The sequence below is a fragment of the Capricornis sumatraensis genome, chromosome 1, assembly GCF_032405125.1.
Source record: "Capricornis sumatraensis isolate serow.1 chromosome 1, serow.2, whole genome shotgun sequence".
Lineage (NCBI taxonomy): Eukaryota > Metazoa > Chordata > Mammalia > Artiodactyla > Bovidae > Capricornis > Capricornis sumatraensis.
The window spans coordinates 235,531,696-235,597,446 of NC_091069.1; the positions used below are offsets into that span (position 1 = coordinate 235,531,696).

The following is a 65,751-nucleotide window of genomic DNA, read 5'->3' on the forward strand; positions in this document are numbered from 1 at the left end:
CCAGAAATAGAGTAAGTGAAAAAAAGCCAAGTGCACAACCTGTGGAGTTGGCCTTTCACTGCCAGGTGAAAGGTGGGTGAGGAACAACGTGGTACAGATAATTGCTTATATTTGCATAATCCTGGTGGCTCAGCCAGAAAGAATCTGCCTGCCAAGGCAGGAGGTGCGGTTCAGTCCCTGGGTGGGGAAGATCCCCTGGAGATGGAAATGGCAACCCACCCCAGTATTCTTGCCTAGGAAATCGCATGGACAGAGGAGCCTGGCCGGCTACAGTCCATGGGGTCGCAGAGTCTGAGACGACTTAGTGACTAAACAAGCGGATTTCAAACGTCACTCAGCACCAGAACCACCCAGAGGGCCTCATTTAGCCATTCTTACTTCAAGCAACATTAACTTTGCTTTTATTGGGGCGGGGAGGGGGAAGTGGGAGTGCCTCATTTTTCTTTCCCGGAGTTGAACTGCCCAGCCTTCCGGATCCTGGACCCCCACAGGCCGAGCCACCCGCGGGGATTTAAGACAAAAGCCTGGGAGAGACACCGTTCCCTAGTTACTCCAGCCAGCCCCGAGACTTTCCCAATCCTCAAGTGGCCGCTGAATGTGAAAAGTTCAAGGCGTCTGAAGGAATCCGCAGGAACCTAAGAGTTTGGAATCATTTAAGCACCCTTCACCCTCACCTCCTCTCCCTTTCCCTCCCAGGGAAGCGAACTGAAGGTCTGAGGAACCTGGCCCTCCGCCCTCCCGCCCCCGCCCCACTGAGAGGGGCGGAGCGCCCGCTGCGATGGGTCCTCCCGCCGGCTTTGTGCGCGCCTGCAATCCAGCTGTCGCCGCCCCGAGAGCCCCCTGCCTCCGCAGGACGCACATTTCCGGGCCGCCCACCACCCAGATCGCACCGCCTGCCCACATCTACTCCGGCCCGTTCGGTCCCCGTCGGGCCCCAGTCGTCCCCCCGAAATGCCGGTCGACTTTACCGGGTACTGGAAGATGCTGGCCAACGAGAATTTCGAGGAGTACCTGCGCGCGCTGGGTAAGCGCTGCCCGCCGCGCTCTGCCCGGGCGCCCGGCCAGACGTCTGAGGGTGGGATCCCCGCGCCCTTCCGAGCCGGCCGCCCATCTGCCTTGCCTCGGTTAGGCCTTACCGCCGGCCAGAGCACCCGGGCCGCGGACGGGGCGGGGGTTGTTTGGGTTCATGGTGGTCAGTGTCTGATATTTGGCTCTCGACGTGGAGGATTTCATTAGAAAAGTTGGGCTTGGTTGGCTAGTTTTTGTTTTCAAAGGTTTAGCGTAGGGCAGAAAACTTTGTTGTGGAAAAAAAGGAAAGAAAGAAAAGGACAAGCCAGCTGCACGCAGAGGCCGTGTTAATGGAGCAAGGAACTCCAGCTGTTTTCTTGGCGCGGGGGGAGCAGGCTCGTAGGGCCCCACTACCTTGGCAGCAGTTTTCCAAATGTTTTCAGCCAGCTCTCTACCCTGGCACTCTCTGCAGATGTCAATGTGGCCTTGCGCAAAATCGCCAACTTGCTGAAGCCAGACAAAGAGATCGTGCAGGAGGGCGACCACATGATCATCCGCACGCTGAGCACTTTTAGGAACTACATCATGGACTTCCAGGTTGGGAAGGAGTTTGAGGAGGATCTGACGGGCATAGACGACCGCAAGTGCATGGTGAGGCTTTGCGTTTGCCTGCGCATCTCCTTCCCAGGGTTCCTGACAAAGGTGGGCTCGGTGATCCCAGAGGGGAGCAAGGGCCCTGTGTTCTGAGGGGCCGGAGATGTTCCCAGTCCCAGCCCCCCAAGGTAGGCAGCACCTGACTCATCAAGTTCCCCTTACATCCTAACCAGACAGTAACAGGAAAGCTGTGGCTTGTTGACTGGCTACCATGTCCTGGCTTTGAGCCAATGCTTTCTTTATATGCTTGACTTCATCCAATCATCACAACCCTTGAGGGAGGTCTGAGGATGCCCATTTTACAGATGAGGAAACAGTCTCAAAGAGATGTGCCTGGAGTAGCACAGCTAGGGCAGGGCTGGGCAGGAATTCCAGGCAAATCTGTTGACTCTATCTGTACCGTAGCATGGAGGAGAAAGGAGAGAAGGGAGGAAGGCAAGACCAAACATAGGCAACCTTTTTCAAGTGTAAACTTTCTACATGGCAGAGCATGAAGTCACTTTAGGGAGCAGGGGGCACTGTGATCTATGCCTTCTGCCCTGCCCCTCCTCATCCCCAAACTGGGGTTTGGCTCCCGGCCAGTGCCTTCCCTATCTTCCACTGCTTCCAGGCGGCTGGCTGCCTTTGAACCTCGCAGCCAGCACCTACTCAGTGGGTCAGTGCCCCTGCAGCCCAGGCCGGAAGGAGCCGCAGTGGAGGAGGGGAGTAAGCCGTAAACAAGGGTGGGAAGTTGGTGACCTGGAGACCCCAATTAGCGCCACCACGCTGCCTCCGGAAGGTCAGCCTTGGGCCTCCATCAACATCCTGGGGATCGCTGGGAGGTCAGGGCGCCGTCTGCCTCGCTCTCACAGTCGTGGGTCCAGACCTAGGGTCCTGCCTTGCTTCCTGATGAGATTCTCCTCATTCTTCTTCCCCGTCCCTTCCCACCCTTCACTGAGGGGCTACTCCATGCCTTGCACTGTGCCAGCTGTTTTACTCCACAGTGCAGGAGGGATTACTAAGCTCATATTTCTCAATGACTGAGGCTCCCGGGCGAAGAGATTGAAGAGGTGGGACTTTGAGGCCCAGACTCCTGCTCTGGGCTAAGCTCCTCTGTAGGTAGCCTTTGCGGAACCCGGTGCCTGGCCTTTGGTTGACTGTGGTTGAAGGAGTGCCGGTGTCTGGGGATAAAGAGCCCCAGGCCAGGATGACTCACCCTTCCTGACTTGTTGACTCATCTGAAGGGGATCAGAAGTCAGTGATCACACTCGGAATAGTGGCGGAAGAGGGGGTGGCTGGCAAGGCGGATCCTCAGAGAGGCCACTGGAGGGAGAGAACACTGTGGTTGCAGTGAGATGCCAGGTCATGCTTCTAAACGCCCAGGGCCTCTTAATCCTCAGAGGCTCACAGTGGGAAAGGGGGCTTGCAGTCAGAGTCCGCCTTGATGAAGTGGGGGCCCTGCCTGTCGGACCACTGCCCAAGGTCTGGTCCCTGGCTCCTTGCCTGGAACCGAATGTGAGAACAGTCCTTGTCCCCAGCGGACTCTTGAGGTACTTAGAAGGCACAGCAAGCATCTCTGTTTATTTTGGGTCATTGCCACTTCTGGAATGTGCTGGCTTATACTTGCTCGGCTAATTATCTTTGCTCTTTCATTCCCACTCTCATCCATTAATGCATGAAGCATTTATTGATCACCTGGTAATACTAGTTAATACAAGCAGACCTCAGAGAGATTGCAGGTCCAGCCCCAGAACTCCACAATAAAATGAACATCGAAATAAAGCGAGTCATACAGAGTTTTCATTTTCCCAGTGCATATAAAACTTTCGGCTATACTAGACTGTGGTTTATTAAATTTGCAATTATATTATGTGTAAATAACAGTGTATACACCTTAACTGAAATGCTCACCATCATCTGAGCCCTGGGCAAGTTGTAATCTTTTTGCAATATAGTACTGTCAAAGATTACTGATCACAGATCACCATAACAAATAGTGAAAAAGTGTGAAATACTGGGAGAATTACCAAAGTGTGACACAGAGACCAAATGTGAGCAAATGCTGTTGGAAAAATGGCATCAATAGACTTGTCTGATGCAAATTTGCCACACACCTTCAATCTAAAAAGCGCAATATCATCAGGGACTCCCCGAGTGGTCCAGTGGTTAAGACCCTGCACTTCCAATGCAGGTTCAATCCTTTGTTAGAGAACTAAGATCCCACATGCCCAGCAGCATGGCCAAAATAAAAACCCACAGTATTTCCGAAGTACAATAAAACAAGGCATGCCTGTACTCATTGAGTGCTGAAGTACTGTTCCGATTTTATTTTAACTCACTGAATGTTCACAACACTGATTTTAACCCCATTTTACAGACAAGAAAACCAAGGCAAGATTTCTTGTTGTGTGACCTTGGTGGATTAACTAAGTGGCCGAGGGAGGGTGTGCAAGTGGTCTGACCCAGTGGAACATGTCGCAATCTCTGATGTCCAGGAACTCACAGTCTTTGTGGTGCAGACAGATGCACAGAGACTCAGAACACAGTGTGATCAGTGGTGACAAAGGGAAGCACCAGAGGAGGGGATCCCAGAAGGAGTTCTGGAGGTGGTGACGTCACAACTTACTGTAACAGAAAATGGGAAGGTGGGTGGGTGGGTGGGCAGGAGGGAGGGAGGGAAGGGTTTGGCCACCCTCTTTTCTTAGCCATTAGTTCTGCCATAGGTGAACAGATCAGGGAGCCCAGCAGTTGGGCAAACTCGGTGACACTGGGTGAGGACTCACGGTCACGTCTGCTGTCTCAGGATTCAGGGAGGCCCCCTCTCGAGTAGACAGCAGGCACTCACCTTGCTGTTGCGAATGGAGAAGATGGACTGCCCTCTCTCTGCTCTAGCCTTCCTTTGGCCACTGACTGCAGAGAAGTCCTTCTTCCCAGCTGTCCAGTCGTATTGGGTAGCCACAGGGAAGAGCATGGCTAGGGGAGGGTGCAGGATAATACAATGATAGCAACTATCTAGCCTGCCCTTGTGAATGGAGGGGAGCTGCCTGCAAGAGGCCACATAGCCCAGGCCAGGGCGGTTCTGAGCAAGGTGGTAGCCAAAGATAATGTCCCTTCTGCTCCCCGTGCTCTGCACCCAGCAGGAGGAGCTGTGGCTGGAGGAAGCCAGTTCTCAGCTTCAGTTGGCCTCATTCTAACACGTTCTTCCCAGCACGTTACAGGTAGCTCATTTTCACCTATTATGTTCATTCCTTTCTTGGTCCTACAAGCATTTCATTGGTGTTTATCTTTGCAGCCCTCGTGTTACTGACATGAATCACACGGGAGTCCTGCCCTCCTGGAGCTCAGTGTAATGGGAGGCAACAGACCAAAGCAGCCGATCATACTGAGATGGTGTGCTGATGGAGAGGGACAGGCAGAGAAGGACCCCCAGGTCTGGGAGGTCAGAAGCTATTCCTGCAGAAAGTGGAGTCTCAGCAGTGGCTTAGGATAGGCAGGAAATTGGCAGACAACAGAAAGGATGAGAACAAAGCCAAGGCCAAGAGAATAGCTCTTGTTTTTATCGTTGTTCAGTCACTCGATTGTGTCTGACTCTGCAACCCCATGGACTGCAGCCCACCAGGCTTCCCTGTCCTTCACCTTCTCCCAGAGCTTGCTCAAACTCATGTTCATTGAGTCAGTGATGCCATCCAACCATCTCATCCTCTGTCATCCCCTTCTCCTCCTGCTTTCAGTCTTTCCCAGCATCAGGGTCTTTTCCAATGAGTCAGTTCTTCGCATCAGCTGGCCAAAGTATTGGAGATTCAGCTTCAGCATCAGTCCTTCCAATGAATATTCAGGGTTGATTTCTTTTTGGGTCAATCCTAAAAGATTTGGTTTGATCTCCTTGCAGTCCAAGGGAGTCTCAAGTGTCTTCTCCAACAGCAGTTGGTACTTGCTATTTCAAACCTGTCCCACACCAGCCCTGGGCTCAGCCTGGGGACACAAAGGCACCCAGGCCAGTGGAGGAGCCAGACACATCCTCAAGCCTTTGCCACCCAGTGCAGTGGTGGAAGCACAGTGGACTGGGAACACAGGGCTGGTAGGGCGACGAGCAGGCAGTGGTCAAGGAGGGTTCCCTGGAGCCATGGGGAGCCTTGAAGGACAAGTAAGAATTGGGCCCAGAGGTCAGAGAAGGCCTGGCTGTGAGGGGTTTTATCAGGGAAAGAGGTGCAGCCTGCACAGACTTCATGTGGCCAGAGTATAGGGTGTGGCTGGAGAAGAGGGCAGTGCTGGGGCCCCAGTAGGGGGCCTGGAGGTGACCAGATGGGCGCCAGAGAGCCTGGGAGAGGCGTGGTCGGGCTGCCATCCTCCCCAAAGGGCCCAGAGAGCTCTGCTCCTGCATGTTTCCCTGGAAACCTTATCTGTCTTCTAGAACAGCAGCCAGAGGATGAAATCCGGCCTGCAGATGTGTTTTGTTTGGCTTGTACCGTGTTTGACAAATTTCAGAGCCAATTGCCAGTGATTGCCAAAGATTGTTATGTCATAGAAAAATCCATAATCCTGGCTGTTCATACCCCAACAGAATCAAGACTGCTGAAAAGGCTGGGTGCCCTTTTAGTTCTGTGCCATGTAGATCCCCGGAACATGGTCGCAGTTGCTCCCATTTGATGGGACCTTTTCCACTTTTCCCCAGCTCTTGCCCACTCCATTACCTGAAGTCCAGGATCAAACAGCCATTTATCATTGTTTGCGTTGTGCGTTCCTGAGAGCAGTGGTTCCCAGAGCTGAGATCAGCAGCAGCAGCAGTGTGTGAGGACTTGTTAGAAAAACAGATTTTTCCAGCCAGACCCCTGGCCTCCCAGACCAGGAACTTTGCGGGCAAGGCCTACAATCTGGATTCCGATAAGCCACCAGGTGGTTCTGGTTGAACTAAACCTTGAGAACCACCACTTTGGAGAAAAGAGACCTCTCTGTAACTGCATCTCTAGAAAAAGTGGAAAACACTCAGCGATAGTTTTTAGGCCCAGTGTAGAGGGCCACATGCCACCGGATGGCTTAGCCCATTCCTGGACCCCTCTGGACATGGCAGCCATGTCCAGCACCACCTGAAATGGCTCTGCGGTCTCTCCCCAGGCTGATGGGTGGAGGGACTCAGATCTGTGGAGCCCAGGATCACTCAGCTCACATTACCAGTTGGTTGTGTTCAGATCTTTACATGACCGCAAGCAGTCAGCGCTGTCATCTTGGTGGAAATGTGTCAAGCCTGGGTCCAGCTTTTCTCCACCACCTCCTACATGCCTTTATCCATTAAAATGAAATTGCAGGCCCAGTTTGAAACCAATATTATTTATTGAATCTAGCAGATGGAGGCTTTGGCAGAGTGGGGGACCTGCCAAAAGAGAGGTGCTCTTTCACTTCAAATACTGTTCCCCACACCCAGGCCAAGGAGCCCCTCAGCGCAAAGAATGATCTGACTCTTGATTCCAGCTCCCCCGGCACGAGCTGCTTTTATGGGAGAAGACGAACCTCGGCCAGGGTCTCAGCCAGAAGCCTGGCTCTGTGTGCTGGTGGCAGAAGGGCCTATTGTCATCCCACCATGGACCCCAGGGAAACTGCAGCTTTGTTCACTCAGGAGCGGGCTCCTCCTCCCAGGCAGAGGCCTGGCTTCCAGCTCCAGCCTTGAACTCAGGATGACCCCTTCCACAGAGCCTGCCTTCCGCTTCCAGCCTTCTGTTGCTGCTGTCTGTTTTTATGGTAAAAGAAAAAAAAAAAAGAATTCAAACAGCACAGGAGAAAGTGGACTGAGAAAGAAAGGCCCCTTCCTTACTCAGCCTCATTCCCACTCCCCAGAGGTAATCACTGCTACTGTTTCTGGCTGGTCTGTCCCAAAATCTTCCTCAAATATAGAAGCCAGCAGCTCTGCAGCTATTGAGTAGATAATTGGTCAATTGTTGTTAGTGAACTAAGTTGTGACTCTTGCGATCCCATGAACTGTAGTCCTCCAGGCTCCTCTGTCCATGGGATTTTCCAGACAAGAATACTAGAATGGGCTTCCATTTCCTTCTCCAGGGGATCTTTCCGACCCAGGGATCAAACCCACATCTCCTGCATTAGCAGGCGGATTCTTTGCCACTGAGCCACCTGGGAAGCTCCCCCCAAATTGGTCAATATTTCTACCAAAAGCCAGAAAAGACAGAAAGAGAAACAGAGAGAGAGAGGAGGGAGGGAGGGAAAGAAGAAAGGAGAAAAAGAAAAGAGGGAAGAAAGAAAAGATCTACCTCTTTGTACATTGTTTTCTCAATAATATTTCTTCAGCATCTTTCTATATCAGCACTTACATGTTTCATTTCCTTCCCTCCTTGACTTACTTTCATCCATCCATTCATGCATCTAAGTATCTGCCAAACCTCTGTTAACAGTTTGGCTTAAACTCTTTTGCCAGCTTTCTGATCCTATTCTTGATTCATTAACAGATTTCTTTGATTCTTATTTTTTAAAAAACAAAAACACGGTGTCAATGGCAGAATTCACTCCCTGGGCTGCAGAGCTGAGAATGCCACTGGGTTTGAGAACTTTCTGAGAGCCACCCCTGCCCAGATCAGGGCCCCAGCATTTGGCTGGGTCCTTTCCAGGAAGGAAACACAGAGTGTCTTTCATGTCTTAGCTAAAGTTCTTCGACCTTTGAAATGAGTGTCTGCAGCATGCTTTTGAGGATTACAAAAAGGAGAATTAAAGCAACCCAAATAAAATTCACAAAGTAGCTTTCAAGAATCACACTTGTTTGTTAGGTTTCGGGTTTTGTTAGGAACAAAGGGAAATAACGTGTGCTAAATCCTTAACAAGTGCCATGCCTGCCCCTGATGATTTTAGCACTTTTTTCTCTCTTGGTCCCCACAACAAATGCTGTTCAGTAAGTAACATTATGCCCACTTTACAGATGGAAATCTGAGGCTCCCGGGTGAGGAATCTTTTTAGCCCAAAGTCACTCAGTCAGCTGGTGGCAGAGGAAGGATTCCAACTTGTCTGTTTATAACACTTTACATTACAAAATCTTTCATGGAGCTCTGCTAAGGACCAGCACCTCAATTCCTTATTGTGATCCTCATCACAACCTGGAAGAGAGTGGTGAGAAGGCTTGGGGGTGTGGAGAAAGGAGTGCTGGTATTAGAGGCAGACATCTGGTTTTGAATCCTCCCCTCTTACTTAGTTAACAAAGTGACCTTAAGTGACTGAACACACTGCCTCTGTTTTCACATCTGCTAAATGGGCATTGTGATTGCCACTCCACCTGGCTCACAGCACATTCTGAGGACTAGGGTGATAGCACAGGAAATAGGGCCTTGTGAAGCCACTATACTATGTCCAACAAGCAGGGGGAAATCCCTCTGAGACCCTGGCCTGCAGGCAGTGCTCTTGTGATGGCCACATGTTTACTGGAGGATTACAACTATTTGTTTTTCTCATCAACATTGCTCTGCTGCCCACCCAAAGAAGGACCTTCTTTCTCGTGGGAATGACCCCTACTTACCTGTGGGTTCTGGTGAAGCTGCAAATCCCAGTATGTCATCTCTCCTGGGTTGAGCACCTTAAACCAGGGCCGTGACAGTGTCCTGTGGCCTGTCCCGTGATTGTGTGTGTGACTGGGCCAGTCGTATGTTTCCTGCCACCTTCCATGGCTGCAGGAAAAATCGAACAGAAGGAAAAAATAAAATGAGGCCAGTAGATAAGCAGAAATAACCGAGAAAGAGAGAGGGAGAGAGAAACCACGACACTGGAGGGCTGCTGGAACTCCTGATACAACACCATTCCGAGACTTCTCACATCCTTGAACCAGCTAGTATGTTCCCTTTCTTTTTCCCCTGAAGCGTTTTGCAGTTTTCCTGTTGCTTGCATCTAAAAACATCTTGTGACATAGACTCCTACAGATCATAGGTTAAGAACCACGTAGGAGTTAGAGCAGTAGTTCTCAAACTTAAACTTGCCCCGCATCCCGATTTTCTGATTCAGAAAGTCTCGAGTAGGAACCAAGAGCTCTTCTAACAAGTTCCTGACTGATGCTGTTGCTGTGGGTTCAAAGAGCATGCTTATGATAACTACTAAGAAAGAGAAATGAGGAAGTGGGCTGGCCCATGCCCAGGTTCCGATGATATTCTTTTCATGGTTCAGTGTGCTGGAGTTAAGGGTGCCCGTTGATGCAGACTGAATGAAAGTGGAGAGATGCCCTCCAGTCCATGTGGATGCCTGGAGACACCAAACTTGCAGCAGCCCACGATGGTTTGTGACTCAGGGTCCGAGTAAGTGACACCAACAGTGTGTGCAGCTGGACAAGTCCAGGATACAACAGAGCAACTGGGAGTCTTGGCTTTGAGATGGACCTGGATTTGAATCCTGGGTCCACCCTCCAGCTGTGTTTCCTTTGGGAACATACTCTATCTCTTTGGACCTCAGTGTTCTCATTTGTAAACAGGAGCCAAAGATATTAACAGTACCACTGATAGGATTGTTGTGAAAACTATGTGGTGATGAATTATCGCAAATTTCTATTGCTATGTAACAAACCACTCCAAAACTTAGTGCTCCAAGACTCCAAAACAATAACAGTTCTTTATTTTCTTCATGAATCTGCAATTTGGGCAGGGCTCAAAAAAGCAGGCTGGTCCCTGCTGTGTGCCACATCTGTGAGGCATCGGAGGGCCCACTTTCCAGATGGCTCACTCATACTCACTCTCTACTCGCTGCTTGAGCTTCCTCACAACATGGCAACTGGGTTCCAAGATAAAGGGGGCCGAGAGAATAAAGGAGAAGTATATGATGTTCTTATAATCTACTTAGCCTCTGGAGTCATATAGAAAGAATTTTGCCATACTCTGTTGGTTCAGGCAGTCCCAAAGGCCCACCCATCTTCCCAAGGAAGGGAACATGGACTCCACATCTCAGTGCAGATGTGGCAAGGTTCTAAGAGAGCACATCAGGTGGCAGATACTTTACAAAATTCTATGTGCTAAATGCAAGCTAAGCGGTTACCACAGTGTTGGTGTATTGTGAGTACACAGTGGGAGTTGGAATATTATTCTCTGACTAAAGCTTGGAGGTCTGCTAGTACTGGGCTCTTGTTTCTGACTAATCTCAAGCAGCAGCTGAGCCCACAAGGACTCTGAGTGGGTGGGAGAGGGTGTGTGGTGCCTGGAGATGGGTCTCTGCAGGCAGAGAGGGAGCTCCACCTCCCTGGGCTGCCCATCCAAGGCAGGCCCCACATGAGAGGCTGGGAGGGGGTTGAAGGGGAGAAGGACAGCCTCAGGGTGTTGGGAGTGATTCAGGGCTTCACCTTCAGCCCTGTTGTACCCACCTCCAAAAGTCCCAGATAGACGGGTCTGAACACTGTGTCTAAACACAGCTGAAACTGTTTGTGCATGTGTGCTCAGCGTGGGAGCCTCCTTTCTGCTGGTTTACCACCCCAGTCACTCAGGATTTCTAGGCCCTCATAAGTGAACCCAGACCCCTATCTGCACAGGACCTGGAACTGGGAAACCCCCTCCAGGCACCCAGAGGCTGTAAACGTGACTCCCCTTTCTCCACGGAAGTCTGCCTGGAAATCAGCATTGGCAGACATCTCACCTGGGCTTGGGGATTTATTCCTGTATGACTTCAAGTTGACTAGAAGCTCCTCTGACAGCAGAGACTGTGCCTGATTCACAAAAGCTTCCTCCCTGGGAAGCATTTTTGTAGCTGTCTGTGTTGTATAAATGGAGTTGTGCTAGAGCATCACACACACACATTCACACACACCACCCCTTGTCCTCAAAGAGGAACCCCAGGTCACCTCATGCCACCTGAATTTCTACCATGAGAGAACAGTTATTTTGGTTAAATACCTAAAGACTCTACTTGTTTCCTATAGTATGCAAATAGCTTAGATTCCTTTTTCCCTCCCTCCATTCTTTCTTGACCTGAGGGTCCAAGGACAACATAGTCTGGGGGAAAACTATAAAGCAAGACGAGTGTGAAGAACATAAAGTCAGGACTAGGGGGAGAACCCAGCCTGCAAAATCGGTCTTTGCCAACCTTACAGTAAAACTGGCCCTGCACTCAGAAAATGAGCAGGGCGGGCCGGGGGTGAGGGCAGGGGAGGGTGGGTGGCGGGAGGAATCCAGTGTTCAATGAGTCAGAAAAATCATCTTATTCTTTGACTCAGAGATCCACTTATGGAATTACATTCCAGGAAAATCATTCAGAAGATAGGCTGTATCTATTAATATTTGTACAAAGAAAATTGTAGAAGCTGGCAGTAATAATCCCCAACAGTCCATAGAATCAGAGCCACCCTCTGAGGGCTATGTACGGCAGGCTCTACCCTAGTGCCTGATGTATAATGTGTTATATATTCAGTCCTCCAACAATCCTAGAGCCGAGAGGTACTCTTCTTTTTAACAGACAGGGGCCCATGGTCCTGCCAGGGTCACACTCCTGGTTAACCATAGTCCAGGATTCAACTTCAGACCTCTGATTCCCAACTTTGTGTGGTTTACACAACAGGCTGCCTCCTGCTATTGTCCCTAAACGCCTGGGGCAGCAGCTGTTTAGAGTGACTGTGGGCTTTTAATTCCATAGACCACTGTGTAGCCATGAAAGTGATTGCTGTGAAGATAAATGGAAAGTGTTTATGGACAACCCATCCACAAGTTCCATAGATTCTGCTTCTTAATCTCTCTCTCCCTTTTCACCATCGTCTGAGTATCTCTTGCCTGTAATAATAATAACAGTTAACATCTCTTACCCTTAGTATGTGCCAGGCTCAGCACTTTCCACGGAGAATTTCATTTAATTACTCCAGTATCTTCACACTAATCTCCCTTCTACCATCCTTCACATTCTGAAGAGGGAAATAGGGATTTCCCTGGCAGTCCAGTGATTAAGACTCCACACTTCCAATGCAGGGTGAAAGGGTTCAATCCCTGGTCAGGAAACTAAGATCTCACATGCTGCGTGGAATGGGCAAAAAAAAAATTTTAATAAAAAGAGAAATGGATCACACTTCTACTCCCCAGCTCAAAATCCCAAGAGTCTCCTCAGGGCTGATGGGCAAAATCCAGACAGCATTCAGGACCTCAGAACATGGCAGCGCTTGCCTATCCAGCCCCACACTCGCCTCACACCTTTCACTTAGCCCCATCCCACCATTTGCACACACCATCCTCTTTTGCACCTCTTTGCACTCTTCCCTGGCATAAGTCTCCTGCTTCCTCTCCCTGGGAGGATACTTACTCATGGTCAGGACCAGCCCAGGTTTAACTGCTCCACAGACCTCATCCTGACTTCCCATCCCCCTTCATCCTCCCCTCTGCCTCCTTGTCCCTCTCTGCAGGTGCTGCCCCAGGGTGCCTGTGATGCTCAGTGCATTTGAGATGCTGAGCAGTGGGGCCCACACCTTTGTATCTCCAGTGCTTGGCACAACTAGCTCCAGTGTGTTTATGAAATGAGTATAAAAACAGTGGAACCTCAAACAGTATAGGTGGTCATCATTCACCATATCTACGAGATCTACTTGCCATTAAAAGCTAGCTAATGTGTGTTGGTAATATGGATTCTAAACACTTTCTATGCATTAATTCTTTGAATCCTCACAATTCTATGATAAAGATGCCAAAATTCTTCCTAGATTGAAGGAAATATTAATAAGAAATGAATAGATATCATTTGTCTGAGATCAGGGAGCTAGCTGGTAGAGCCCGGATTTAGATCCAGGCTGTCTAACTTCAGGTTGTTACCAGAGAAAGATGGAAGCATTGTTATGTTAAGGGGTCGGGGCTCTGAATTAATTTCTCTGTGAGACTTTTGCAGTTTCAAATGCTGTGTCCCCCAGTGAAGCTGCGATGTCCTGGGATGGGATTGGTAGGGGAGGTGAGAGGTTTGGCTTTCATCTCATTCTCCCTGGCAGTGGAGGCTACCCTGCTGGCCAAGATCTGCAGCTTCCAGGACGAGGGTAGCTGTTCTTGGCCTTCCTCTAAACTCTTGCTTGTCCACAGTCCATTTCCCTTCATGGCAAGGCCTGGGGTTCATAATCGGTTCAGTTCATCTTTGGAGTCCCATCTCTGCCGCTTAACAAATTGGGTGTCATTTAGCCAGTTACTTCACCTTCCTATGCCTTCACTTGTCTATGAAATGGGAATAATTATCAAGTAAGGGATATCTGCTTCACAAAGAGGATTAGATGCAGGAAAGCCTGCAGTCAACTGCTCCATCAGGAGGAGCCGTTATCAGTAACTCGCTCACTTTATAAACTGTGTCCTCCAGGAGCCAAATTCTGCAGGTGGTATTGTGTGAAGAGACACCTGGCCACTGAGAGAAGAGCTCGTAGGTTACATGTGCAGAGGCTGAGCTGCAGGGGCACCTGCCTCTTTACACCCACTGAGAACAGGGGCATGGAGGGCAAGGCCAAGAGCTAAGAAGAGTCCAGCTCTAAAACAAGTCCTTCCAAACCCTGTTTCATTTCCTCCTGATGGCTTTGTTCTATGGCAGGACTCATTAGCCCCATTTTGCAGATGAGTTCAAAAGGTAAATAGCTGGGATCACCCAGCTAGAAAGAGGTGGAGATGGATTGGAGTCCAGACCAGCCTCTGTCCAAGGCTGTCATTGGGTCCCTGACCAGTGCCCAGCTAGGTCAGGCAAGTTGCTGCCTGATGGCCAGACCAGCCTCACACACAATCTGCCAGGTTCAATGGCAATGGTATCCATGGCAGCAAAATGTTCCCATGGAGCAATGGGCAGGCTGTGGGTTCAGAGTCAGGGAGAAGTGGCTGGAAACTAACCTGTTTCTATGAGGCTAATTTATGGAAGAACAAACAGCCACATTGCCTAGGATGAAAAAGTGAAAGTGACTCAGTCGTGTCTGACTCATTGTGACCCCATGAACTGTAGCCTGCCAGGCTCCTCTGTCCATGGAATTCTCCAGGCAAGAGTACTGGAGTGAGTAGACATTCCCTTCTCTAGGAGATCTTCCTGACTCAGGGATCGAACCCGGGTCTTCCGCATTTCAGGCAGATTCTTTACCATCTGAGCCACGAGGGAAGCCCCTTGCCTAGGACAGCTTATCTGTAAAAGAAAAAAGGGGGGTGTTCATTGCCTGAAAATTTACAAGAGTACCCCTGGAATGTTTTCTGCCATTTTATTTATTCTGTTGAGTCAACAAACAATACTGTGCATTTTCTCTGTTTTAGATGCTAAGGTGGGGGCTGGTATCCTGCAGTGGATAAAAGTATCATAGACTCAGAGGAATTCTTCGTCAAGACATCCTGACCTGCTTGACCTTCCCTGGTTACTGAGTTGCCGTCTCTTATCTTCCGGGAATTGTTTGTTTCTGTTTGCTTTGAAAGATAAACAAAAAAATAGAGGCCAGAAGTCCCCATGGAAGAGATGAGGCCTCCCCCGAGTAGGCTCTGCTCTTCTGAGCCTCTCTGAGCACCTTCTGGCAGGACAGCCCCTCCTTTATTCCACCTCCACTGCAGGTGGACTTGGGAATAAACCAATTCCTTGTACCTGCCCAAGTAGTAGAGCCAACTCTGCCTGCCAGATAGGCAAATATTTAGATTTTCTATTGTACCAGGTTTGGCGGGTTGGAGCCACAAAGTTGTGAAGTGAGAAAAAAGAGATGCTGGTACATTCTGGGGTTGGAGGTGTGGAATTAGTCTTCTTGAGGGGTATCTTTCCAGAAGGGTCCAGCCAGGCAAAGCCCATTTGGAAGCCTTACTCATGCAGCCCCCTGAGCTCCCTGCATCTGTACAAGCTATTCTCTTAGCCTGAAATTCCCTCATTCCTCTTTTACAATTTCTGTTTCTTAACCTAACTCTTGATGTTTTCTGGCATCTATTCCAGCATCACCTCCTCCAGGAAGCCTTCCCTGATGGACCTCTGTCTCCACTTCAGAGTCTGATGAGGTGCCCTCCCACTTCCACAGTTACCATCACCTGCCTCTAGCAGCACTTGCCGTTCTGCAGAAATTCTCTGTCTGTCTTCAGTAGTCTGTGAGCTCTTTAGAGCAGAACCTTCACCTTCCCTGCCTTCTGTTTCTAGCATGTGAGGCTGGTGTGCAACCTATCTTTGCTGAATGTTGTTCACTTACACAGAAAAGTGACAGTTGTTAGTCACTCAGTCGTGTCCAAGTCTGCAACCCCATAGACTGTAACCCGCCAGGCTCATCAGTCCATGGGATTCTCCTGGCAAGAACACTGGAGTGGGCAGCCATTCTCTTCACCAGGGGATCCTCCCAACCCAGGAATTGAACCCCGGTCTCTCTCATTGCAGGCAGATTCTTTATTGTCTGAGCCTCCAGGGAAGCCCTTGATTACACAGAGCTGTGATGCAAAACCTTATTGTTCATTCAAGGGTCAGCTTATATCAGGGAAATGCAGAGCCCAGTAGCCAAGAGCATACGCTCTGAGGTCAGACCTCATCTCCCCACTTCATGACTGGGGGACCTTTTTTCAAAAGTTATCTATTATTTTTGGCTTCATTAGGCCCTCTAGTGGCAGCGAGTGGGCTGTTTAGTTGTAGTGCCCTGACTTAGTTGTTCCAGGGCATATGGGATCTTAGTTCCCTGACCAGAGATCAAACCCATGTCCTCTGTACTGGAAGGTGGACTCTTAACCACCAAATCACCAGGGAAGTCCCAATGGCTGAGTGACCATAAAGCCTCAGTCTCCACATAAGTAAACTGGGGAGAAGCATCCCTGCCCCAGAGGTTTAGGGAATCAAATATGTTAATCAAATCAATCAAATCAGATATGTTGTCGCCAAGTCATGCCTGACTCTTCGCAATCCCATGGACTGCGGCACACCAGGCTTCCCTATCTCTCACCATCTCCCAAAGTTTGCCCAAGGTCATGTCCATCAAGTCAGTGATGCCATCCAACCATCTCATCCTCTGTCGCCCTCTTCTCCTTCTGTCCTCAATCTTTCTCAGCATCAGGTCTTTTCCAGTGAGTCAGTTGTTCACATCATGTGGCCAAAGTGTTGATATGACCCATACTTTTATACCCTGCCCAGCATGCAGTGAGTATTCAGTTCCTGATTTGGGGGGGATGATGATGATGGCAATAATGCCAGGATGCTGTTACTTCCACCAGGAAGGACCCAGCAAACAGGATGCAGGTGGCACTGGTGCTAGTTGGCATGTCTGCCTTCCCTCCAGGCTGAGCTGCTTCATGGCAGAGCTTGGGTCCAGCCCAGACTTCGGGCCATCCTCAGCACTGAGCCCCTGGAATGACTGAGCCCAGTTCCATGGGAACCCCATGACTTTCTCCAGCCTCACTCCCTCTTCCTCAGAACGTTGGCCTCACGGGACCCTGAGCTCTCTGATGGTTTGTTGTTTTAAAATTAATCCTGGGTACTTTCTGGAATTTTTAAGGACTTTTTAAAATGACTTGCCAAGATTTAACATTTCATTGTTTTGTTTGTCCTAAGATTCATGGTATCATTTGCTCTTGGCTTCTTCATGGTGTTGGAATCTCATTTGTCCATGCCCACGGAGGCCTACTGTGGCTTTACGGGTCTGTAGCTGTTGCTTCTGATGGCTTTTATGTACCTAATTACTTGTTCATGTTTTAAGGTCTTATTAATCCAGTTTTAACCTGCTTTTAGAATGAATCGGCTTTTCCCCTGAATGTGCTAATTTTAAGTCATTGCCAGCCCCCTGGTAATGGATCAGAAGATCACCCAGCCTGGCCTCCTGGGCAGGGGAGCTCGTGGAGTCAGCCAGAAAGAAATGGGTTCAAGTGATGGCTCAACCCCTAACCCTGAGATGGCTTGGCCGGGTTACTTAACAAGCCTAATTTTGATCAGCTGTAAAGCTTGAGCTGTAAAGCTCCCAGTACCGTACCCAGCACTTGGTAGGGTCTCATTTACTTTCCCTGTCCTTCTTACCCTCCCACTTCCATATTTAACAGTACCAGAGTCTAAAAACATCCTCCTTGTCCCAGAAACCCTCAAAAGGTGAAGCACCAAACTCCAGGAGGAATGGCCAATTTGTATCTTTTATCCTTTCACAACATGTATAGAAAATGTCTAGTCACTGTCTGGATTTTCAATTTTCCCCTTAAATTTAAAGAGCACAGGCTTTGGAGGGCTCTGGCCTTTGCAGGCAGAACCAATCACGGACAAGACCTCCCCTCTTAGGACTTGGCTGTGGAACCACAGAGGCAATCAGGTCCAGCCCTAGGCCTCCAAGCAGAGGCCTCCCAGAGCTGGGAGGGCAAGTGCAGAAGGACCACTGATCCATCATCTCCCTGTTTGTGGGAGTGGATGTTTGGGGCTCTAAGGATCGTTATAAATTTTGGCAGCAAAGTTGAATTTCACTGTCTGTGGCTCATGCCAGGTCACTGGGTCCATGTAGTGGGAATGGTCTGTCACTGCCAGTACAGGTCACTCAGATGGAGTGAGAGGCCTCAAGGCATCCTTGGAACCAGCTTCCTCAGGCTGCTTGGGGGACCTGAGTTTTCTATGTCACCTCCATGCCAGCTCGGGTTTCTAAGTGGTCAGGGGAACTGGATAATGACTTCTGAAGTGGCAGTCCCCTGTCAGAGGACTGACTGTCTTCACTCATCTTTCGATGCGTGTGTTTCTGGGAAAGTTGCTGACAAGGCCAAAGTGTTGGGGGTTATTAGTTTTTAATAGAAAAGTTGAACCGGCTTTGCTTTATAACCAGCCACCTTGGTCTGCAGCTCGTTTGCAGACTTCAGATGGTCTGTGAGAATTACTGTTAGGAGGGGAGCTGAAGGTGGCCATACGTTCCCCTTGTCCTTGACTTGTCTGGGCTTCAGTTCCAAAGAGGGGCCCCAGAGCCCATGGTGCGGGGGTGGAGGGACATCACACTGTCTCTGTGATCTGTACCATACCCACCTCAGCTCCCACTGGCACCTGCCTTCCTGTGCCTCTTAAAAAGCACCAGGAACATCCTCTTGCCTAAAAGTGCCCCACTAGACCCTGATTACAGGATTAAGCCATGATGAGTGTCCAAGCTGGGAAACTGAATTGAATGACCTCTTAAAAACCCTTTCAGATCTGCATTCACAGTGCAAGCTGAGCCTCATTCCAGGCTTTGCCTGATGTGCCAAAGGTGGCTGCTCACCGCAGAGGGAGGTCACAGAAGAAGTCCTTGGGTTCCGGGAAAGATTGTTATCATAAGCTATGTTTTGTGTCATATGAAAACAAGCAACCATTGTTTGTTACCCACCCATTTCCCAACATCCTTTCCTTCTGTCCTCTTATGCGTTTATAGATGATCACCCTCCTCCCTGACTCCCCACCCCTTTTCTGGTCTTAGGACAAATCTGTTCCTCTAGGAAATGGCTGGTTTATTCCCACAGGATACAAAGCTTAAAAAAGAAAAATCCATGTCCACCAAGTATGGACAGGGAATAGCAAAGTGGGAGAACTCAATCGCATTTTCAGAGCCACCGCAGCTGTCAGTGGGGAGTCTCCAAATAGTTCTTCTACTTAAACAAAGACTAATTAAATTTTAGGGGAAGCAGACATCACAGGGCTCCCGGGCACCCGCGTCAGCAGGCAGCCCTGCAGGGTCTCCTCTTGGATCCAAGTCTTCTGGAAGGGAAGGCGCTTCTGAAACATTAAGCCATGGTAATTAGCTTGTCCATCACTTCTCTAAACTCCAACTTTAAAAAGAAAGGCTTAAAAAAAAAAAGAAACAAATGCTTTAGTTATTGTTCAACTTTGACAAGCGAATCCCACCCTTATCTAAGTTCTGGATGTCATGATCACCATTACCTAGGGCCCCATACACAGGCCCTATGCAATTTATGTATATTTTCTCTCATCCTCAGCATAAACTGGTAAAGTGGGTCTTGTCGTTATCCAAAGCCACTTAACAAACCACCCCAAAATGTAAGACGTTAAAACAACCACCATTTACTCTCACTCATGATTCTGTGGGTTGATGGGGTATTCGCAGCTTCATATGAGTGCATTCAGCTGAAGGCTTGGCTGAGGAGCCTAAGTTCTCCTACAGTGATCACTTTTTCTCATCCTCTGGAGCTTATCATGCAGTCTTTCACTCCAACAGAAGAGCCTCAGTTCAGTTCAGTCGCTCAGTTGTGTCCTACTCTGTGACCCCATGGACTGCAGCACGCCAGACCTCGCTGTCCATCGCCAACTTCTGGAGTTTACTCAAACTCATGTCCATTGAGTCAGTGATGCCATCCAGCCATCTCATCCTCTGTTGTCCCCTTCTCCTCCTGCCTTCAATCTTTCCCAGCATCAGGGTCTCTTCCAATGAGTCAGTTCTTCGCAGCAGGTGGCCAAACTATTGGAGTTTCAGCGTCAGCATGAGTCCTTCCAATGAGTATTCAGGACTGATTTCCTTTAGGATGGACTGGTTGGATCTCCTTGAAGTCCAAGGGACTCGCAAGAGTCTTCTCCAACACCACAATTCAAAAGCATCAATTCTCCGGCACTCAGCTTTCTTTATAGTCCAACTCTCACATCCATACATGACTACTGGAAAAACCATAGCCTTGACTAGAGGGACCTTTGTTGTTGGCAAAGTGATGTCTCTGCTTTTTAATATGCTGTCTAGGTTGGTCATAACTTTCCTTCCAAGGAGTAAGCGTCTTTTAATTTCATAGCTGCAGTCACCATCTGCAGTGATTTTGGAGCCCAAGAAGATAAAGTCTGTCACTGTTTCCCCCTCTATTTCCCATGAAGTGACGGGACCAGATGCCATGTAGAATAGCCTGCACTTCCTTAAAGCACAGCAGCTCCATCCCAAAAGGGAGGATCCTGAGAGGATGAGCCCCCAGTGAACCCCCAGGGCTTCTGAAAGCACTGTTTGTATTGTGCTTCCTGCTGTCCCATTGGCCAAAGCAACTCACACCACCAAGGCCAGAATCAGTGTGGGAGGGGGCTTCCCAAGGATGTGAACATCATATGACCCACCGGGGTTCCTGATGGAACAGTCTGCCACAGAAGGTATTGTGAATCCCTCTTTTATAGATGAGGGCCCCGAGGCTCAGAGAGGTTCCTCCTGTTGCCCAGGGTCATTCCCCACAGCTCAGGACAGAGGGGCCAGGTCTGTTGACTCCAGGGAACGTGTTCTTTGCTGACAATACTGGGTCAACCTGATACAGCATGGGAGGGAGACAGACACCAAGAGCTGAGCTTCCCAGCCTCTTTTACCCAGAGGACAGCCCTGTAGGCTCTCTGGCCCCTTGGTGAGAGTTCCACCAGCAGACCAGAGCCGGGGCTATGTGAGGGCAAAGGCAGCATCAGGAAGCACTGAAGACATGCTCTAGGCCACTGTCACAGTTACAGTCCAGGGTTATGACCCTGTCTACCTCGCCCTCCTTCAGCACTGGCCTGCTTGTCTGTAACGACTGTTTGGAATGCCTTCCCGCTTTAGAAAGCTAGTCACATTTCCTCGAGAATGAGGGCCCTCCTGCCTCTGTGCTTCCCCTGACACCAGCGCCTACAACACTGAGCTATAACCACCTGGCATGTCACTGTCCCCCCTTCTCTGTGGTGGTCTCTTAGGGGCATGGGTCTTCAGGACCCAACTCTGGCATGGCACCCACACCCAGCAATGGTTGGGCGGAACTGAAGGGTCTTCCTTCTTGGGGCGGCTCAGAGTCTTAGCGTAATGCCCATGTTTTCTCTGCAGCCCCTCAAAATTTACCAGACATCTGCTGGGTACCCTGCATGGGCTGGGAAACAAGAGGACACTGCGTCATGTAAGGCCCATGTTCCAGCCCGGGTTCTTTTCCTCATTAGCTGGGTGACACTGAGAAAGTCACCTAACCTCTCTGAGCTCAGCCTCTCCTGTATCTTCAATACAGACAAGAACCGGTCTCTTTTCTGCCTAACTCACCCAGGGTCAAGAGTCAACAAGAATTCTAGGCTGAGAAAGTACCTCCTGTGGAAACTGACATAGCGTTTGTGTGTTTGGGATCCTTCTCTTTGAGGGTCTGATTTGTAGGGCTTTGATGCATTAGAGAAGGAAATGGCAACCCACTCCAATGTTCTTGCCTGGAGAATCCCAGGGACGGGGTAGCCTGGTGGGCTGCCATCTATGGGGTCGCACAGAGTCAGACACGACTGAAGTGACTTAGCAGCAGCAGCAGCAGCAATAAAGAGTTCTCTGCACTCCAAGAGCTTTCTACTTCCTGAATCCCTAGATCTATCATGAAGCCTGAAATTGCCCCATCCATCATTCTTTTGATAAGGTATTTTTATTATCTATATCCAAATGGTCCCTATTAAAAGATGCCAAATGATCTGGAAAGGGTAACGTGTTAGCACCGGAGCAAAGCCTGCTTTACCATTAATGAACATCTCTTTCAAGCTTGTTCTCTGAAATTGATGTTGGAAGGGAAGCAGGTGTGAGCCTTCTGGAGATCAAGGTGGTGATATTTATCAAAAGCCTTAAAGGTATGCTTACTCTTTCATGCAAGGCTTTTTGCCTCAGAATTTATTCTAACAAAACATTGTGTTCAAAACTGTATACATGGAAGTCTTATTTATAGTAGCACAGAATTATAAATAACCTAAATGTCCAAGAATAGGTAACAGGCTAAATAATGGTGCATGTACAAGGAAATACTGCCAGGACTGCTTTCCATGGGCCTGTGATCAGGCAGCTCCACAGGCTCCTGTTCCCAGAAGGGCCCCTGCCTTGGTTTAATGCTCTGCTGTCACTGTCTTAAAATTCTTGCATGCTTGCTAAGTCGCTTCAGTTGTGTCTGACTCTTTGCAACCCCAGGACTGTAGCCTGCCAGGCTCCTCTGTCTATGGGATTCTCCGGGCAAGAATACTGGAGTGGGTTGCCATTCCTTTCTCCAGGGGATCTTCCCAACCCAGGGATCTTACATCTGCATTGGAAGGCGGATTCTTTACCATCCTTAATCATTTTTTAAAAAGGGGTCTTCATTTTCATTTTTTGCTGGCTGGGCCTTACAAATTTTGTATCCATTTCCTAAATACTACATAACAATTAAAATAATGCTTATGGAGAATATTTGTCAAAGTGGAAAATTGCTTCTGTTAAATGAAGAAACGGGTACAAAACCATAATTAATGCAACCCTGAATCCGGCGTGTCTTATGTCTTCTGCATTGGCAGGCGGGTTCTTTACCACTTGGGAAGCCCACTTTTTTAAAAAACAAAAACATTATACATAGAGATCCTGGAAGGTTACAGTCCATAGGGTCGCAAAGAGTGGAACACAGCTGAGCAACTAACACTTTCAACTTTCATACATACAGAAAAAAAAGACTGGACAGAAATGCACCAAAATGTTAGAGTAATTATCTGTGAAGAAGCAAGATTACAATATTCCTTTTATTACTGTGATCTTTTTTGAGCATTTCTTGCATTTTCTAGGACGGAGGGTAGGAATATGCTCCTTGGCTCTAATGTTTCCTGTAGAGACAAAAGTGTATCTCTTGTAACTGAGCATCACGGTTCTTTCTTGGCCTCTGGGTGCATCTGGAGCCCTCTGTATGCAGGGGAGAGTTCTGAATAAACATAAAGGGCAGCTCAGTTGATGAGGAGGCCAAGTGTTCTTATGAGCTCCTTAAAGTTGATTTCAGTCCCCACTTCCCTTCACAGGCTGGGTGTGCACAAGGCGCTCAGCGAACGGTCATCCTGTCTATGGCTTGAGGTCATTGGTAGCCTTTACCCTACACCCACCTTCTCAGACGTTCATTCTGCTCTGACTGAGGTGGAACCTTCCCTCTGGCTTGGGGCTGGACATGCGCCCCCCAAGTGATCTCTGGACCAGGGAAAGAAGCCGCTCTCACCCCAAGTCCTCCCATGCCCCTCGCCCTCTGGGCTCCGGGAGCAGAGGGCAGCTTGATTCCTGGGTGGAACTGGGGACACACCGGCTCCACCTGTCCCCTTTGTGCCCGCCTCTCACGGCAGGCTTTATCCCAACAGTAGGGGGCGGTAGAGATCAGCAAACCCAGGCTGGAGACTGGGGGTGGAGTAGGAAGGGGCAGGTGGTCCTTCCATAGGGAGTGGACCCCTCACTCCACACCCACTTCCCAGATTCCTCCTGCTCTCCTAAATCCTTTTCAGGCAATTGCTAACTGTCTTCTCAGCTGAGCAGGGCAGGAACACGAGAATCCTAGAAGCTTACCTCTGTGTAGCCAAAGCCTCTTGAGTTCATGGCCTCTGACCGCCTCATATGACAAATGAGGACACTGGGGCTCAGAGAAGTGATGGACTTGCTCAGAGCCTCACAGTGAAGGGACACATGGGGTTCTGACCTCTCCAGGAGGTAGGGCAGAGCTCAATGGACCGGAGGTGGGCAGCTGCAGATAGGGGAGACGCCCACTGCTCACAGGTCCCACTCTAGCCCATGGGCTTCCGGGCTGTCTCCCGTCTAAATTCCAGCACTCCCAGCTCTGTATTTCTGGGTAGATCCATGTGCAGAGACTGGGCCTCCTCCTGCTGTCTGTCTGGCCATCGGCACGCCCAGTACCTGTGGTGGCACACGAGGCTCAGGGAAGATGTGAGATCTCAAAGGTGGGGTAGGGGGCAGGGGTTGGCGGCCTGACCAGAAGGGCAGACAAGTTGCTTCCTCCTCTTTCCCCACCGCGGTCCCTTGGAACCTGGAACCGGACACGGAACCCATCTTGAGGAGCTTCCTGAGCATGTTCCGCATCCGTGCCCGCCCCAGCCCCATTCTCAGCCTTTGCACTGTCAGCCCCACCCCAGTGACTTTTTCTCTCCTAATTACCCATTTACATTTATGAAGGTTTTTGTAAATTTTAAAACTGATTTGCATGTGATGGGCAAGGAGCACGAGGCTGTAGATTTCTCTAATGAAACTGACTTGACCGCACCCTGGATTCTCAAGGTTGGGGCTGCCCCTACCCCAAAGCCCAGGGGCTGCTGGCTCCAGAATGACAACTGTATTTTTTTGCCTCGGCAGACCACGGTGAGCTGGGATGGGGACAAGCTCGAGTGTGTGCAGAAGGGCGAGAAGGAGGGACGTGGCTGGACCCAGTGGATTGAGGGTGACGAGCTGCACCTGGTAGGTTCTGGAGGTCGGGAAGGTGGGTGGGTAAGCCACGCTGGACCCCACAGGTCCTGGTCATGCTGGGGCCTGAGTGGACTTTGGAAAAATGCACCGTTTCTGAGCCTTGGCTTTGCTCTGAAACTTCTCTTCCAAGGCCCTGGAGCAGATGCTTGAGTGATTTTAAAAACAGAGCAATGTGTTTAAGGTCTGGGCTGACCCAACTGTCCAATCAGAGGGAGGTGAGGAGGTGCATCTGCTAACCATCAGATGTGGAACCTTTAGCATTCCATATCTCTTTCCATTGTCTCAGCAACCATATGGGCCAAGTACTATTGTGATTCTTTTGGAGACGACGTGGAGGCTCACATCCCAGTAACACAGCTAGAAGATGACAGAACTTACATGTGCTCCCAAATGATACCCGTTTTCACCATGCCAAATTGTGGCTAGCCAGAGCCAGGGCGACTTCTCTAAGCTTCTCAAGACATGATCTTGTTACCCCAGAACTGGGTTCACCTCTTGGTGGGTGTCAAGCCCAAAGATACAACCAAGCCACAGACTGGGAGAAGGAAGGATTTATTACTTGCAGCAAGTAAGAACACTGGGCATTTTTCTGAAAGCCATGTCTTCCCAAACAGCAAAATTGGGGAAGTTTTAAGCCAAGGGCTCATGCGTATTCATGAAGGCACTTGAGCAGAGAAGAATTCAGCATTGAGATGGGGCAAAGGTCGACAGAGTCCAAGCTTTAATTGGTGGAAGTTGCAAGGGTCAGAAAATGTCCATCCTTCACCTGAGTGGGGGCTTTAGTTCCTTCAGAACCCACAGATTGTCATGTGTATCCCTTGAGAAGGAACCCAGCCTCTGTTTTATCACAGTTCCTTGACTGCTTTTCCTTGATTCCTGCATTTCTTCACTTCCCTTAAGATCGTTACTTACTCAGACCTGTTCGAGGGCAGGCATTAGATCACAAAATGGCTTCAGTCAAAAATGGTTTCTTTTATGTCCAAGGATCCCCTACCCTATCTGCTCACAATCTCAACAGTCTGGGTCGGGAGAGGAGAAGCCTTTCTTGGCTCAGGTGTGGGCCCCTCCCTCACCCGGTCCTCCAGCCTGGGACCGCTGGTTAAAGCCGCGTCTAGGCTATCATTATCGGGAAAAAGCACATCCGCATCCAGAGTAGGGGCCTTAGCCCCTGGGGGTCTAAAGTACCACCTGCCCTCTGAGCAGAGACCTCGCGTCACTCCTGCTCCCTTGGAACTCTGTGTTCTGAGAAGGGAGCCACATTCAGGTGACCAGGGTTCTATTCTGACTCACCAGGTACTTTGGGGAGCTGCTTTCTTTCCCTCAACCTCATCTGGAAAACACCATGCTACCACAAAGGGCTTCTGCCAAGATCAGGGTCTGTAGGAGCTTCAGGACGTGTGTGCCCTAAGAAGAGGCACAAGGACATCATATTCAGAGGCAGCTTAATAGCCTGGGCTGCAATGCCTGACCTGACCCTGAGCCTCCACTTCCCCAGCTGCAGAGCAATCAGGGTGGGTTATGTGATCTTCATCAGGCCTTTCAGCTCAAAAGTTCCGTGACTTTTTGCCAGAGGTTACAAAGTAGGGGCCACAGGCATCTATTATTTGGCCATCCATGGGCTTCACACTTTTTCAGCTAAAAACTTAAAAATTAGGAGATGTTACGTAAATATTCAAATTTCCAGCCTCCTGCCAAAAAAATAAGAACTTGGAAGGTGTAGAAACACCGTGCTGTCGTTCTTGCTGGCGACATTCAGCAGGGGCTGCCCTGCTGCATTTTAGTGCTACCTGGGAGCTTCTAATATAGCAGTTCCAGGACTCCACCCACTGAGATGCTGATATAACTAGTCTAGCCTGGGACCCAGGCACTTTTCAAACTCCCTAGGTAACTCCAACGTGCAGCTGGAGCTTGGAACCACCATGCCAGTTTGCAACCCTGGTCTCAGTGACCTGTTAAGCCCTTTAGGGGTTGAGCCTTGCTTCTGGCCCTGATTTCTTGCAAATCAGGGCACGGTCTCTGACCTGGGCTCAGGCCTGGTGTTCTTAAAGCCTTTTGGCTCCTTGAGGGTAGTAGGAGGAAGGAGGCATCCGAGGGTCCTGTTGGTCAGCTCTGAGCCACATCTGTCTCCAGCCAGCTCTATCTAGAGGGCATAGCCAAGACTGATGTCCCCTGACCCAGTTCATCTGACTCTCCAAGGAACTGTCTCATTCAGACCAACTCTTGAGGAAAAATAGCAGTCACGGAGTATTTTCAGAGTTCCTGCCCCTGGACATGCTGAGCCCCAAGTGTGACCTTGCTTTGGCCAGTAACAAGAATCTGTTTTTGTTTCAGGAGATGAGAGTGGAGGGTGTGGTCTGCAAGCAAGTATTCAAAAAGGTGAACTGAAGCTTGAGCAGATCTTGGTCTCTAGGAATGAGTGACATGACGGGGCACCGGGGTCCCCCCCCCTTTCTGCACAGCATGGGGCAGAGATGCCTGGCTACCCCCGCCTCTGTTAGCAGAGTCTGTCTCTTGGTGTTGTCTCTTTTCCTTTTCTTCAAATGAAGCCATCCCAATAAAAGTGGTTTCTGCTTGAGATGTCTGTTTTGGGGAAGCTTCAAAACCCCACTGTGCTCACATTTCCTCTGCAGGCTTCTGAAGCTGGCTTCTCTTAATGACAGCACAGAGTAGAAGTGAAAAATTCAGCCACATGCCTTCAGGTTTAGTCCTGAGGTTAACCTATGTGGTCTCTCCCTGGGGCATAGGCTTGGGTTCGAGATGGGTGGCCTGACATTCAACTGTCTATGTGTCAAATACCTACCATGTCACGTGTCCAGTGTGGGCCAAGGTGTAGTGAGTGCCACGGAAGAAGGCCAGGATGCCCTCTGCCTGGGAACTTACAGCCTTGTGAATGAGAACCAGCCAACAGTGACTTCGTAACTGCACTTACAAGTGTATAGGAGATGCTTCAAAAATTATTTGTAAATGAAATGGAGCTGGATAGGATTTTCAGCTCAAAGCTAGAATGAGGTGAAACTTAATGAAAGGCTGTTGCCAATTGGATTTGATTTCAGAGGTGTCAGAAACACTCTCCTCACCACCCCAAAACCATCCCCACCTCATCTATGGGCTGATGCAGTGCCATCTTCTTCACTGTTACAGATGAGGCATAATTTGCAAATCCCCCTGGAAGGCAAAAAGCAGTCTCACATTCTCACTAGAGTGTAAATGACTGCTAGCTGCACCTTTGCATAAAGAAATGGGGAAACAGTGAGGGAATAGGAGCTAAGGGGTAGGAAGAACCACTGGGAAGGGAAAAACTCACTCATGACCCTCAACATCAAGCTAGTCCAGGGTGGGCCCTGCCCCTTGGGAGGAGCACTGTGTTAGTCAGATGAGCTGAGTTGGAATGCCAGCACCACCACTCATAGGGCCACCATACCTCTCTGGACCTCACTTCTGTAGTCAGAAACCCACAACAATAATCTCCCTCCCTTCCTGCACAGGAAGGTCGTGAAGCTTACCATGCATGTAGAACTTGTGGACTGCCCAGTGCTAGACCAGTGGCTCTCAGACTGGGCTAAACCTTACTCCCACCTGAGGAGCTTTGAAAATTTCCCATCCCCAAGCCACTCTCCAGAACCAACTACATCACAATGTCTCCAGGTGAGACCCAGGCTTCAGGTCTTTTTTTTTTTTCAAGCTCCCCAGATGATAGTATGCCAATGGAGTTGAGAATCACTGCCTGGGGTGGGTGTTTCTAACCTGGGGATAATCCAGCCCCTACTCAGGGGCATTTGATAATGTCTGGAGACATCCTTGATTTCACATCTTAGGTTATGGGTGCTCCTGGCATCTATCTGGATAGAGGCCAGTGTGTGTATATTAGGTGCCCAGTCGGGTCTGACTCTGTGACCCCATGGACTCTAGCCTGCCAGGCTCCTCTGTCCATGGGATTCTCCAGGCAAGAATACTGGAGTGGGTTGCCATTTTCTTCTCCAGGGGATCATACCAACCCAGAGATTGAACCCAGGTCTCCTGTATTGCAGGCAGATTCTTTACCATCTGAGCCACAAGAGAAGCGTCCAGGGATGCCTCTAAATCTTTCAACGTCCAGGACAGCCCCCACAATGAAGAATTACCAAGCCCAATGTGTCCACAGTGGCAAGATTGAGAGGCCCTGACCTAGAAAAACATAAGAAATGTTTGTTTTCTGATTCCTGAGGTTATTTCCGTAACCCAGACCAAGGACATGAAAGTCCAGAATGGCCTAAGATTCTAAAGACCTCTTCACATTTGTAGCCTTGGTCTTTGTCCTTGAGGGTATAGAACTCAAAGACCAAGATTCTCGTAAAGACCATCCATTCATTCATCACATGAGTGCTCAGTCCCTCAGTTTCGACACCACGGACTAGCCTGCCAGGCTCCTCTGTGGAGTTTTTCAGGCAAGAATCCTGGAGCGGGTTGCCTTTTCCTTCTCCAGGAGATCTTCCCGATCCAGGGCTTGAACCTTACTCTCCTGCACTGGCAGGCAGATTCTTTACTGCTAGCGCCACCTGGGAAGCCCCACGAATGCTTAATAAAGATCTATTAAGCAGCAGGCACTGAGCTAACACACCTGTTGGGCCTCCAGGCATTCCCATCCCATCCCTGGTAACTGAGATCCCATCAGACTTCCCCTCCCAATTCATAAAAGCCTCACTCAACTGTTAGGTTCTGAGTGGAGGTGGCCTCAGTGGCGTGGCCCTGCTGGTGTGAGTGTGTGTTTGATGTGTAGAAATGCCCAGGTGTCTGTTCCCCAGTGGAGACTCAGTCCCACTCACTGATTAGCTTGAATATCAGGACCTATTTCACTGGACAGTGGGAGCCACAGGTTTCTGAGTGGGAGAGTGGCAAGATCCATCTTTTAGAAGAACTAATCTGGTAGCTGTTCTCTCCAAAGTAAGAAGAGAAAAGGTGAGGAATAGCAGTTGGAGTTTAGCACAGGGCAGTCACATTTAATTGAAATTCACTTCACATGAGATAAATCTTTCCAAAGAAGTACATGTCGAGTGGGAGGGATGTTTCTTACTGTACATAAATCTATCACCACGGAAGCAGGCTTTGGGCTTTTAACTGCTACTTTCCGGTTGGAAAAGCCATTTCCGATGGCTTGCAAAGGGCTTCCTCCTAAATTGGCAGCAGTGTGTATCGCAGTGCTTGCTCAGCCCTCTTTGAGGCATTTTAGTACTTCGCAATTCCAATGCAAAGCTATTGATGTTGGCTCCATCTTGGGAACACTGCCGCCAGCTCCACCACCTAATTGACACTTGGATGGCATTGTTACCAGATATAAAAAAGATTTTCAGTTCTAACAACAGCAGTTGATCACATAACCGGGCTCTAGGAATGGATTCACTCAGTGATCTTCCAAAGAATGGCAGCAATACTGTGATACCCACAGGACGACAAAGGATGGAGGCTACCTATTTATCAGCTCACTTGGTGCCACGAGGCTTTGGAAGTCATGTCACTACATCTTGCAAATCCTGGGGCCTGCCAAGTTGGAAAGGTCTTGATTTTTATTTTGGAGTTTTTTTTTTTTTTCACATTTTTTCAAATGGGAGGGTTGCAACATTTCAAAATACACTTGAAGTGAGGCCTTATATATTTATATCACATAATTTCAAATATTCAAGAACTAGGACTGCCACGTGCAACGGCTCAGACACCTTGCTGAAGCCAGACCTCAGAGAATAGCAGGCCCTCACTGGGTAGGCAGGGAGTGAAGTTGCTGTGTGGCCAAGCACTGGCCATGTAGCCCAGCTTTGCATCCCATCTCAGTCTCTTCCTAGCTGTGAGGTTAAGCCAAGTCATCACAACCTGTCTGTGCCTCAGTTCGTTCATCTGTAAATTTGGGCTAATAATTCCTCTTCGAGTTTTGTTAGGATTTACTTAGTCTATGTAAGCGACTTAGAACAAATATGTATTTCATCTGCAAAGAGATTTAACAGTGCCTGGCATAACTAGGCAAATTATATGTGTGTGGGTTAAAAATCAGAGATCTGAGAGGCACTTCAGGGTGGAAGCAATGTGACCTCACTGTAGACACGACAACACAGCATGGATGACGAAAGAGCTGGAGAAGCTAATCTCAGGGCAGCCTGAAGCTGTGAACAGGAATCAGGAGGGGTGGGTTTCTAGGGCAGGAAACTTCAGACTGCCTCAGCAAGAGGGCTCGCACAGGGCCTCTCTGACCCGAGGGTGTAGGTTCCAGCGTAGGTCTGCCACCTTCACCCCCACCACAGGGTACTGAAAGACTCGAGTTTCTGATGTAAACACCATGAGCGTCCATCACAGGGCTGGCAGGAGGATAGACTTCTGACCCAAGACCCCCAGGGCTCCTGAAATGTCATTCTCTGGGCAGCTTCCCAAACCTTTCCACAAGAAAGTCCTGACACGTGACCACCAAGGACCTCTCTGGAAAGTCCTAATTTATAACCTGTCTCAGTTAATTAGAATACCTCTACCATTCCTTTCAAGGTGCAAATTAAACAGCTCATCGCTGCTTGCAATTAAAACTTCTGCTCAATTCTCTGTCCCTTATCCACACCACCCCACCTCACCTGCAGAATTGCGTCTCCAGGATCTCTGCCCACTCAGTCGCAGCCGCACATCCCACCCTGAGCTGGGACCTGCAGACCTGCAGAGCAGAGTCAGTAGCAGTGGTGGGGATATACTAACCACTCACATCACAAGAATGGCTTTCCTCTCAGGGTAACTTGGGACAAGGAAAGGGATGGCTGTCCCTTTGTTTAAAAAAAAAAAAAAAGACTTGATTTGCTCTGGGAAGGATACTTACCAATCATGACATCCCCCATTTTCCCTCCAATAAGCAGACCCCCAGTCATCCTTCAGGGACAAGTTTTGGGTCCTCTTTTCCCCCCTCTGCAACCCACAAACCTCCCATCTGTGAGTTCTGATCCTCTTGAATGCGGTTCTGGCCATTTCCCCTTTTTGAGATGCTCCCAATACAGAAATACAGATCAGTATGACAAAATTGTTGTTGAAGTGGTTGCATGTAACCAGTAGTTTAGCAGACAAAATTACAGAGTAATATAATTATGCTGTGCAAATTCCAAACTCATTACAGAATTTGTAAGATTAATGAATTCATGAGTCCCTGAGGCAGTCTGGTCCAATCATGGTTCACAAGTTTAAAGGTGGAGAATGAACTTCATCGCTGTTTCTCTCTGACCTTTATGTGTAACTTCCTTTGATGATAATATCAAAAGTTGAAGAGCCCTTCATGAATGTGATGTCTGGGCCAATGGGTCCTTTTCCCCAACACTGTGGATTCCCACTGGAAGCCCTGTTTGAATTCCTAACACTTAACTCTCAATCCCACCACAGTTACAGACACTCCACTGGACATTTATCACATTTGTGGCTGTCTACCATCTTGTGAACAATTCTCCCACGTTTAAAGAACTTTCTTCATTAGGAATTCTGTCTCTCCAAGATTAATGGGAAAGAAAGCTACCTTTCTCAGCCTACTTGCACCCAGGCTCCAGATGTAAGACTGAGGTGCCTTCAATTATCTCATGAACTGAGAACTTCTGGAAGTTCAAGATGGATTTAGAAAATACAGAGGAACCAGAGATCAACAGCCAACATCTGTTGGATCATAGAGAAAACTAGAGAATTCCAGAAAAACATCTACTTCTGCTTCATTGACTACGCCAAACCCTTTGACTGTTTGGATCACAACAAATTGTGGAAAATTCTTAGAAATGAGAATATCAGACCACCTCATCTGCCTCCTGAGAAATCTGTATGCAAGTCAAGAAGCAACAGTTAGAACTGAACATATAGAACAATGGACTGGTTCAAAATTGGGAAAGAAGTACTTCAAGGCTGTATATTGTCACCCTGCTTACTTAAATTATATCCAAAGTACATCGTGTGAAATGCTGGGCTGGATGAAGCACAAGCTGGAATCAAGACTGCTGGAGAAGTATCAACAACCTCAGATATGCAGATGACACCCCCCTTATGGCAGAAAGAGAAGAGGAGCTAAAGAACCTCCTGATGAAAGTGAAAGAGGAGAGTGAAAAAGCTGGCTTAAAACTCAACATTCAAAAAACTAAAATCATGGCATCTTATCCCATCACTTCATGGCAAATAGATGAGGAAACAATGGAAGCAGTGACAGACTTTATTTTTTAGGCTCCAAAATCACTGCAGATGGTGACTGCAGCCATGAAATTAAAAGATGTTTGCTCCTTGGAAGAAAAGCTATGACAATCCTAGACAGCATATTAAAAAGCAGAAATGTTGCTTTGCTGATAAAGGTCTATATAGTCAAAGCTATGGTTTTTCCAGTAGTCATGTATGAATGTGAGAGTTGGACCATAAAGAAAGCTGAGTGCTGAAGAATTTATGCTTTTGAACTGTGGTGTTGAAGAAGACTCTTGAGAGTCCTTTGGACTGCAAGGAGATCCAACCAGTCCATCCTAGAGGAAATCAGTCCTGAATATTGGAAGGACTGATGCTGAAGCTGAAGTTCCAATACTTTGATCACCTGATGCAAAGAACTGACTCATTAGAAAAGATCCTGATGCTGGGAAAGATTGAAGGCAAGAGGAGAAGGGGACGACAGAGGACAAGATGGTTGGGTGGCATCACCAACTCAATGGACAGAAGTTTGAGCAAGCTCAGGGAATTAGTGATGGACAGGGAAGCCTGGCATGCTGCAGACCATGGGATCGCAAAGAGTCAGACACGACTGAATGACTGAACTGAAACAATTTAGAAAAAGAACTATGTGAGATGGATAATGCAGACTGGATTCTTTGGGAATCCACAGGGACTGGCTTTGGGGTGGTACCAGTGGCAGAGGTTCTGGCTCCTGATGTCCAGGATCATAAGTGCCATCTACACTGATGGTGGGCACAAAAGAGGTAGGTCCTGTACTTCCTATACACACCACCTCTAAAGTGGTCTCTCCAAACCCCAACTTTGAATCTGGTCAAGTCTCCAATCTAATTACATATTTGCAAGCAATGCAGAAGCAGAAGGACATGATAAAGGCCATTTCAGGGATGCAATCAGCAAAACCCGGTCTGTGAGAAGCTAGAGGACAAACAACCTGGTTTCCATCAACAAATGAATCACGAGGGACCCCCACACACAAGAGATGTAGAGGGACTTCTTGGGAGGCCTGGTGGTTAAGAATCCACCAGTGCAGGAGACATGAGTTTGATCCCTGGTCCAGGAAGATTCCAAGTGCTATGGGGCAACTAAACTTGTATGCCACAACTACTGAGCCCGTGCTCCACAAGCAGAGAAGCTTCTGCAATTGCTGCCATGCTGCAACTAGAGAGCAGTCCCTGCTCCCCACAACTAGGGAAAAGCCCACGCAACAGTGAAGACCCAGTATAGTAAAAAGTAAATAAAATTTTAAAAATTGAAGAGAGATAGAGAGGGATTACTGTTGTTGTTTAGTTGCTATGTTGTGTCTGACCCTTTGCGAGCCCATGGACTGGAGCCCACTGGGCTCCTCTGTCCATGGAATTTTCCAGGCAAGAATATTGAAGGGGGTTGCCATTTCCTTCTCCAGGGGATCTTCCTAAAAGTGTCTTCTAAAAGAGACTCAGGAGACATGTCAACTAGTCACACTATTTAGCCTTTGTTTCAATCCACACACATGAACTGCAAAAAAAAAACCAAAAACTAAAACAAGCCCAAAAGAATAGGAAATAATTAATGAAATGTGTACATTGACAATATTTGATAATATTACCAGAAATACTGTTAAATTTTTAGGTGAAATGATGGCAGTATGGTCATGGATTTTGAGAGTTCTTATCTTTTAGAGATAACACAATGAAATATGTATGGATAAAAGGCATACTGTCTGGGAATTATTTCAAGATAATTAGGGAGGGGAGGAGCAGAAGGAATAGGGATGAAATAACACTGGCTATGACTTGACAAATGTTGCAGCTGAATGATTGGTTAAGGAATTCATTCAACACTCTTGTTCTGCTTATGTAAATTTTTGAAATATTCCCTGATAAAAATGTTGATAAAAACTATTTTAAATAAATAAAATTTTAAATAAATAAATCAATGATCCTACATTAAATCAAACTTCATCTGGCTTAACAGAGACACCCTTGCAGAATTGATGGGCTGGGCTAGCCGGGTACTTTACATTTTAGATCAAAGCATGGAAAGCAATGGCTTCTTTTCTATGGGAGATGGAAGGTGGAACTATTTGGATGGGGAGGCTGCGAATCTGTAGTACGCTCTAGCCAACTGGTCTCCCTCAGCTCAGAGATGCTCTGGTTTCCAGGGTTGCTTTGGGAACCATGGAGCCCAGCGCCATGACTACCATGCATCTCCACTCCATCCCAGCTAGTTAACCCTACGCCCACTTGCAGCCAGCTTTCTCTGACAGAAACCATCTGCATGGACCTCTGCAGCCAAGGTGACACTGGAAACTGTGAAGCTGATGGATCTCTCAGATCCAGATTCTAGTTGATGTGATCTGAGAGAGATGGAGCGAGGTCAGCGAGATGGTCCTCCAACAACAGGCCAGGAGAGCGGCAGTGAGAGGCCACAGCAAGGCAGTGGGGTGGAGGAGCAGAAGCTGCAAGCAACAAAGCTAAAGGGGAGTCCACTGACGTATCAAGTGGTCAAATACAGAGAGAGGAACAGAGAAGAATTCAGAAGAAGAAAAACATTTCCCATAAAGTGCCAGGCAGTTTACACACTTCATCTCCTTCAACATTCACCATCAGTGTAGCAGACCATGACAGTTTGCTTGTTCCAAGTCTGGTCCCCTTTCCTCTGGTAATAGCACTTGGCTCATGCCTTTCAGACAGAATGCACCTCCCTATTCCCTGGCCAATTCCAAGTGGGGCACACAACGCAGCCCGGCCAATCAGACCCAGGGTCGCTGGCCCTGGCACAGTAGATAATCTTGGGTGTTCAGTTTAAACCACTGGGAAAGAGATGCTCTCTATCATATGAGGACGCTAAGAGGGTAGAAAAAGTGAAAGAGTTTGAGAAAAACATCTGCTTCATTGACTACGTCAAAGCCTTTGACTGTGTGGATCACAAAAAACTGGAAAATTCTTAAAGAGGTGGGAATACCATACCACCTGACCAGTCTCCTGGGAAATCTGTAAGCAGGTCAAGAAGCAACAGTTAGAACCAGACATAGAACAATGGACTGGTTCAAAATTGGGAAAGGAACACATCAAGGCTGTATATTGTCACCCTGCTTATTTAACTTATATGCAGGGTGCATCATGTGAAATACTGGGCTGGATGAAGCACAAGCTGGAATCAAGATTGCCAGGAGAAATATCAATAACCTCAGATATGCAGATGACACCACCCTTATGGCATAAAGCAAAAGAAGAACTAAAAAGCCTCTTGATGAAAGTGAAAGAGGAGAGTGAAAATGTTGGCTTAAAACTCAATATTCAGAAAACTAAGATCATGGCATCTGGTCCCATCACTTCATAGATGGGGAAATAGATGGGGAAACAATAGAAACAGTGACTTTATTTTGGGGGGCTCCAAAATCACTGCAGATGGTGACTATAGCCATGAAATTAAAAGACACTTCCTCTTTGAAAGAAAAGCTATAACAAACCTAGACAGAATATATTAAAAAGCAGAGACATTATTTTGCCAACAAAGGTCCGTCTAGTCAAAGCTATGGTTTTTCCAGTAGTCATTGTATGGATGTGAGAGTTGGACTGTAAAGAAAGCTGAGTGCCAAAGAATCGATGCTTTTGAACTGTGGTGTTGGAGAAGACTCTTGCGAGTCCCTTGGACTGCAAGGAGATCTAACCAGTCCATCCTGAAGGAAATTGGTCCTGGGTGTTCATTGGAAGGACTCATGCTGAAGCTGAAGCTCCAACACTTTGGCCACCTGATGTGAAGAACTGACTCACTGGAAGAGACCCTGATGCTGGGAAAGATTGAAGGCAGGAGGAGAAGGAGGAGAGAGGATGAGATGGTTAGGAGGCATCACCAACTCAATGGACATGAGTTTGAGCAAGCTCCAGAAGTTGTTGATGGACAGGGAAGCATGGTGTGCTGCAGTCCATGGGGTCACAAAGAGTCAGACGTGACTGAGTGACTGAAATGAAGAGGGTAGAATGTCAGCCTGGAACAGCTGAGAGCCATCAAGTGGAAAGAGCCTTATTGTCATGAAGCCTTCATTACAGGGAGGAAAGTGGGGGCGAGAGATGGAGAGTTGCTGATGCTCATTTGAACATCAGGATCCAGTCCTGCCTGATGCCAGCCCTAACCCTGAGCTATTGATTGATGAGCCAGTTAGCTCCTTTGTGTTTTCCTAACTAGCATAAATCAGCGTTCTGTGACTTGTGACTAAAATAGTCCTAATATAACAATCTTGTGTGATAAATATTACCATCTCCAACCTCCTGATGAAAAAAGCTGAATCTCTGACAAATTAGTGAAATTGTTTAAAATTATGAAGTTTCATGGGCTTCTGATGTGGCTCAGAGGTAAAGAATCCACCTACCAGTGCAGGAAATGTAGGAGACAGGGGTTTGATCCCTGAGTCGGGAAGATCCCCTGGAGGAGGGCATGACAACCCACTCCAGTATTCTTGCCTGGAAAATCCCCATGGATAGAGGAGCCTGGCAGGCTATAGTCTATAGGGTCGCAAAGAGTCAGACTAGACTGAAGCTACTGAGCACACACCCATCACTTTCATAAGTCAAGTAGGGTGTTTCCTTTCCCCAACACCTTTCTCTCTCTCACTCACTTTTTATTGAGAAGACTTTTTGAACACAGAACAGGAAGAGATTTTTGTGAGCTAATCCAGCATCCCACCACACACACACATAAACAGCCCACTCTAGCAGAGACCCTAGACCTTGGGAGTCATGGAGAGAAGGTGGGGGGAGCAGAATAGAAATGAGACCAAGTAGCTGAAGTCAAAGGAGAAGAAAGATGGAGTGTGGAAGAGAACTGTCATGGTTTTAAAATACTTTGGTGAATTCTTTGACGTGTCTTCTTTCAAAAGATGGAGCCTAACTGCTCCCCACCCACCCTGCCTTTGAATATGGACTGGTGGCAGAAGTGATGGGATGTGATTTCCAGGGCTGATGAGAGGATGCAACTTCCTCCTTGCTCTCTCTCAGATCACTTGGTCTGAGGGGGGCTAGCCACCACTCACTCAAGTGTCATAAGGACACTTGAGCAGCCTCGCCCACAGGGAGAGCAGCCTGTGAGCCACCTTCAACATCAGATCCTCCAGTCCAAGCTGCTCTCAAACACTGATCCCCATAGAAACTTTGGGATAATAAATATCTACTTTTAAAATATATATTTATTGTTTGCTTGGCTGCATCAGGTCTCAGTTGTAGCATGTGGGATCTAGTTCCCTAATCAGGGATCAACATGGGCCCACTACATTGGGAGCTCAGAGCCTTAGCCACTAGACCATTACAGAAGTCCCATTTATGTTGTCCTAAGCCACTAAGTTATTGGAGTAATTTGTTACACAGCAATTAATAACTAAAACAGGAACTCTCTGATACACACCATCAGGGTGGCCTCTGTGTGGACTGACGGTATCTCCATGGAAATCATAAAGGACAGCTATGCCTCGTCCTCTGAACCCATGAGCATGACATATCTGCCAATGGCAAGGCTTCCTTTCTTCTCTGTAGAACTTTCCAGGCAGAACCCAGAGGCAGTACCAGGGTTGGCATCTGGGTCTTTGCGATGCCAAAGACTGTGCCTCTTCATGAGGTCACATTTCAAAGTCTGGATGTCAAGGAGCTAGAAGACTAGGAAGGAACAGCTGAGAAACTTAAGATGCTTCTTTTGAATCAGAGACCAAGAATTAGTGGACAGAGTAAGAGGGTGCTTCTCTTATTAATTTAATTATTTAAAACCCACTGGAGGGATCTCTCTGAGGGTCCAGTGGCTAAGACTCCAAGCTCGCAATGCAGAGAGCCCAGGTTCAATCACTGGTCATGGAACTAGACCCCACATGCTGCAACTAGGAGTTCACAATGCACGACAAAGACCTGGTGCAGCCAAACAGATAAATTTCTAAAAACATGTTTTTAAATAAATAAAGCTGAGTGGAGATGTGATTAGGGTAGAGATCAAGATGAAATCATACTGGATTAGGAGAGGGCTTTGAAATCTACCTAGTTTATCCTTATATGAGATAGAAAGGGACACACACAGAAGTGGGCGATTTGAATATGGAGGCAAAAATTGGGGTGATGTGTCTACACACAAAAGAATGCCATGACTGCCAGCAACCACCAGAAGCTGGGAGAGGAGCACTCAGCCAATCCTTGCTCAGAACCTCCAGAAGGAACCAGCCTTGTCAGTAACTGGATTTTGGACTTCTGCTTCCCCAAAGTAAGAGACTAAATTTCTATTGTTTCAAACAAAAATGAACAAAAAAACCCCTACCAATGATATTAAATAAATAGTAGGACAATAACAGATAACAGTTTCAAAACGGCCTTAGTGGATTGAGATGTCCCCTGATGTCATTCATTTTCCATAAATGTATGCTGATGACCTAGTTAGTGCCAGGGCCATGTCTGGACCATACACACAGGAAATGTTACATCAGAGCCAGGGGCCAAATGAACACCTCAGTCAGCCCAAGGTCACTGGCATATGGAGGGCAAGGTTGGGTACAGGATCTAGAAAGACTCTCTCCAGCAGGTAGACTGAGCAAGCTGGGTAGAAAGTTGGAAAGGTGAGAGGGTGGAAATTTCTGGCAGGCACACAGATGCAGCCCCAGGTGACACACTTTGGGCTGGTGCATCATGTGGGTAGAAAACCAGAGGGACAGGCGACACATTAACTTCTGTCCTATGGCACCTGCCTCCACGTTCTGATGTTTAAGATCTCATTCAGAAGTCCCTTTCTCTGAAGCTCCCAGATACACTCTGTTTGAGCCAGGCTTGTCTCCCTAAGTGATGTGGTAGTTTCGGCCCCACACTAGTATTCTTCCTGATACCCCTGAAATATACCTAGTTCTTCTCTTCCTAGAAAATTCTTACAAATTTGCTCAAAAAGTTCTTTCTCCTGTGAAGAAAAGAGAACCCCCCTACACTGTTGATAGGAATGTAAATTGGTACAGCCACTATGGAAAATGGTATGAAGTTTCCTTAAAAAATTAAAAATAAGTTTGCCATATGATCCAGATCACTCCTGGGCAAATATCTAGAGAAAACTCTTATTCAAAAAGACACATGCATCCCAATGTTCATAGCGGCACTATTTGCAATAGCCAAGAAATGGAAGCAACCTAAGTGAACATCAACAGATGAATGGATAAAGATGTGAGATATATATATATATAAACAAGGAGATCCAACCAGTCCATTCTAAAGGAGATCAGTCTTGGGTGTTCATTGGAAGGACTGATGCTAAAGCTGAAACTCCAATACTTTGGTCACCTCATGCGAAGAGTTGACTCCTTGGAAAACACCCTGATGCTGGGAGGGGTTGGGGGCAGGAGGAGAAGGGAATGACAGAGGATGAGATGGCTGGATGGCATCACCGACTCTATGGACATGAGTTTGAGTGAACTCCGGGAGCTGGTGATGGACAGGGAGGCCTGGTGTGCTCAAATTCATGGGGTCGCAAAGAGTCGGACATGACTAAGCGACTGAACTGAACTGATACACACACACACACACACACACACACAATGGAATATAACTCAGCCATTAAAAAGAATGAAATATTGCCATCTAGAGCAACATGGATGGACTTAGAGATTGTCATATTAAGTGAAGTAAATCAGACAGAGAGAGAAAAATATCATATGATATCAATTATATGTAGACTCTGAAAAAAATGATGTAAGCGAACTTATTTATAAAACAGAATCAGATTCACTGACACAGAAAAGACAAACTTCTGGTTACCAAAGTGGGGAGGAATAAATTAGGAATTAGCAGATACACATTCAGTTCAGTTTAGTTTAGTCTCTCAATGCCATCAAACCATCTCATCCTCTGTCGTCCCCTTCTTCTCTTGCCCTCAATCCCTCCCAGCATCAGAGTCTTTCCTGATGAGTCAACTCTTCGCATGAGGTGTCCAGAGTATTGGAGTTTCAGCTTTAGCATCAGTCCTTCCAATGAACACCCAAGACTGATCTCCTTTAGAATGGACTGGTTGGATCTCCTTGCAGTCCAAGGGATTCTCAAGAGTCTTCTCCAACACCACAGTTCAAAAGCATCAATTCTTCAACACTCAGCTTTCTTCACAGTCCAACTCTCACATCCATACATGACCACTGGAAAAACCATAGCCTTAACTAGACGGACCTTTGTTGGCAAAGTAATGTCTCTGCTTTTGAATATGCTATCTAGGTTAGTCATAACTTTCCTTCCAAGGAGTAAGCATCTTTTAATTTCATGGCTGCAGTCACCATCTGCAGTGATTTTGGAGCCCCCCAAAATAAAGTCTGACACTGTTTCCACTGTTTCCCCATCTATATACACATTACTGTATATAAAAGAGATAAGCAACAAGAACTTACTATATAGCGCAGGGCACTATTATATATTCAATATCTTGAAATAAACTATAATGGAAAAGAATCTGAAAAGAATCATGAATCAAAGAATCTGAATCACTTTGCTCTACCCCAAAATTAACACAAAATCAACTATGTTGTTGCCATTTAATCACTAAGTCATGTCTGAGTCTTTTGTGAGAGAATGGACTCTTTTGCAGCCCCCTGGACTGTAGTTCCCCAGGCTCATCTGTCCATGGGATTTAATAGGCAAGAACACTTTGCAACCACTGACCCAGGGACTGAACCCAGGTCTCCTGCATTGTAAGCAGTTTCTTTACTGTCTGAGCCACCAGGGAAGTTGGAGGAGGGAGGGACTTCTTTTTTGTTTGTTTGTTTTTTAAATTGAAGTAGGGCTTCCCATGGCTTCACAGTGAAGAATCAGCCTGCCAATTCAGGAGACACGGCTTAGATCCCTGGGTCGGGAAGATCCCCTGGACAAGGAAATGGCAACACACTCAGTATGCTTGCCTCAAAAACTCCATGGACAGAGGAGCCTGGAGGGTTACAGTCCATGGGGTCATAAAGAGTTGGACACAACTGAGTGACTAACGCTCCTCCAAGACGTCTTTGACTCTTCCCTAAGAATTCCAAATCAATTTTGATTGGTTTGGTGCTGCTGTGACCTTGACAGGGAAGGGCCAGTCAGGCTGCCTGTCTCGGAGCTCTCTCTTGGCCTCCATCAGGCTTCCTCCAACCAGGTGAGTCCCAGTCTCTTGTCATTCTCCTCGCTCTCCTCAGTTCACCCTGTGTTCCCTGAGTGACTAGGCTGTGCAAGTACGTTAATGAATAGACTTAACTTCATTGGGCTGATAGCCCAACCTTGACTACACTTTCATTTATGGCTCTTCTAAGAAGACCTCTAGATTATGTTAAGAAATGTTCCTGCCACGCAGCAGTAGGTGGGGACCTTTGGCCAACAAAATAAGGCCACGTCTGAGAGGTTGCTGCTCTTCAGGTGAAGTGGGCACTGTAGCATCTAATCGAGGGTATAAAGATAATGCCTGGGGATGTCTTAAGAAACTCTGCTGTTTTGTACTTTGGGACTCTTACAATTTTATAACCCCTAAATGATAACCCTCAAAGTTGCTGTAATCACTACAGACTTTTTCTCCCAGCCCTACTTATTCTTCAAGAATCAGCTAAAGCCCCTGCTTAAGCAAGGCACCTTTCACATCAACCCTGGGTGACCTCTCTCCTGACTAACATTGGGTCATTGTTAAATTCCACTCTTCTGGTTAACCATTAACTCAATTAAAAAAATTTTTAGATCAAACAATAAATCAAAACTGAAATCACTGTATGTGTAATCTAAAAGATAACACAAACAAATGAATATAACAAAACAGATTTGTAAAGAAAAACTAGTGGTTACTAGTGAGAAGAGGGGTGGGGAAGGGGCAAGATGGAGAAAAGGATTAAGAGGTATAAACTACCAGGTAAAAAGTAAATGAAATACAGCACAGAGAATATAGCCAATATTTTGTAATAACTTTAAATAGAGTATAATCTACAAAAATTGAATCACCATGTTTTACAACATTGTAAAGAATATAATTTGATTTAAAAAACCTGAAATTGTAAAATAGTTTAAAATGAATAATTTAAAAAACTGTATGGGAGAAAATTGCAAGTCACATATATGGGAGAAAATATTTGCAAAGAACTCATATAAAAATATGTTAAGAATGTTCTGAACTCAACAGTAAGAAACCAAAAAATCCAATTAGAAAGTAAATAAAAGGATAGATACTTTACTAATAAAGGCATAAGGAAAGCAAATAAATACATTAAAGATGTTTACCTCATTAGCCATTGGAAAAATGCAAATTATTAATAAATCACAATAATATATCATGACTTACTTATTAAATGGCTTTAATTTAAAATTTGATAATATCAAGTGTTGACAAAGATACAGCAATAGTAGATAATTCATATATTTTTTATGGAGATAAGAAATGATAGTGCCACTGTGAAAAAATCAGTCTGGAAATTTATTTAAAGTTTAAACATATACTTATTATACAGCTCAGCAATCTCAATACAGGGTATTTTCCCCAGATAAATAAAACCTTATATACATACAAAAAAACCTGTGCATGAATGTTCATAGAAGCTTCATTTGTAACATCTGAAAATGAAAAAAGTCCAAATTTCCTTTTAACAGATGAAATGTTAAACAAACCATGGCATATCCATACAATTGAATGAAAGTGAAAGTTAGTCACTCAGTCATGTCTGACTCTTTGGGATCCCATGGACTGTAGCCCACCAGGCTCCTCTGTCCATGGGATTCTCCAGGCAAGAATACTGGAGTGGGTTGCCATTCCCTTCTCTGGGGGATCTTCCTGACCCACATATCAAACCCAGGTATCCTGCATTGCAGGCAGATTCTATACCACTGAACCACCAATAGAATATTACTCAGCAATTAAATAAACAAACTATTGATTCTTAACAATAATTTGGATGGATCTTAGGGCATTAAGCAAAGTGGTGGTTTAGTTGCTCAGTAGTGTCTGATTCTTATAGACCCCATGGACTGTAGCCCATCAGGCTCCTCTGTCCGTAGGATTTTCCAGGCAAGAATACTGGAGTGGGTTACCATTTCCTTCTCCAGACCCAGGGATTGAAACCACGTCTCTTGTGTCTCCTGCATTGGAAGGCGTGTTCTTTACCAACTGAGCTAGGAAAGAAGCCCTTAAGCAAATGGGAAAAAGCCAATTTCCCATACTGCATGCTGTAAGTTAAGTTGCATACTGTAAGATTTCATTTGTATGACATTACATAAATGACAAAATTGTAGAAATGGAGGACACATCAGTGGTTGTCAGAAGTTAGGAAATGAGCAGGAAGATGTGACTACAAAGGGGCGGGATGAGGAAGTTCTTTTGTGGGAAAGAAATCCTGTGTTTGATTGTGGTGGTGGTTATATGAATCTATGTTGTTGCTCTTCAGTCACTAAGTCATGTCGATTCCTGTGACCCCATGGACTGTAGCACACCAGGCTTCCCTGTCCTTCATTGTCTCCTGGATTTTGCTCAAAGTCATGTCTGTTGAGCCGGTGCTGTTATCTAACCATCTCATCCTCTCTGCTCTCTTCTCCTTTTGCTTTCAATCTTTCCCAGCATCAGGGTCTTTTCCAATGACTTGTCTCTTCACATCAGGTGGCCAAACTATTAGAGCTTCAGCTATGAATCTATATATGTGATTAAATGGGCTTCACTGGTGGTTCAACGGTAAAGAATCCATCTGCCAGTGCAGGAGCTGCAGGAGACTAGAGTTCGATCCCTGGGTTGGGAAGATCCCTTGGAGGAAGACATGGCAAACCACTCCAGTACTCCTGCCTGGAGAATCTCACATACAGAGGAGCCTGGTGGGCTAGAGTCCATAGAGCTACAAAGAGTTGGACATGACTGTGACTGAACATGCACGCACATACACAAAGACATACAAAAACTGAGGGCATGCAAAAAAAAAAAGGTGAAATCTGAGTAAGTTCTGTAGTCAATTGTATTAATGGTGCCAGACAATTTCTTGGTTTTGATAATGTTCTATAGTTATAGAAGATATCGCCACTGAAGGAAGCTAGAGGGTGGTTATATAGGACCTCGCCATACTCATTTTGCAATTTCTTCTAAGTCTATAATCATATCAAAGTAAAAAGCTTTAAAAATAACACTACTTGTAAAATTATAAGGGATATGATTACAACAGGGCTCAGAGGAAATATTCATATCCTTAAGCAATTAATACTCAACAAAGAAATTATGAAAATAAATTATGAATTTGATAGTTAGAAAAAGCAGTAAAATAAGCATAAAAATAATAGGAAGAAGGAATTGATAAAGAAAAAGCAGACATTACTGGCACTGAAGATAGAACAAGAACAAACTTGAGTGTTGGATCTTTAAAATTAAAATATAGAAACCACTGTGAAGTGAAGTGAAAGTCCCTCAGTCATGTCTGACTCTTTGAGAGCCCATGGACTGTACAGTCCATGAAATTCTCTAGGCCAGAATACTAGTATGGGTAACTGTTCCCTTCTCCAGGGGATCTTCCCAACCCAGGGATCAAACCCATGTCTTCCACATCGCAGGCAGATTCTTTACCAGTTAAGCTACCAGAGAAGACAAGAATTCTGGAGTGGGTAGCCTATCCCTTCTCCAGCAGATCTTCCTGACACAGGAATTGAACCAGGGTCTCCTGCATTGCAGGCAGATTCTTTACCAGCTGAGCTACTAGGGAAGCCCCAGAGAAACAACTAACCAACCAAATTTTTGAAAAAATAAGAAACCATAGTACACAAAATTAAAATTGGAATGAAGAAATAGCCACTGATACAAGGAAATAAAAGTAAGTAATTTCAAGATCTAACCAGTCCATTCTAAAGGGGATCAGCCCTGGGTGTTCTTTGGAAGGAATGATGCTAAAGCTGAAACTCCAGTACTTTGGCCACTTCATGTGAAGAGTTGACTCATTGGAAGACTCTGATGCTGGGAGGGATTGGGGGCAGGAGAAAAAGGGGACGACAGAGGATGAGATGGCTGGATGGCATCACTGACTCGATGGATGTGAGTTTGAGTGAACTCTGGGAGATGGTGATGGACAGGGAGGCCTGGCATGCTGCGATTCATGGGGTCGCAAAGAGTTGGACACGACTGAGCAACTGAAATGAACTGAACTGAATTTCAAGAAATGGGGCTTTTCAAGTAAAATATTTTTCAAAAATTAAAACTGACCTTAGGATAGACAGAAGATCTAAAGAGATCTTTAAATTACTTAGTTGAAACTGAGTAAGTTGTCAAAGAACTACCCTTCCTCACAAAAGCACCAGACCCATAAGGTTTCAAAGGCAAATGTTACTAAATCCTAAAGGAATAAATAATGCCACTTTGTTTATTTTTCTTTCAAATTTTCATGGTATTTTTATGAATATACTTATTCCTTTTTTTCCTTTGTACTCTCATTCCCTGTATACCATAAGCTACCATTTTAGTAAGTATAGTGTTGGCATATTTTTGCAAGATATGCTTTGTTTTGTGATACTGTATTTTTTTAATTTATGTAAATGGTATTTTGTTATATATGGCTGGTGCTTCTGAAATTGTAAGAAGTGTCTCCTTGCCCTTAGGTTCTAAAACAGTCCCCTACATTTTCTTTCAAAAATGTTACAGTTTTACTATTCACATTGAGGTCTTTAATTCACTTAGAATGCAGGTTTGCATAGGCTATCAGGGAGATATATGGTTTTATTTTTCGCTGTATATTGAATCGGTTTGCTCACTCTTTGGCCCTTTCCCATTGATCTGTGGTGTTAATTCTATGGCGTATTGACTTCCTGTACACACAGGGCTCTTTCTCTCAGTTCTCTATTCTGCTCCTTCTGTCTGTGTGTACTTGTGGTAACACTATAGTGCATTTATTACTTTAGCATTGTAGTATCTCAGCATTGTTAGCACAAGTCCCCATCTTTCAGTCTTCTTAGACTAAGCTATTCATGGGCCTTTATTCCTCAATATAAATTTCAGAGCAATTTTATCATGTCCCCCCACCAAAAATTTCCACCTGGAATTTTGTTTGGGTATACACCAGATTTATAGATGAATTTGTGGGGGAATAGAGGCCTTCAGTGGAGAAGGCAATGGCACCCCACTCCAGTACTTTTGCCTGGAAAATCCCATGGACGGAGGAGCCTGGTAGGTTGCAGTCCATGGGGTCGCTAAGAGTCGGACACAACTAAGAGACTTCACTTTCACTTTTCATTTTCATGCATTGGAGAAGGAAATGGCAACCCACTCCAGTGTTCTTGCCTGGAGAATCCCAGGGACAGAGGAGCCTGGTGGGCTGCCGGCTATGGGGTCGCACAGAGTCGGACACGACTGAAGCGACTTAGCAGCAGCAGCAGCAGAGGCTTTCAGAATGCTAAATTATCTGATCCAACAGTATAACACATCTCCACTTTTATTCAATTATCTATGTGGCCTTTAACTGAGGCTTTTAAGATTTCTCCAAAGAGATTGTGTATGTTTTCATTTTTCTTTCATTTTTCATTTTTTCCCATTTTCTTTGTAGATTTCTCACCCTTGTAGATAATTTCTCCTTTTTTATTATATTTTCTAGTAAATTATGGCTTACATAAAACCATGCTATTGATTTTTGTTGTTTCCTCTTTTATCTGACCAAGCTTCTGAAATTTCTTATCAATTCTAACAGATTGTGTGCTGATACTGACTTTTCCTGGGTAATACCTCAAATAATGACAGTTCTAAGTCTTCCAATCCCTATACTGCTTATATAAAGCAGTCAAGAGCAGAGAGAAAAAGAAGAAAAGCTTCCAAATTCATTTTACGAACTAGTGCAATATTTATACCCAAAGCAGACAAGATAGTCTAAACAGAGAAAACTACATATTAGCCTAATTCATAAATATCTGTGTGAAAGTGAAAGTGAAGTCACTCAGTCATGTCTGACTCTTTGTGACCCCATGGACTGTAGCCTACCAAGCTCCTCTGTCCATAGGATTCTCCAGGCAAGAATACTGGAGTGGGTTGCCATATCCTTCTCCAGGGGATCTTCCTGACCCAGAGATTGAACCCGGGTTTCCCACTTTGGAGGCAGACGCTTTAACCTCTGATCCATCTGTGTAGACATCCTAAATAAAAATAACCAAAATGTACTTTAAAAAAACAAGTCACCAAGAAAAATGGTGTTAATTCCTACAGTGTAAGGAAGATTAAATGTTATTCACCATGTAACATGTCAAAGGAGAAATTTATATGACCAGCGTTTTGGATGTGGAACATCCAATTCTAACCTAAAAATGAAAGTTTAGTAAAATAAACATGGATGACTGACTTAGGTTTAAAACTGATCAGTCCTATTGGCAAGACATTAAAAACATTTCTATTAAAAAGTCAAGAATAAGCTATAGATACCACTAATAGTTTCCTCGAAGGATTAGATATTGCTGTCAGACAATCAAAATGAGTAAATGTGTAAACTGGAGTCGTGTCCAATAAGAGTCATATCCAACTCTGGATACCATGGGCTATAGCCTGCCAGGCTCCTCTGTCCGTGAAATTTTCCAGGCAAGAATACTGTAATGGGTTGCCATCTTAGGGGATCTTCCCAACCCAGGGATCGAACTGTGCCTCTTACATCTCCTGCAATGGCAGGTGGATTCTTTACCACTAGCACCACATATAGATGGTATTATATTCAGGAAAATACAAGAATACAAGCGAATCAACTGAACAACTATTACAGATAATAAGAGAATTCAAAAAGGCCACAAAACATCCTCATAAGTAGCTTTTCTATATATGAACAAGAATTAGAAAATACAGAGGGAAAAAAAATATTCCATTTACAGTGGTTACAACTGACAAAATGTTTAGAAGTAATTACCAAAAATGAGAAAGCTATATTTACAACAAACTTTAAACTCAGTCTTCATATAAAATAAGATTTGAATTAATGAAAAGTTCTACCCTGTTCTTACATAGGAGAACCCAACATTATAAAAATGTCCTTTCTTCCTAAATTAATACATAAATACAATATGAAAAGTTTCTCATTTTTATAAAAAAATGGAATTTTAAATTAGTGAGGAAATGACTTGAAATGGTGTTAGATAATCAGTCACACATTTGGAAAAATAAGTAAGCTGAATCAAAGTTTATAAGCTAAAACTGAACGTGTAAAGGTTTTAGAAGTTAGAAGAATTTTTTGTCTGTAATTTTTAAATTAATCTTAAGGTAGGGAAAGCCATTCTAAAACACAAACTTCAGAACCAACGAAGTAAAAGTTTGATACTTATAAATTAAAATGTCTGCACAAAATTTTCAGTTTAAAAATTTGGATTGAATAGACAGATTTATCACTGTTTTTTCCAAAATTTCACTTAAGTGACAAAGTGTTGAAGAAAACATTTTAAAGAAGAAAAAATCATGACCCTCATACAATGTATACACTTGGCAGAGATTTTATTTAACTTCTTAATTAATGAGGGAACCAGTAAGATGCTATATTTCTTACAATGGAGGCTTTAACTTACAGGTTTATATTCCCCACCTAACAGAATCTATTCATTTTTGCCACATTCAGGAGTCATTTGCATAGTTATAGACTGGAAACATTTGCACTATTATTATTTTAAGATTTTTTAATGTAGATCATTTTTAGAGGTTTTTTAAAAATCGAATTTATTATAACATTGCTTCTGTTTTATGTTTTCGGGTTTTGGGCCACAAAGCATGTGGGATCTTAACTCTCCAACCAGGGATCGAACCCTCACTCCCTGCATTAGAAGGCAAAGTCTTAACCAGTCTTAACCAGGGAAGTTCCTGCATTGTTCTTAGTTCTAACTTCTATCCCTGAAGTGTTGGAAAATAGCCTAGTCAAAGACAACCAAGGATAATTTGGATGGCTAGGCTAGACAGGACACTTAATAATACTGTTTTGCCCGTTTTAAAGACTTTTACAATTTTCCTGATACTCTCCCCTACTTGTAATCATAATAATCTGAAGAAAGATTATTCCTGATGACAAATAACAGTCTTCTCATAATGTTTGACCTGATTATTTACATAGGTGCTGGAGGAGTGTTCATATAGGTCTCTAAATTTGCTGTGTGGTATCTAGAGTAGCCTGACAAGAAGGAGACACAGATTCAATCTCTGCATTGGGAAGATTCCCCTGGAGAAAGAAATGGCAACCCACTCCAGTATTCTTGCCTAGGAAATCCCATGAACAGAAGAGCCTAGTGGGCTACAGTCCATGGGGTCACAAAGAGTCAGACATGACTTAGCAACTAAAGAACAACCAACAGTATCTAGGGCAAAACAAATTCTATCTGAAAGTCTTCATAAGGCAACTCAGATGAACTTTTAAAAACATCTGTTATTTGCCATCCCATGGCTAAGAAACTCTCTACTAGATTTTACATGCAAAGTTCAATGACTCTCTTTTCTCAAGGTTCCTAAAATAACTTGAGTTTCTTCCCCCAAAGGAAGTCACCTTCCTTACTACCTGTGAGTCTGGACCCTGTAAACAAAGCGCTCAGACCTGTTTTCCTGGGAAGCCATAATAGTCAATGTCTCTTTAAGTACTCCCAGACTTTGTTCCTTAAGAATGACTTGTCATGCCTGATTAAAAGAGCATTGTACTCAAATATAGTACTGCAGGAGGACCTTGGATGTTTAATCAATTTGTTTAATTATGTTCTCATATAAAGAAAGAGTCTTATTAAACTTACACAAATAACTATATTGCCATGAAAGGGAGACTCAGAAAGAGTTTCTGAATTAGTTGGTAAATTAGATATCACTTTTAAATGTTTCATTTTAGTTTAAAAAAGCAGAGTCTGGCTCAGACAGGAAAGCGTCTGCCTGCAATGCGGGAGACCCGGGTTCGATCCCTGGGTTGGGAAGATCTCCTGGAGAAGGAAATGGCAACCCACTCCAGTATTCTTGCCTAGAGAATCCCATGGACGGAGGAACCTGGTAGGCTACAGTCCATGGGGTCGCAAAGAGTCGCACACGACTGAGCGACTTCACTCACTCACTCACCAAATTGCTATAGGCTACAGGGAGCATGAGAAGATGCAGAAAAGGCGTCCTTATAGATCTGGAAAATATACAGGTTTGGAAAAATTCAAATGACACCAGCAATATTCCAAACAAATAACCACAATAAAATGTTGCACATCAGCTCATTCAGTTCTACATAATTAATTCTTGTTCCACTGGATCTTGGGTTAGTAGTCTCATGAAGCCATCTGTTTCCCAGTGAAAAGAGTTCTGGAAATCCCAAGTCACTCCATTGATATGGTCTGAAAGTTGCCTAAGTGATTCCAGCTCAGATGCTTCTATCCAAGACTTGATATTTTGAAAGATCAATATTTTGCAGTACCTGTTTTCACAAGGCTCTGAGATTTTCCTTGTTTGTTGAAGACACAAACTCTGGCCTGTTGCTTATAAAAAAGACTTCAGCAAGAGTTAGAGTAAAACACAAGCTATTTATAAAAGACAAAGTTATAGTTCTTTTGTCATTGAAAAATCTCAAGCGTAGAAGGACTGATAAGAGTTTGTAATAAACAAAAGAATAATACAACTGACTTCCCTGATGGTCCAGTGGCTAAGACTCCATGCTCCCAATGTAGGGGAACTGGTTCAATTCCAGGTCAGGCAATTATAGAGCCCACGTCCTGCAACTAAAGATCCTGCATGCTGCAACTAAGGCCCAGTGCAGCCAAATATATAAATAAATATTTTTAAGAAAAGAAAAATACAACTGACAAGGATATTTGGGTGTTGGGTTGGTGGCATGCAAAACAAAGATAATAAACCCATTCTCCAAGAAAACATTTTAAATATATACATCTTAGCTCAATGATAAAGTCTATTTTCTAAGAGGCCAGTGAATGCTGCATCTGATTTATAAAATTGGATTTTATAGGGGAAAATATCTCGAGAGATGACACACGATAATCCTTTGATATACTACATAACGTTCTTAGACTGTTGAGTAAAGAGATTCCATAAACTTGAAGGGGCTTAGACACCTATACAGCTGTAAAACTTCAAGATTATGTCTGATGTGCTTTGAGAACCACTGGCTTAAACATTACTCAGTTTGAAGTCTTTTTAAAAAGAAAAAAGACTGGCAATCAATATGCTAAATAATAATTGAAATATATTGTTGCTCAATATTATCAGGTATTGATAACACTACCAAGATTCAGATAAATAGAGGGAAATTCAACAGAACAATTTTATAAGACCTTCAATCAGTGTTTTCCCTGAAATTAAAACATACAGAAAGTGAGGCATTGAAAAATCTCCTGGAGCATCCCATAAAATATAACATTTCTGAAATGCTTTTATTAATAATACCTTACCTATAAAATTTAACTCAGGGAGGGGTGAGCATCTCTTCTGATTTAACTCTTTCCACACAACTCTCCAAACCTGATTATTTCTAGCATCCCTTTTTATAAGGTAAAAGGACAAAATTTTGTGAGTTTCTTCTAGGAATCCTATGGGAAATCTCAAAGGCTGCTTTAGGTGTGTAAGATATCTGGCAATTTTTATTATCTTCTATTTTTCAGACCTGATTTTTAAAAGGCAGAAATCAAGAGCTGTCAAAGGAGGTTTGGACACTAGATTAAGACATAATAATGAGTACCTGAGAAACAATACTTGGTTGCTTATGAATCAAAGGAACAATAAAACATTTTAAAATAAACAAGAACCTTAACACTTTCATAATTGAGGAATCTTTTTCTTTCTCCTCTTTTTTTGTAATTAAGAGTATAAAGTAAAATTATTCAGGTTAATCACCGAATCTGTGCTTTCTAGGTAGATTATACAGAGAATATATAAAGTAGCCAGTCATCCTGATTTCCCCAAGACTGTCCTGGTTTTAGCACAGAAAACTGCATATCTCCAGAAACCCCACTGTCCTAGGCCAATCAGAAAGGTGGGTCACCCCAGAAAGAATAACCATTCAAACTACAGATGAAAACATTAATCGGAAAACCAATGGAGCAAATCCATCAAGACTCAGAACTTTGCAAACATTTTAACACATTTTGTAGCTTGTGAGATTTAGTATTATAAATCAAGACAAGTAAAATTTACTTGTTTGATTCAGGAAATATCCAAGTTTTATCTTTTTTATGCTCTTTTATACTCACCAAGCCTGATTACCTCTAGCTTTTATTCCAACACAGATCTCAAGGGGTCCACATGTTCAAAACTAATTTCATAATAATATTTAAAAGCTATTTCAGTTAGCATGCTATGCATTCATCATTGCCATCTTCAAGTGGATAAATGAATATCTTAAGTCTTTCTCAGTTTGGGTTTTTAATAAACATAACTAGCTATAAACACATAAATAAAAGTGTTTTGTACCCTCAATAGGCACAAAGTGGTTTAAAAAACAAAAATCCCAAGAACCACTGCTTATGAAAAAGCAAAATCATACTCTCAGTCATATTTCTGTCATTATTGCAGTTGTAACCATTCATATTAATTATAACTTTTCACTAAAGTAATTAACTTCTATTTCACAGAGAAAATAATTGAGTGTTCTGTCATACTGAACCATTTTAGAAGATTAGCAAAGTTTATAATACATTTTTTCCAGTCACATGCATTCCTATGTGGCAAAAAATAACCACATTCATTAACATGACTCATGTCTATAGCTTCTCTTACAGCACATACAAATATGCAAAATTATGCTTTGTAATCAGTGTGTTAGTGTTCTAGGCTCTTAGAAAGTACCTAGATATCCATCAATTACATAATTAATTTAATTTAATATTAGCTTAAAATTTTAAGTTACCAAGAGATCCTGGAAATGATCTTCAAGCTGACATTCTACAGAACACAATTACTGCTGAAATTGTTTATCAGAATCATGATTAGATGGAGCTGGACATAAATTTACATTTTCCATCCTCAAACATTATGGAGGAGTCACATGAGCTAATTCAATCAACAAACCTGTAATCATCTGGGGAAATATACCCAATTAGAAATAAGTGTTTGCTAAATTACAGCTGACACTTGAACAGTGGGAGGGTTAGAAACACCCACCCTCCATGCAACTGAAAATCCCCATATAACTTTACAGTCAGCCCTTCCTGTCCACAGTTCAGTATCTGCAGAGTCAACTATGGATCCTGTAATGAAAACAATTATTTAGCAAAAACTCTGTGTATAACTGGACCACTCAGCTCAAACCCACATTGTTCAAGGATCAACCAGATACTTAACAGTGATAACTCAGAGAAGAAGACAAAGTTGTTTTTATTAATACACATTAGTCAACTGACCTTGTTTGCAAACATTTGCTTTAATTATGTGAATCTGGATTCTTAAAAAGGTTTCTGAGTGAGCTGCACAAAGAACAATTTTTAGCACATTTAAAGTGTTAGAAGTTTAATTATCCTATTTTTCAGGACTTTATAGCAGCACTTATTTATTCCATAAACCAATCAGAACAAAGCTCCTCTCATTTAAAATACTTTATAATCTAATTAATTTATACCCTCCAGAAACAGGAAAGTACACACAAGCACACTGAGAGGTAAAGTTCTTTCTAAATTATAGACAGAGAGCTTACAGCTTCAGTTTTACGACTTGTCGCACAGGTTAAATGACACAGACATGAAATTAAAGAAACTTTTTGTAACATATTATTTATCAAAAACAACTGCTCTCTTTCTTAGTGGGCATGAATTTTTTAACTAATTTGTATTCAAACACATGAGAAGACAAATAAATAGCCAGATTCTCTGTTATCTCTCACCCAGCAGAAAATAGATATCCATCATTCATCTACAGAAACCACCAAATGGTCAGACCATTAAGCCAAGTTCCCAGTCATTGCTATTGGCAATAAGGTATAATTTATGGGCTCTAAGTGAAACAAAACCAAAATACAAAATTAATTGAAAGGGAAAAAAATCTGAGAGAATACAGAGCTGGAAAGGTTAAAATTCTATTGACATTTGGGATTCACCTCTAGGAGCCAAGAAGGAAATATGCTCTGGCTGAAGCTGTCCATGAAGGATACTCTGGGCACAAAGCCTGGGTGACTCTGTCAAGGTGAATCGATTGTGTGTCTGAGCAGCAACTCAAAAAATTGTTAAAATACAGTTTTTTAAAAAGATGAAATCATAGCTCTCATATAAATATAAAATGAACAATTGAATTAACTCGTTAATTAATGAGGCAACCAATAAGATACTGCAACTGGTTCAAATGAGGATTTAACTTACAGAGATTTGTAATCTCTACTGGACAATATATATATATATATATATATAAAATATACATATTTATACTAGACCATTCAGGTATGACCTAAATCAAATCCCTTATGACTATACAGTGGAAGTGAGAAGTAAATTTAAGGGGCTAGATATGATAGACAGAGTGCCGTACAAACTATGGATGGGGGTACATGACATTGTACAGGAGACAGGAATCAAGAACATCCCCAAGAAAGAGAAATGTAAAAAAGCAAAATGGCTGTCTGAGGAGGCCTTACAAATAGCTGTGAAAAGAAGGGAAGCAAAAAGCAAAGGAGAAAAGGAAAGATATAAGCATCTGAATGCAGAGTTCCAAAGAATAGCAAGGAGAGATAAGAAAACCTTCCTCAGAGATCAATGCAAAGAAATAGAGGAAAACAACAGAATGAGAAAGACTAGAGATCTCTTCAAGAAAATTAGAGATACCAAGGGAGCATTTCATGCAAAGATGGTCTCGATAAAGGACAGAAATGGTAGGGACCTAACGGGAGCAGAAGATATTAAGAAGAGGTGGCAAGAATACACAGAAGAACTGTAAAAAAGATCATGACCCAGATAATCATGATGGTGTGATCACTCACCTAGAGCCAGACATTCTGGAATGTGAAGTCAAGTGGGCCTTAGGAAGCATCACTATGAACAAAGCTAGTGGAGGTGATGGAATCCCAGTGGAGCTATTTCAAATACTGAACGATGATGCTGTGAAAGTGCCACACACAATATGCCAGCAAATTCGGAAAACTGAGCGGTGGCCACAGGACTGGAAAACATCAGTTTTTATTCCAATCCCAAAGAAAGGCAATGCCAAAGAATGCTCAAACTACTGCACAATGGCACTCATCTCACATGCTAGTAAAGTAATGATCAAAATTCTCCAAGCCGGGCTTCAGCAATACGTGAACTGTGAACTTCCAGATGTTCAAGCTGGTTTTAGAAAAGGCAGAGGAACCAGAGATCAAATTGCCAACATCGCTGGATCATGGAAAAAGCAAGAGAGTTCCAGAAAAACATCTATTTCTGCTTTATTGACTATGCCAAAGCCTTTGACTATGTGCTGCTGCTGCGAAGTCGCTTCAGTCGTGTCTGACTCTGTGCAACCCCATAGAGGGCAGCCCACCAGGGTCCGCCGTCCCTGAGATTCTCCAGGCAAGAACACTGGAGTGGGTTGCCATTTCCTTCTCCAATGCATGAAAATGAAAAGTGAAAGTGAAGTCACTCAGTCGTGTCTGACTCTTCATGACCCCATGGACTGCAGCCCACCAGGCTCCTCCATCCATGGGATTTTCCAGGCAAGAGTACTGGAGTGGGATGCCATTGCCTTGACCGTGTGGATCACAATAAACTGTGGAAAATTCTGAAAGAGATGGGAATACCAGACCACCTGACCTGCTTCTTGAGAAACCTGTATGCAGGTCAGGAAGCAACAGTTAGATCTGGACATGGAACAACAGACTGGTTCCAAATAGGAAAAGGAGTACGTCAAGGCTGTATATTGTCACCCTGCTTATGTAACTTCTATGCAGAGTACATCATGAAAAATGCTGGGCTGGAAGAAGCACAAGCTGGAATCAAGATTGCCGGGAGAAATATCAACAACCTCAGATATGCAGATGACACCACCCTTATGGCAGAAAGTGAAGAGGAACTAAAGAGCCTCTTGATGAAAGTGAAAGAGAAGAGTGAAAAAGTTGGCTTAAAGCTCAGCATTCAGAAAACGAAGATCATGGCATCCAGTCCCATCACTTCATGGGAAATAGATGGGGAAACAGTGGAAACAGTGTCAGACTTTATTTTTCTGGGCTCCAAAATTACTGCAGATGGTGATTGCAGCCATGAAATTAAGACGCTTACTCCTTGGAAGGAAAGTTATGACCAACCTAGACAGCATATTGAAAATCAGAGATATTACTTTGCCAGCAAATGTCCGTCTAGTCAAGGCTATGGTTTTTCCAGTGGCCATGTATGGATGTGAGAGACGGACTATAAAGAAAGCTGAGTGCCAAAGAATTGATGCTTTTGAACTGTGGTGTTGAAGAAGACTCTTGAGAGTCCCTTGTACTGCAAGGAGATCCAACCAGTCCATCCTAAAGGAGATCAGTCCTGGGTGTTCATTGGAAGGACTGATGTTGGAACCTGACGCAAAGAGTTGACTCGTTGGAAAAGACCCTGATGCTGGGAAAGACTGAGGGCAGGAGGAGAGGTGATGACAGAGGATGAGAGGGTTGGATGGCATCACCGACTCAATGGACATGGGTTTGAGTGGACTCCGGGAGTTGGTGGTGGACAGGGAGGCCTGGTGTGCTGCAGTTCTTGGGGTTGCAGAGTCGGCCATGACTGAGCGGCTGAACTGAATTGACTGATATCATATATGTATGTATGCATATATAGAGAGAGAGAGAGAAAGAGAGAGCAAATTGAGGACCTGAATATACACATGGGAAGGGAAGGAAGAGCTGGTATGAGTGTTACATCTTCACCATTCATTGACAGAAGTCAACAAAAAATGTTTCAAATTTTAAAAGTTATATAATTTTTTTTTAGAACTGCAGAGGCAAGGGCCAGCAAAACAACTAAAACAACTAAAAGTCATTAAAAATAAAAAAATTAAAAAAAGAGCTTCTGCTGGAAAGTAGGAATTTAGTAAGTAGAAATGGGATAAAAGACCTCTACATTTAAAAAAGGTTTTATTGAGATATAGTTGGTATATTGATACAATATTATGTAAGTTTCAGATGTACAACACAATGATTCACAATTTTTAAAGGTTATACTTCATTTATAGTTATTATTAAATATTGGCTGTATTCGCTGTGCTATACAACATCACTGTAGCTTGTTTTATACATAGTAGTACAGTAGACCTCTTAAGAGTAGTACCTCTTAATTCCCTACCCTTATCTTGCCCCTCCCTCTTCCCTCTCCCCACTGATAATCCTTGTTTGTTCTCTCTCTATTTCTTTTTCATTACTTTCACTAGTTTGCTTTATTTTTTAGGTTCCAGATGTAAGTGATATCATACATATTTTTCTTTTTCTGACTTATTTTACTAAGCATAATACCCTCCAAGTCCATCTGCTGCTGCAATAGCATAATTTCACTCTTTTTGACGGCTGTGTAATATTCCATTGTGTATATACAAAGCCCATCTTTATCCATTCATCTGTTGATGGACATTTAAACTGCTTACATATCTTGGCAATTATAAATAATGTTTCTATAAACATTGGAGTGCATATATCTTTATGAGTTAGTGATTTGGGTTGTTTTGGATATATATCCAGAAGTGGAACTGCTGGGTCATATGGAAAACTTTTCCATTTATTATAAGCTTGTAGTGCTTCAATTTTTGTCGTATCTGCAGGCACTCTTTTCAAAAATGTAGAAAAATATTTTTTAAAATGTTGTAAAGAAAGGTAAGAGCAACTAAGAGAAATAACTATAATGGTTGCACAGTAAGATTAATTTCCTTAGTATATAAAAAGCTCTAAATCAATAAACAAGACTCACAGCACAATTTCAAATGAACAAAGGGCATGAAAAAGAAGCTCATAGAATAAGAAAAATGGTTCACAAAAATTTGAAACTATGTACAACTGTACTTATAAGAATCCATTTTAAAACAAGGAGATATACTTTTTTAAACCTATCTGACAAAGATTTTTAAAATTATTTTCTCATACACGGGGTTGCCAAGAATGTGATGAAATAAGACCTCTCATAACTGGGAAAACCTACTTGAAAACCACTTTGACATTTTCCTTAATGTGTGCAGAAACATATGTACACAATAGATCAGAATAGCACAGTTTGTCATTACAAGTAATACTAAGAATCCAAATGACCTTCAGCTCAGGCCCAGCTAAATTAAGTATGGTACTTGCAATCAATAGGACACTATACAACGGTCAGGAAGAATGAAAAAATTCTCTCTGTATTGATATGGAAAGTTTGCCAAGATAAGTAAAAAGAAAACTGTAGATCCAAGTTTGTATACTTTCCTTTTTGAATAAACAGGCAAGAGGGAGAAAATATTTCATATTTGGCTTTATACACATAAAGAAATTCTGAAGAGATACACAAGCAATTGATACAGATGGTTTTGCGTTTGGCAGTAGCAGCAGTGGGACCTGAATATAGGCGAACGAGCATTTTCATTGTGTTTTATATGTTTCCATACTATATGAATTTTTAACCATATGAATATGTTACCTGTTCAAAAATGCAATAACATATGAATAAATAAGTAAATAAGAATGAAGTAGATCATGTATGCTTTGGAAAGATTTCCAAGATATGTTAAATGGAAACTTCAGGCAGTCCTTAGGACTGGTGGAAGGAAAGCTCAGTGGAAGAAGTTTCCATCAGGTGTGACTTTCAGTGACAACCCAGGGATTCTTGGAGAGGAAGGAACAGCCCCCTTGGGAAGAGGTGGTCTGGGATGACCCCTGCCAGCTCCTTACCTCCTCCTGACTATCGGTAAGAGGATGAGGAGGGTGGACAACAAGAGAATTGCAACTGGGCCCCTTCCTGGGCCAGAGCAATTTGATTCTGATATGAGGGTTTGTGACCTCCTGCTCTCCTAGCCTGCTTTCTGGGAGCAAAGTTGGAGAAGCACAATTCACATAAAACTAAAGCCAGACACAGTGCTGCCTGGTGGCTGAAGGAAGTCTCAGATCTCCTTCTCCCTGTGTCTTCAGGTGAAGACACATTCAATGGCTTCTACCCCACCTGAGTAAACAAAGATTTACTCAGGGCCTCGTGGGGATCTGAGCCTGGAGTCGCACCTCTGGCAGCAGGGGGCACAGACTTACCTGGTCTCCATAATCTCATGGGAGTATCTGGTTGGGAAACATTCAAACTGATTCACATCCATGGCTGAGGTGGGCAGTCTGCTCAGCCAAGAGACAGTGCAACCAGGTGCTCCTCACCAGCCCCGCATTGGTCCAAACGCAGTTACATGCTCCCATGTGGCATGGCTTCCTTGAGGCCACTGTGGGCACAAGGGTGGCCATGTCCATTACTAATACTTATTCCTGAGGTTTGGCTCTCCTGAGTCCAGGGGCAGCGCCTGCAGAAAGTGCTTTTATGGTCCCCTTTTATGAGAGACCTCATAAAAGGGGACCATAAAAGGCTGGTGTAGGGACTTCCCTGGTGGTCCAGGGGACATGGATTCGATACCTGGTCCAGGAAGATTCCACACAACACAGAGCAACTAAGCGTGTGCACCACAGCTACTGAGCTCACAGTCTAGAGCTGAAGAGCCACAGCCCATAGCTACTAAAACCTGTGTGCCCTAGAGCTCACGCTCCACAGCAAGAAAAGCCACCACAATGAGAGGCCCGCACACCACAATGAAGAGTAGTCCCCACTCACCACAACTAGAGAAAGCCTGAGTGCAACCAGCTCAGCCAAAAATTAAAAAAAGAAAAAAGAATCCCTGGTCAGGGAGCTACAATCCCACATGCCTCGGAGCAGCTAAGCCCACGCACCACAACAAAGATCCCATGCCTGCAACTAAGAGCCAACACAGCCAAATAAACATTTAAAACAACAACAACAAAAACTGGTGCTTTTTCTGGCTCAAAATCTTTGGCTATCCTCTGCTCTCTTTTCACACATGCATGTGTGCATACTAAGTCCCTTCAGTTGTGTCCGACTCTTTGTGACCCCATGGACTGTAGCCTGCCAGGCTCCTCTGTCCATGGGATTCTTCAGGCAAAAATCCTAGAGTGGGCTGACCTCATTGGAACTCATACTTGCTTGCTTTTTTCCTAGCTCCCCCATGTTTTAATGTATATAATATGCTGTATCAATGGTTCTCCCACTTTGGCAGGTATCAGAATCAGGCCTGGGAAGGAAATAGGCATACAGAAGCTCAGCATCCTTAAAGTAGCATAGGACCTGCCCTCTGTGTTTTTACCAAGTTCACCAAGTGATTCCTATAGGAGCAAAGCTGGAGAATGACTGCACTAAAGTTTTTCAGCCATCCAATTTAATCTTCAATACTGCTTTAGGCTGCAATTACTATGTTCCTCAATTAGAAAATAAGATCCAATAGGCCAGATAGAAAAGTGTCTGGATTCAAGTCTACCATCTTATTACTAGCTGTGTGACCTTTGGGAAGGCACCTAACCTCTCTGAACCTCATCTTCATTATCCTTATAGTAACATCCCCCTATCTAAAAGGGTTGCTAAGAGAGTTAAAAGAAATAAGCCAGGGCAAATTCTCAGCACTCACAAGGCCATAATTGTTTTGTAATCAAGGGTCAAGCCACTTATTGGAAACAAAACACTATGTAATAAAAGTTTTTGAATTGGAACATCTTCATTGATTTTAACACATCAAATGGCATTTGATAAATTGTGGGAGAGTATATGGACCAATACATTATTGATTAACTCACCAATGCTTTCGTTTAATTTGAAGTCTTAAAAAGAAAGATTGTTAGTACTCATAACTCCGTTGGTAGTTAAAGTCTTTCTGCTCTTCCTTCCACAGAAAATTGGGTCTTCTGCTGCAGAAAGTCCCTCTCCTACTCACACACAAGACAAGCAGTTTTCACTCCATGAACATTTGTTTATTTCTCATCTGCCATTTCCTAGGCAGTGAGGATGTGGTGGTAAATAAAACAGAAAATGCCTCTTCGTCTCAGGGAGACAGACAGTAAATAAACAGATTTTACCTAATTTGGGAAATGTGAGACATTCCTTCAGTCTGGTGGAAGGAAAGGTTAGTAGGAGGAAGTTTCTATTGGTTGTGAAGCCAATGGCAATCCAAAAATCCTTGGAAGAAAGGCAGGAATAGCCCCCCTTGGGAAGAGGTGGTCTGGGGTGACCCCTACCACCTCAGGACCTCCTCTGGACAGTTGCTAAGTTGGAAGGGGAGGCAGAGGACAAGAGAATTGCAAATGGGCCCCTTCCTGGGCCAGAGCAATTTGATCCCTGTGGCTCTGGGAGGGATGAAGGTTTGTGACCTCCTGCTCTCCTGGCCTGCCTTCTGGGAGCAAAGGTGGAGAAGTACAGCTTGCATAAAACTAAAGCAACATGCCCAGGTGGCTCAAACGGTAAAGAGTCTGCCTACAATGCAGGAGACTTGGGTTCGATCCCTGAGTCAAGAAGATCCCCTGGAGAATGAAATGGCTACCCGTGCCAGCATTGTTGCCTGGAGAATTCTATGGACAGAAGAGTCTGGTGGGATACATGACTGAATGACAAACACTTTCAAAGCCAGGTCCAGTACAGCTGGTGGCTGGGGAAAGTCCCATGACCCCTTCCTCCTGGGTCTTCAGGTGAAGGCAAGTCTGAGGGAAAGTCTAATGCCTATAATAGGCACATTTTGCTGGATGAGACAAGCAAATCGAAAGGGCATTGCTCAACAGAAAGGGGAGGAGAGGAAAGGGCTCTGCAGAGAAGCTCAGTGAACACCCAGTTGGTGACATTTGTCTTCAAAGGGCACACCTTTTTGCCTTATGAAAAGGAGAGAGGGTGGAGCTGGGCAGGCCTGAGCTGGAGGGGCTTCCTGGCTTCCCAGAGCCAGCCTGGAGCCCAGCTGCCTTCAGTCAGATGCTCTGAAAGACTTCAGGTAAATACCTGGGGATCTCTGCTGTGTGTGCTCTTAGCTAAATAATTTATCTCAGATCCAGACTTCTTGAGAGGTCCACATCTTCACTTTTTAGTGTGATCTCAAGAAAGTTTCTTTCAACTTAGAAAGATTCATTTATAACTGATGATTTTTCCCAGTCTTCAGAGTCACCTGAAGGATTCTACAAAGAGCCAGGTAAACAAATTCAGTAGTGGAGACACCCAGGCACCTGAGAAGATGGAACATCCAAGTTTGTGATTTGTTAGTATGGATGGAGACTTAAGGGGCCCTGTGCTGTGCTTAATCGATCAGTCGTGTCTGACTCTTTGCAACCCCACGGACTGCAGCCTGCCAGACTCTTCTGTCCATGGGAGTTCTCCAGGCAAGAATATTGGAGCGGCTTGCCATGCCCTCCTCCAGGAAGGGGCCCTAAGACAGAACTTTTGAAACTGGAGCTCTGCTGCCAATTCTAAGATGAGTGCATGCATGTCTGTTAGTCACTTCAGTCATGCCCAACTCTTTGCAACTCTACGGACTGTACCTGCCAGTCTCCTCTGTCCATGGGATTCTCCAGGCAAGAGTACTGGAGTGGGTAGCCATTTCCTACTCCAGGGGATCTTCCCAACCCAGGGGTCAAACCTGAGTCTTTTGTGTCTCCTGCATTGGCAGGTGGGTTCTTAACCTCTAGCGCCACCTGGGAAGCCCTCTAAGAAGAGTGGTCCTCCGTGAATAGAAGGTGTAGAGGACAATCCTAGCTGAGTTGTTGAGTGACAATTGCTTTCTTTCATCCACTGTCCCTTACTTTTCCCCCTTAGAACCCTCTCCTGTCACCCCCTCCCCCCATCCACTTCACAGACAGATCTGAGATGAAGATCGTGCCAAAGCTGTGTTTCACTGAAGACCTGTCATATACTTGCTAGGAGCTCAAGCTATGACCCTTACCATTGCCACTACCTTGGAATTAAACCTGTGCTATGTGCTAGGGTCTCTGCCAAGAGCTTTATGTTGATGACCTCCTTTAATTCTTACCATGACCCCAAGACTCAAAAAACAAATCTGAAACTCAACTAAGTTTCCAAGGATCCCACTGCTAGGAAGAAGTGAAACTGGATTCAACACTGGGTGTGCCCAGCTCCAAAACTTTTTTAAGATTTTATTTTTCCATTGTTTCCCTTTTTTTTTTCCCCCATTACTCTCTAACAGTGGTTCTCAAATTGTGGTCCTGGACCAGCAGCATTAGCATCACCAGGGAACTAAGTAGAAATGTAAATTCTTGGGTAGCACCCCAGGCTCTTTGAATCAAATTCTAGGGGTAGTATCCAACAATGTATGTTTTTATAAGTCCTCCAAATGAATAGGATGTTGTTTGGAGTTTGACAACCACTACTCTAGAGGCTCCTGTTAAGTGTTTAAGATATTTACACCTACATTTCTTATAAACACCTAGTCGATCAACAGTTACAGCCTCCTTTAGTACCTGTTACCTCATGTCAATCAGCTAACTTCTCATGTGATCAAAACACGGGATTTTAGTTTGGGTTGAAACTAAATATTTTTTACATAAACAATCATGAATGGATTCATGAATAAAAACAGTTGTATTCATTTTTATTAAGTAAGATTTACATATAATAAAAGGAATATATATTAATTGTAAAGTTTGAGTTTTGGCAATATTCTTTTTTTTTTTTTTTTGGCACTATTCTTATAATCACTGTCTTAACTATAGAGCATTTCTATCCTACCTCTCTAAGAAATTTTTCATGTGCCTTTTCCTATATTTACTTCTCTCCCCATAACATCAGATCACTGACCTATCTTATTATCATTGTAGATAAGATTTGCTTTTTTCTAGACTTTCATATAAATGGAACCATGTAGTATGTGATCTTTTGTGTCAAGTTTCTTTCCCTCAGCATAATGTCTGAGATTCATCCATGCTGTTATATATATATATATATATATATATATATCAGGAGATTATTCCTTTTACTGTTAAGCAGTATTCCATTTTGTGAATATATCACAATGTATTTATTAACTTGATGAATGTTTGAGTTATTTCCAGTTTGAGGCTATTAAATGTGAAACTATTTTCATTTTTAAAATCCTCACATTTTAATGATTTTTGATGGGTTTGTAATTTTTATACCAAACTATTTCCCCATATCATTCTAAGATATTATTCCATTGTTCTCTTCCATCAGCGTTGTTTAGAAGTGTGATATCTATTTGATTACTGCATTGTTTATAGTAATCTATGTGGTTGGTTTTGTTTTCTCTGTAATATTTAAAGTTTCATTGTATTCCGATGTCCTAAACTTCCACCAGTGTTTTCTGGGTTACGTACATCCTGCATATCTCTCCTCAGATGTGTTTAATCAGTTATTTAACTCCTCCATTATATTTTAAATTTTAATGACTGTATTTTAAATTTTTTACTACTCTCTTGTCATTTTTAATCTATTTTTTAAATCATTTTATCCTTTTTTTATGTTTTTAGGTGCTTTAAATTTATTTAATTTTAACATACTTATTTATAGTTTATTTGATTATTTTTATTATCTGAAGCTCTTGGAAGTCTAATTGGACTGTAAGTTTCTGCTGACCCTCGCTTTCTGGTGGATTAATTTAATGTGTGTTTTGTAATTTTGGATTATGAGCTCACATTCGGCATGGCTTTATCACAGGAAATTCTGGCTGGTCTGGTTTGAAGGTGTGTCCCTCCAGAGAGCTTTTGCATTTTCTTCTTTCCAGCAGCCTACGAGTATTGCAAGCTTAATATATTGGCTACCAGGAAGCATAAATTCAAACCCTAAACTAGAGTGAGAGCAGGGAAGAAACTTTTTTTTTTTTTAACTTAAATAATGCGTGCTCAGTCATTCAGTTGTGGTAGACTCTGCCCACCAGGCTCCTCTTCCATGGAATTTTCCAGGCAAGAATACTGAAATGGGCTGCTGTTTCCTATTCCAGGGGATCTTCTCAATCCAAGGATTGAACCCACGTCTCCTACATCTCCTGCACTGGCAGGCAGATTCTTCACCACTGAGCCACCTGGGAAGCCCAACTCACATAGAACCCAAGCCAAATAA

General features: G+C 44.5%; 1 protein-coding gene across 1 annotated transcript; it reads left to right on the plus strand.

Annotated features, from left to right (window-relative positions):
* The first annotated feature begins 778 nt into the window (after positions 1-778).
* RBP1 (retinol binding protein 1) lies at positions 779-27,230 on the plus strand. The gene is given in 5 exon segments (XM_068979256.1): positions 779-830; positions 833-1,024; positions 1,481-1,659; positions 24,557-24,658; positions 26,999-27,230. Coding segments are annotated over 5 exon segments (579 nt in total). The 3' UTR covers positions 27,053-27,230.
* The last annotated feature ends 38,521 nt before the right edge of the window (positions 27,231-65,751 follow it).